We start from the raw sequence: 72,089 nt of genomic DNA, 5'->3' as shown, positions 1-72,089 counted from the left end.
GAAGATCAACAGAAGTGGGCTAATTTAAGAGCAGTCTTGAAGGTTGGAGCAAGTGGTGCTTCTGTTCTAACTACTACTCGTCTTGATAAGGTTGGATCAATTATGGGAACATTGCAGCCATATGGATTGTCAAATCTCTGTCTCCAGAGGATTGTTGGTTGTTGTTCATACAACGTGCATTTGGACACCAAGAAGAAATAAATCCTAACTTTGTGGCTATCGGAAAGGAGATTGTGAAAAAATGTGGTGGTGTGCCTCTAGCAGCCAAGACTCTTGGAGGTATTTTGCGCTTCAAGAGAGAAGAAAGAGAATGGGAACATGTGAGAGACAGTGCGATTTGGAAATTACCTCAAGATGAAAGTTCTATTCTGCCTGCCCTGAGACTTAGTTACCATCATCTTTCACTTGATTTGAGACAACGCTTTGTGTATTGTGTGGTATTCCCGAAGGACACCAAAATGGCAAAGGAAAATCTAATCACTTTTTGGATGGCACACGGTTTTCTTTTATCAAAAGGAAATTTGAAGCTAGAGGTAGGTAATGAAGTATGGAATGAATTATACTTGAGGTCTTTCTTCCAAGAGATTGAAGTTAAATATGGTAAAACTTATTTCAAGATGCATGATCTCATCCATGATTTGGCAACATCTTTGTTTTCAGCAAACACATCAAGCGGCAATATCCGTGAACTAAATGCTAATTATGATGGATATATGATGTCGATTGGTTTCGCTAAAGTGGTGTCTTCTTAATCTAAGAAACTCAGACCTGAAACAGTTACCATCTTCCATTGGAGATCTAGTACATTTAAGATACCTGGACTTGTCTGACAATAAAATTCAAAGTCTTCCAAAGAGATTGTGCAAGCTTCAAAATCTGCACTCTTGATCTACATGGCTGCCGGAAACTTTGTTGTTTGCCAAAACAAACAAGTAAACTTGGTAGTCTCCGAAATCTTTTACTTGATGGCTGTTCATTGAGGTCAATGCCACCAAGGGTAGGATTGTTGACATGCCTTAAGTCTCTAAATTGCTTTGTTATTGGCAAGAGAAAAGGTTATCAACTTGGTGAACTTAAAAACCTAAATCTCTATGGCTCAATTTCAATCACAAAACTTGACAGAGTGAAGAAAGATAGGGATGCAAAAGAAGCTAATTTATCTGCTAAAGCAAATCTGCACTCTTTAAGACTGAGTTGGGATTTTGATGGAACACATAGATATGAATCAGAAGTTCTTGAAGCCCTCAAATCACACCCCAATCTGAAATATTTAGAAATCATTGGCTTCGGAGGAATCCGTCTCCCAGACTGGATGAATCAATCAGTTTTGAAAAAAGTTGTCTCTATTACAATTAGAGGTTGTGAAAATTGCTCGTCCTTATTACCCTTTGGTGAGCTGCCTTGTCTAGAAAGTCTAGAGTTATATACGGGGTCTGCGGAGGTGGAGTATGTTGAAGAGGATGCTCATCCTGGAAGGTTACCATCCTTGAGGAAACTTGTTATATGAGGCTTTGATAATCTGAAAGGATTGCTGAAAAATGAAGGAGAAGAGCAATTCCCTGTGCTTGAAAAGATAATGATTAACTGGTGCCCTGTGTTGATTATTCCGACCCTCCCTTCTGTCAAGAAATTGAATGTTTATGTGACAGATGCAACAGTTTTGAGGTCCATATCTAATCTTAGGGCTCTTACATCCCTTGGCATTAGGTATAACTTAGAAGCTATTTCACTACCGGAAGAGATGTTCAAAAGCCTTGTAAATCTCAAATACTTGAAAATCTCTGAGTTCTACAATCTTAAAGAACTGCCTAGCAGCCTGGCTAGTCTCAATGCTTTGAAGAGTCTCCAATTTGAATTTTGTGACGCACTAGAGAGTCTCCCAGAGGAAGGGGTGAAAGGTTTAACTTCACTCACCGAGTTATCTCTCCAGTACAGCCAGATGCTAAAATGTTTACCGGAGGGATTGCAGCACCTAACAGCCCTCACAACTTTAACAATAACTCAATGTCCAATAGTGTTCAAGCGGTGTGAGAAGGGAATAGGAGAAGACTGGCACAAAATTGCACACATTCCGTATCTGGATATAGAATAGAGTTATGTAATTTTCTGATTTTCTTTTGGGAAATCAACGAATTGTAAGATCCATTTGTATTATACTTGTTAATGTTGTAATTATTGGTTAACAGTGGTTGATTATCACTTTGAATGAGATAAAAGGTTCTATTGCATTGTTGATCAAAATCTGCTATGATCTTGAGAGTCCATTCATCAATTATGTAATTAATCAGATTGAAAAGCAAATATGGGGTGTAGGACCATTATATTGTTGCCCGAAACATTTTGGAAATCACCAACTTCAATACTACATGATCATGAAGTCAGGTCGAATCGTCAATCAAATTTTACAGAGGAAGAGGTAGCAAATTGCTTAAAAATGGGACACATGATTTTACTTAGTGATGACCCCAGAGAGATGGTGAAGAAAGAAGACATAGTTCAAGGAATTGCCGAATTGATGAACGATGAATTGTGTTAAGATCCATATTCCAGAACGGTTATCCATATAGTTCAATGAAGTCATTTATTCAATTCATAAGCAAATAATGTGGAAAAATTCATATTGGATAGCCTTTGCCTCTCCATATAGAACAAAAAGAAGCAAACAACAGATGTGATGCATGACAATTTTACATGAATTTGAAATTCTTCTTTGATATTAAGATAATCTTCTGTTTTTATAGTTGAAATTAAGATATGCTTAACTTTTATTTTCATTTGGTATGATGATGACATAGGGAACCTAAATTGTGAAATATTCTTATTTGAGTTTCTTATTTTTTATTTCATTTTTTTTTTCGTTCTTTAGTGTAAAAATAAGAGAAATCATCATATATCATATCATATCATATATGGAAAAGGGTCAAAATTGCCTCTGAACTATGCGAAATAGACCACTTATACCCTTCGTTACATTTTGGGCTCCACCTATGCATCATCAATTAGGATTCACTATAAAAGAACTAGACATTTAGCGGCGACATAAGTCGCCACAAAAGCTCATAGTATCGCCGCTAAAGAGATTGTATAATTTATATTTGTATAAAGCGGGAGAGAGCAAGGCAAAAGAGAACTGGCAGGGGAAAATTTGTATTTGTATAATTATAAGTCTATAGGGCGGAGAGATATGTATTTGTATTTTAATATCTCATCTCTCTTGTTTTATACAAACACAAACACAAATTATACATTTGTGTTTGTATAAAGTGAGAGAGAGATTGGCAGAAGAGAAGTAAGAGAGAGACTGGGCAGGGAGAGATGACTGAAAAAGAGGAGAGTGACGAGCGAGATTCCAGAGAGAGGGGAGAGAGGTGAGAGAGGAAGAGAGGAGAGAGGCAAAAGAGAGAATGTAATTATAGCTAGAAGTAAGTTTTGAATTATAATTAATGTAAACTATAGTTATATTAGTTAATTAACTAGTATATGTTTGTTTAACCTCGTAATGTTCCCGAAGGGGAAAAAATAGGAAAAGTAGAGAAAAAATTTTAACTATTTTTTTTGTGGCTATATGAAATTTAGTTTTATTTTTGTAAAAAATAAAAATTAGGGCATGTATACTTCACAAGAAAAGAATTGAAGAAAAAATAAATTTGACCATTAAATAATAAATTCAAATTGGTTGTTGAATTAAAAAAAAACATAAAAAACATGTGAGAAGGATCAAATATATCCCTCATGGATTCTTTAAAAATTTAAAAAAACATATTTTTTTCACTTCCGGTAAAAGAAAAGGGTATTTGTGAGCCATTTGTTTAACCAAAGTTGAGACGTATATGAGACCCTTTTTTCCCCAAAATAAAATAAAATAAAATTATTTACAGCTCTCCTCTTCTTGTTTGTTTTGAGGATATTCTGTGGTATCTGTTCGTTGATAACAAGTTGACAGCTAAAGAGATGAAAACAAAGTTTGTTTTTTTTTTGTTTGGAGGTGAAAGACAAACCAACCCCATAAGAAAGACATATATGAAACTAGCTAGCGGTTTCCATGAATATGCACAAAATTACCAAGTTAAATTTTTTATTTTTAAAAAATATAAACGTCAAAAATACATCAAAAGTATCGCATTTTTTGAATTTAATTTATATAATTACTAGGTGTGCAAGTTCCCTACCAAAGTATCACCAACTACCTCAACGCCTAGCCCATCAGCCCAACGTTTATTATATGTACTTCGTTTCAAAATCATACCCATTAAACTTGTGCTAACAGATATCAAATTAAAAAACAGAGTTTGATTCTCAAAAATCATATAAAAGAGTATTCGAACAACCACCTATATTTACAGATTCATAGTTTGCAATTCCCACTCTAGCTATTCCTTGTTTACGATTCTAGTAATCTAGACTCCCTCCACATATCTGATATTCATAATAGTGAATTCAACATATGGCTGAAGCTGTAGTTAAAGTTCTGATAGACAATCTTACTTCTTTCCTCAAAGGGGAACTTGTATTGCTTTTCGGTTTTGAAAATGAATTCCAAAGGCTTTCAAGCATGTTTTCTACAATCCAAGCCGTCCTTGAAGATGCTCAGGAGAAGCAACTCAACAACAAACCACTAGAAAATTGGTTGCAAAAACTCAATGTTGCTACGTATGAAGTCGATGACATCTTGGATGAATATAAAACTAAGGCCACACGATTCTCCCAGTCTGCATATGGCCGTTACCATCCAAAGGTTATCCCTTTCCGTCACAAGGTCGGGAAAAGGATGGACCAAGTGATGAAAAAACTACATGCAATTGCAGAGGAAAGAAAGAATTTTCATTTGCACGAAAAGATTATAGAGAGACAAGTTGTCAGACGGGAAATAGGTACTCATCTTAAATTAGTATTACAATAACTTAGATTGTATGCTTTTTCTTCTGGAATTTATCAAATTTGGAAAAGGGTCAAATATACTCATGTACTATCATAAATAGTTTAAATATATCTCTCATTATACTCTCGATCTAAATATATCCCTCTCATTATACTTTGACACAAATTTATCAATTTTGGCTAGCTCAGAATCAAATTATCCAACCCAATTTTAAATACCAAATTTCTTTAGAAACCTACCGTTTATCTCATACCCGAACCATTCCTTCCGCTTTGAGTTCTTTTCTTTACATAAAAGGAGGGGTATATTTGGATTGACTATATATAGAGATTAGAACAAAGTATAACGATGGATATATATAAACTATTTCCGATGGGATGGGTATACTTGATCATTTTCTGTATCAATTTATGTGTATTTTTGGGGTGAGGGGAAGTTTCAAAGATTTTCAACCTGCTCCTCAGCTCATCCATGTTTNTATATATATATATATATATATATATATATATATATATTTCAGGTCAAGCTTTGTATTTCATTCCAACAACCACCTATATTTACAGATTCATAGTTTGCAATTCCCACTCTAGCTATTCCTTGTTTACGATTCTAGTAATCTAGACTCCCTCCACATATGGCTGAAGCTGTAGTTAAAGTTCTGATAGACAATCTTACTTCTTTCCTCAAAGGGGAAATTGTATTGCTTTTCGGTTTTGAAAATGAATTCCAAAGGCTTTCAAGCATGTTTTCTACAATCCAAGCCGTCCTTGAAGATGTTCAGGAGAAGCAACTCAACGACAAACCACTAGAAAATTGGTTGCAAAAACTCAATGTTGCTACGTATGAAGTCGATGACATCTTGGATGAATATAAAACTAAGGCCACACGATTCTCCCAGTCTGCATATGGCCGTTATCATCCAAAGGTTATCCCTTTCCGTCACAAGGTCGGGAAAAGGATGGACCAAGTGATGAAAAAACTACATGCAATTGCAGAGGAAAGAAAGAATTTTCATTTGCACGAAAAGATTATAGAGAGACAAGTTGTCAGACGGGAAACAGGTACTCATCCTAAATTAGTATTACAATAACTTGGATTGTATTCTTTTTCTTCTGGAATTTATCAAATTTGGAAAAGGATCAAATATACTCATGTACTATCATAAATAGTTTAAATATATCTCTCATTATACTCTCGATCTAAATATATCCCTCTCATTATACTTTGACACAAATTTATCAATTTTGGCTAGCTCAGAATCAAATTATCCAACCCAATTTTAAATACCAGATTTCTTTAGAAACCTACCGTTTAACTCATACCCGAACCATTACCTCCGCTTTGAGTTCTTTTCTTTACATAAAAGGAGGGGTATATTTGGATTGACAGTATAATGAGATTAGAACAAAGTATAATGATGGATATATATAAACTATTTCCGATGGGATGGGTATATTTGATCATTTTCTGTATCAAATTTATGTGTATTTTTGGGGTGAGGGGAAGTTTCAAAGATTTTCAACCTGCTCCTCAGCTCATCCATATTTCTTTATTGTGTAAAAATAATCTCTATTTGATCCTTAATGAACTTGAATGTAACAATATTCTCATGTGGACATTGCTTGGACCAGGTTCTGTTTTAACTGAACCACAAGTTTATGGAAGGGACAAAGAAAAGGACGAGATAGTGAAAATCCTGATAAACAATGTTAGTGATGCTCAAGAACTTTCAGTCCTCCCAATAGTTGGTATGGGGGGACTAGGAAAGACGACTCTTGCCCAAATGGTCTTCAATGATCAGACAGTAACTGAGCATTTATATCCCAAAATATGGATTTGTGTCTCCAATGATTTTGATGAGAAGAGGTTGATAAAGGCAATCATAGAATCTATTGAAGGGAAGTCACTCAGTGACATGGACTTGGCTCCACTTCAAAAGAAGCTTCAAGAGTTGCTGAATGGAAAAAGATACTTGCTTGTCTTAGATGATGTTTGGAATGAAGATCAACAGAAGTGGGATAATTTAAGAGCTGTCTTGAAGGTTGGAGCAAGTGGTGCTTCTGTTCTAACCACTACTCGTCTCGAAAAGGTTGGATCAATTATGGGAACACTGCAACCATATGAATTGTCAAATCTGTCCCAAGAAGATTGTTGGTTGTTGCTCATGCAACGTGCATTTGGATACCAAGAAGAAATAAATCCTAACCTTGTGGCTATCGGAATGGAGATTGTGAAAAAATGTGGTGGTGTGCCTCTAGCAGCCAAGACTCTTGGAGGTATTTTGCGCTTCAAGAGAGAAGAAAGAGAATGGGAACATGTGAGAGATAGCGAGATTTGGAATTTACCTCAAGATGAAAGTTCTATTCTGCCTGCCCTAAGACTAAGTTATCATCATCTTCCACTTGATTGAGACAATGCTTTGTGTATTGTGTGGTGTTCCCAAAGGACACCGAAATGAAAAAAGAAGAGCTAATTGCTTTCTGGATGGCACATGGTTTTCTTTTATCAAAAGGAAACTTGGAGCTAGAGGATGTGGGTAATGAAGTATGGAATGAACTTTACTTGAGGTCTTTCTTCCAAGAGATTAAAGTAAAATCTGGTAAAACTTATTTCAGTATGCATGATCTCATCCATGATATGGCTACATCTCTGTTTACATCTAGCACATCAGGCAGCAATATCCGCGAAATAAATGTAAAAGGTTACTACTCACATAAGATGTCCATTGGTTTTGCTAAAGTGGTTTCTTCTTACTCTCCTTCCCTCTTGAAAAGGTTTGTCTCGTTAAGGGTGCTTAATCTAAGTAACTTAAAACTTGGTCAATTACCCTCTTCCATTGGAGACCTAGTACACTTAAGATACTTGAACCTGTCTAGCAATAGCATGCGTAGTCTTCCAAAGCAGTTATGCAAGCTTCAAAATCTGCAGACTCTTGATCTACAGGATTGCCTGCCACTTCGTTGTTTGCCAAAACAAACAAGTAAACTTGTTAGTCTCCAAAATCTTTTACTTGATCACTATTTATTGAAATCTATGCCACCAAGGATAGGATCATTGACATGCCTTAAGACTCTAGGTCAATTTATTGTTGGAAGGAAGAAAGGTTATCAACTTGGTGAACTAGGAAGCCTAAATCCCTATGGCTCAATTGAAATCACGCATCTTGAGAGAGTGAAGAATGATAAGGATGCAAAAAAGGCCAATTTATCTGCAAAAGCGAATCTACATTCTTTAAGCATGAGGTGGTATGAACCATATGGATATGAATCAGAAGAAGTTAAAGTGATTGAAGCCCTTAAACCACACCCCAATCTGAAATTTTTAGAAATCATTGGCTTCAGAGGAATCCATCTCCCAGAGTGGATGAATCACTCAGTATTGAAAAATATTGTCTCTATTGTAATTAACGACTGCAGAAACTGCTTGTGCTTACCACCCTTCGGTGATCTGCCTTGTCTAGAAAGTCTAAAGTTATCCTGGGGGTCTGCGGATATGGAGTATGTTGAAGAAGTGGATATTGATGCTGATTCTGGATTCCCCACAAGAATAAGGTTTCCATCCTTGAGGAAACTTGCTATATGGGGCTTTGGTAATCTGAAAGGATTGCTGAAAAAGGAAGGAGAAGAGCAATTCCCTGTGCTTGAAGAGATGAAAATTCACGGGTCCCCTATGTTTGTTATTCCGACCCTTTCTTCTGTCAAGACATTGAAAGTTCTTGGGCCCAAGTCAGAAGCAACAGTTTTGAGGTCCATGTATAATCTTACCACTCTTACTTCCCTCTACATTATCATTAACTATGAAGCTGCTTCACTCCCAGAAGAGATGTTCAAAAGCCTTGCAAATCTCTTACTACTACAATCTCAAAGAGCTGCCTACCAGCCTGGCTAGTCTCAATGCTTTGCAGAGCCTAAAAATTGATGACTGTAACGCACTAGAGAGTCTGCCAGAGGAAGGGGTGAAAGGTTTAACTTCACTCACAAAGTTATCTGTTCATAATTGCGAGATGCTAAAATGTTTACCGGAGGGATTGCAGCAACTAACAGCCCTCACAAATTTATCAGTTATGGATTGTCCAACACTGGCCAAGCGGTGTGATAAGGGAATAGGAGAAGACTGGCACAAAATTGCTCACATTCCATTTCTGGATATTGGTAGCAATTTCATATGTTTGTAGGGCTATTTGTTTGTGAGTCTCTTATTTTTGGAAACAAATCAACAATCTATTTGTATTATAGGCTTTGAGAATCTATTACTTATTTGTAATTGTTTCTTTGTTTGTAAATTGTGAGTATCTCTGGTTCTGCCATTGTATGTAATTTTCTGATTTTATTTTGAAAACAAATCAATGATTTGTAAGATCCATTCGTATTATACTTGTAACTATTGGCGAACAGTAATGTTGTCTCTTGATTATCACTTTCTGAATAAATGTTGTGTCACATGGAAAAAACATCAAATAGAACCATTCATGTTTTTTTTATAACATATAAACATTGACTTTTAACTTAGTTTCAACGGACAATCATGACCTTTAACTCTGGATGTGTACAAGTAGACACTTAAACTTGTATAAAATTGAAACAAAATTTTAAATTATACAATATGACATTGAGAGTAATTGATACCGATTACAGTCGTTGCTGCTTTTCGATTCTCTGTCATTTTCCAGGTAGTTGATTTTATTTGATTCTCTCTCTCTTTTTGGTGCTGATTGATTGACATGCTTGCTAATTGGGTGTCGCTGTTGTAATCGGTATCAATTACTCTCAATGTAATACGTATATCCCAAACAATTTTTGTATTATGAAGTTAAATATATTTCTAAAACTGCCCTAAAAGTAGTTAATATACTTTTGAGTGTTGTATCATGTTTTTAATATAAAATATTAAAATTTAGATGAAATTTACTTTCTAAGTGAAAAAGTTTTTAATAATTTGACTTTTATGCTATATAATTTAAAGTTGAACGACTTTTTAATTAAAAAAATAATAAAATATATGATAATTTTTATAATGCAATGGCCTTTATATGATGAAAAAAGAGAAAGAAATTAGATGATAACAATATCCAAAAATAATATTAAAGAATTATGATTTATATATAATTAAATTAATTTTAAAATTTGATGAAAAAATAGAGAGAAGAAGAATATGTTGAAGTGAAATGATGTGGTGGTGGGTCCATGGGGACATAATAAAAAACAATTCTCTTAAATAATCCTTTCATAACTAATGATAAAAAAAAAAAAGGAATCTAACCTTATCAACAAGTTGAAAGTTCAAGTAATCAACCAACTGAGCTACTAAGATCCCTCTAATTAATGATAATTGTGATTCATTTAGCACAAAAAATTTCATTGCACTTACTTTTAGAGTTTTGAAAACACTACTTCCTCTATTTTATATTAATTAAATTTGTGAGGCAATGTAGACTAATTAAGAAAAACATTTACGGACATAATTTAAATTATACTTTTCACTATTGTCTTTTGTGAAATCATAAATCTAACTTTGTAAATAGTGCAATTTATCCCCTAGAAGCAAATTTTACTAAAGAAAAGGGAAAATATGAAGAAAAAAAACTAAATATTCATTTTGAACTTTGAACAATTTAATTATTTTGAACAATGAAAAAAATCTCAAATATTCAATTAATATGAAATAAAGAGAGTAACTTTATTTTAGAGGCAAAATAAAGTTACTGTAGTATGCTAAAATATTTACCGGAGGGATTGCAGCACCTAACAGCCCTCACAACTTTAACAATTACTGAATGTCCAATAGTGTTCAAGCGGTGTGAGAAGGGAATAGGAGAAGACTGGCACAAAATTGCTCACATTTCTAATCTCTGGAATTAAATATTTATTTTCAATATGAATTGGGCATCAGAAAGCAATGCTATCACTATTTATTTTTTTTTTGTTCTCACGTTCTGTCCCTCCCTTTTAAGTTATTTAATTATTTTGGCTCTGTTATTTTATTTCCCACTGATAACTTGTTGAAGTTAATTAATTTGTTGATTTATGTATCCTCTATTTAAATAGGGAATGACTTTAAGATCCATATTCCAGAACGGTTATCCAGATAGTTCAATGTGCTCTTTGAAATCATTTATTCCACAAGCAAATGAGCACACGCCACATACCCTATTACCCTATTAATCTTCATTATACTAGAGAAGGAGGAGTTGTTAGAATAACGTTTAGTGTTTTTGAAGAACATACACTTATTGCACATACATTAGAGTAAAATTTTGTTAGCATTAATTGTATATATAAAATTAAAACATTATATATGATTATACATGCACTTTTGTTACTCAATAATAATTTTTATTAGTTATTTTTAAATTTAAAAAATATTATATTTCAAAATATCCACATAACGCGCGAATACGCATACTAGTAATAATATAGCAATAATAAAATAACATAAAACATCACGTAATACTAAAAAAGAATAATAAGATAGTAGTACAAGAGTAATATATAGTAAAAATCAAATTGACAAATTAGACAATGATCGACCTACTAATTTTCTATCATAATCATCTCTCTCCATATCTTTTTAAATCTAAAATACTTCCTCTATAAATTATCAACAAATTATTCCTTATTTGATCACCTGTTTTTAAGACTTCTTCGATCTACCTCTATCTAACTAAGGTGAAGATTAATAATAAAAGAAATACTCATTGTCATTAAAGTATCAATGTTTCTGCAAAGTGTTTGCTAATCCCAGTAGGCACTTTTGATTTTACAAATGAAAAGGCTTTTAATCCTTATCTAAACTTGTCAATTATTCTCTCTTGTCAGGAAATTTACTTTTCATTGGAATAACACAGTACGTACATCATCATGATACAAGTTTTGTCTTTTTCCTTCTTTAATTATTTTTTCTAGTCTTCTTTTAATTTTTAAAAGAAATTGGTGTCCCCATCCTGAATTTGTAAAAGCTAGTATAATTGTTTGTGGGCAGAAAGTGATACGAAAATAAAAAATAAAAAATGGATAAAAAGACATTTTAAATCGGGTAATTTACCTAGAAATTACCTAGAAATATCACTTATATTTGTTTTAGGACTACAATATCACTTAACTTTGTCTATTTTCCTCAAAATGTACTTGACACAAAAAATACATTATCTCTCTCCTACTAGGATGCCATGTCACATTATTCCTTTTTTTATTATTAACAATTTTTAAAAAAATTAGACAACTCATATATTATATCCAGTAAAAAAAATTGCTTAAGGAACTGTAATATGAGCTCCTCTGATTCTTCAAGAATATGTGGCTTCCTTCGGTTCTTCAAAGAATAAATTAACGAATTTGCATAAGGACCTGTCTCCTGAACCGTTGTATACTTTGATGTTGATCAAAGAAATCGCCACAAGGTAAAATTCAAGTTTTCTTCTGATTTTTTTATTTTTGAAGTGTAAATTGTGAAATAATTTGAATACTTGACATGATATTGGAGTAATTTTCTTAAAATTTAGGGCTTTTTGCTTGCTCGTTTTTTAATCAAATATTTCTATTGTTTGAATATGCTTAAGCTTTGAACAAATGTTTATAGTTTGTGTAAAAATCTTTTTTTTTTACCATGAACAAGAAACCTTTGATTTTTTACCGTGAACAAGCAACAAACAGATGTTTATAGTTTGTGTAAAAATCATTGTTCCTAATATCTAGTTTATCTCTAAATATCCAACTAAATTTATTGTCTTCTTCATCAGCTTCAAGGAACTAGTTTAATTTTTTCTTCGACGGCAAGACTAAACTTTTGTATGGATATAACGGCAAATACTCGTAAATGAAACATAGGCTAAAGATTTTCGCTATAAAATTGAAGTAATTAGATTTTCATAGAGAATGGATTAATGCTTTCTTATAGATATATTAAACAAGCTGTCATTTAAATAATTAAAAAATATTATTAATAAATTTAAAAATGTGACATGGCATTCTAGTAGGAGAGAAATAATGTATTTTTTGTGTCTAGTATATTTTGAGGAAAATAGGCAAAATTGGGTGATATTGTAGTCTTAAAACAAACATAAGTGATATTTTTAGATAATTTCCCAAACATGGGTGACTATCTAGGGAAATTACTCTTTTAAATCGCGTGACGCTTATTAATATTTATTTATCGTTTAAAAGATTGTGCTAATTTAGCTATATTTACTGAGGTTGTACAAAAATGAGTTTAACTTAAAACATGAAATAACTCTAGCATAGTTATTGAAATTCAAAAAATTTACAGGTGAAATTTCTATACCATGTATTAGTGTTCGAAAATTTCCTTGAGGTAAATCTAACATAGTGAAATGAAAATTTTAAATTTTTAAAAGTGAAACTCTTTAAGACAACACACTTTCGAACTAGCACTCATCCTAAGAAGAATAAAAATAACATAATAAATCAATTTAATATTATATCAAAATAATTTTAAGAAATTATACATTCATTGGTAATGGCCTGATAATTTTTTATGTCGACTGGAGATCATGTTGACTATTGGTGATGATTGTGAATAATAGTCAATGGGATGATTATAATCGATCGATAGATGTGAATATCGATGTAATTGGAGGTTGTAATGGTAATGTATAATTTTAAGAAATTATACATTCATTGGTAATGGCCTGATAATTTTTTAGGTCGACTGGAGATCATGTTGACTATTGGTGATGATTGTGAATAATAGTTAATGGGATGATTATAATCGATCGATAGTTGTGAATATCGATGTAATTGGAAGTTGTAATGGTAATTGAAGATAATGATAATCATGAATTATAGTTCATGATGATGATGAATGACTTTGATGATTGCTATCAAATAGAAGATGACTGTAAATATCATTAACAATGTTAATTTGATCATGGTAGGTGATAGTGAAGGTAATAATAACAATGGTTAGCGATGAAAGCAAATGGAGTGGTAAATTATTAGTTTTGCAAAAATACTTAAATTAACAAATATTAAGTTAGTAATATTAAGATTTTATTATAAATCTTAATATCTAAACTATTTGATTAAACCTTAGTAAAACCAAAACATTTATCTAAGTCTATCATGTACTTCCACAATTTATTTTACTTCATCCATATTGATCTAGTAAGAAAATATTTAAAAAATATTTATTAAGAATATATTTGCTAAACTAACTTTACTATTGATATTTTTGAAACTTTAAATTTAGTACTCCTAAAAAAAATATCTGTATATGCCGGAAAGAGAAAAAAACTGAGGCACCGTTCAAATAGTATAAAATTAGTACTTATTAGATTCAATAATACGTCCATAATTGCCGTCACCTCTGTCTTCTCTATGACCCAATCTCAACTTTCCCCGATCCCCACTTTCTTCATCATTCCTTTTACTTTTTAGTTTTATCGTCGTTTTTCTTGCATCACAAATAACAACAAGATAAACTAGTCTTTTTTTCGGCATTCACAAAAACAAAGGTGCGTTACATTTACCTGCAACTACCCTTTGCTGTTCAACTCTTCTTGGTTTTAGCAATTCCCTTTTTTTTGGGTTGTTTACTTAACTGGGGCTGCGATTGATTAATAAATTATAGATCTGAAATTGGGTTTTTCAAATCTTGATAATTAAAGTCGTGGAAATGTGGAATTTTTTTTACTTTCTTTCATTTTCAAGCCTGTTAATAGGCGGAAGTAGATAGGATCGAGGGGGGTTTATTTGAATATATATGATTAAGATTATTTTTACTGTAACTTCTTTGGGTGTTTATTTCTTTGTATTTTTTTGTGAATATATTGGTTCCGCCGCTGGTAGTACTATTTTGACTTTTATGTCGTTGTCATTAGTGGGCCTTGAATACACGGAATTCCCTACTTTTCTGAATTCTCTTTTGTCAATTCAAAAAAGTCAGCTTTTTGTGAAATTATTTCGTTGAAAAAGTTTATTTCTGATTTGCTTTGGAAGAGTAGTTTGGTGAATGACCAATATTGTTTGCTCACAACTAAGTTTAACAGCTGTTTTTCTATGGAACAGGTTGTAGTTAACGAGTTTGCTTTCTTCAAAGATTGTGCAGTATCGTTTCTGGGTAAGTGGGGATTGATTCAGTTTGTTTAAGAATATATTCTCACAGAAAGTTAACTGTACAAGGAGCTCATCTTTCTAGCTTATCTGTTTTAGATAAGCTAAATTTTAGTTTTTTACAGAGCATAATTACAGAGAACAGGGTATATTAGAAAAGTGTGTGTTTTCCTTTTTGGTGATATTGTGTTGAAGAAGTTTCAAGAATTAGGTAAATCTTGAATTGTGTTGAAACTGTTTGGTAGATCTTTTCTTGGTTGTTGCAAGAAAAGATGGGTTCTTTTCCTGGGCATGTTCTTCCTGGGACACTGTTTCTTGTGATTGGTATGTGGCATATATGGTCTGCTCTGGTTAGATATTCATCGAATCCCAAGTCATTCAGGGTAAGGGTTTGGAGCCCTGTTCCGGGTTTTGATGGGAAGTTGAAATATTTGGAACTTTATGTGATAGCAATTGGAGGTTTTATTGATTTCTGTATTGAGCTCTTCTATTCGACACACCTCAAACTTCTCGTTCATTGAGTTTTGAATCCTACTCATATGAATAACTTTGAGCATGCTGGAATGCTTCTCATGTTCGTCATCTTTGGTTTGATTGTGCTACTTTCAGAGAAAACCAGGTTAGTTTTCCTGATTCATAATCTTGCTTGACTTTGGTGCTTGTTGGCCTAAGGGTATTTTTGATTATATGTTTAAGTAAATTTGAATCGTAGTAGTAGTGTAGAAGTGAAATGATCCAGACAATCGTTCTCCTAATTAGTGTTTGATCATGTGGTACAACTTTCCACATGTTCAACATAGTACTTTTTTAGACTTGTGATGCTGAACCATAAAGTTAATGCTTACAAACTCTTTTTCCTTCTTTATTATCACAAGTGAATTGTGAGGTTGCTAGCTATGGAGCTTGATTTGATAGAAGGTTGAGTGAAATAATAAATTTGATTGATTTCTAATAATTATTTGCTGATTGAGGCATTGGCTCTGGCTTTTCTATTTGTAAAGAACTTATATTTGGAACCGTCTTTCTTTGTATGTGAAGATGATGAGAAGATTGAATGAGTGTCCAATATCCTATTGTAATCATTTTTAGTTTTTAGTTTTCCTTAGTGTTCTCGTCATATTTAGGGAAGTACATTCAGTTCTTCAGCCTAGTTAGAATTTATTGGAACTTCATACACACTTCATAGTTCTCTTTTAGGCATCAATATAGTTGTTCATACAATCTTCTCAAGAATTACGATGGTCTAAATTTTATCAAGTAATTCACATACTGTCGAGTTGGATTACTGCAAATCAAGTAACCATACTTTTGAAATAATCATATGCATATAAGTCCTTCTTTGAGTAAGACTACTGCACCATCCCCATGAGAAAAGTGGAAAATGACAGATTGCAAGCAAAAATAGGTGGTTTCCGTCCCCTCTCCCAAGGACAATGATGAAATTCCAGTCTTCTAACTGCCCTTACTTGATTTGTCCTATGGATACTCCATCCACTTTCCTTTTTATTTCTCTTTGCCTGTTTCTAGATATCCGCATCTCTAGGCATTTCTAGTCTTAAGCTATAGCAACCTTTCAAAGTTAAAGAAAAGCAGTCAAAACAGGCACTGTAACACATTCTTCTTGCAAGATAAGTGTGATACCAGTTAGGTATAACAAGTGCTGGCAGTTGGAAAATGGCTGAACTAAAGAGCTTTTACTGGCTGTTGTAGGAATTGCAAGTCTGAGTTTAGTCGTATATCGTTTTAAAATTTGATTAGTTGGAACCAGAATTGAGCTATGTGCAAGAAAAGAAGTCAATTCCTGCTTTGTTATTTCTCTAAAAGGTTAATACATTCTTGAACTGAGTAGTCCCATTCACAAGTTCTAGAATCGATGTGAAGAATGAGACTTGAGTCTGCAAGTCAATGAACATGCGTATACTTGAAAACATACCATTACAATCACATGACTGAACGTGTAAGCTGAATACTGTGTGTATGTTAAATTAATGATATTTGATGTTTGTTCCGCCCGCATCAATAATTCATTATCATCTTTCTTACTGGCCGACAGAACAGAGGTCTGGATTCCCTAGATTGCCTACTTCTTTATGCAATCCTTGGAAATCATGCTCCTAAACGTGTTTTGGAATCAATTTTTATCTGAAAATGAACAAAGTTAAAAAGAAATTTAGATGACTATAACCATCATCAACCTTATCACATGTGTTTTTAAAGCCTAATAAGAATCGGTTTAGACAAGATATTCATGAATTAGTTGTGCTATCATGCAATGTGTTGAAACTCTTCCTTAAAGTGATGACTTATTTCCAGCAGTTCAGTAAATATTCAGAGTGGGATTACAGTTTGTGTATCCTTTACTAAGTAAAACTGGAACTTTGCATTATTCACAATCATTTGTGAGTGAGGGAAAATCTAAATGTTGCAACTACATGCGTTCATTGCTTTAGGCATATTGTTAATACCTTACCATTTCTTGGGGGGCCATTTCCAACACAGAGTTATCCTATTTTCAACTTGTATTAATCTCCTGGAGGAGTTGCCTATGATACATCTCTCAGTGTGTGGAATATCTATGAACTATCTTGCCCAACTTTGAATAGTTTTTGTGTATATGACTATCTGTTTGTCTTGGATCTTCCATTCCATCAGTCTTTAACTCGATAAATTTACTTTCATCCTTCAGTTTTCTTCCCTTGCCTGAAGGAGCTCTCTGCTTGATCGCTGCCACAGCATTCTCTGCAGAGTATTTCTTGTTCTTTTTCCACTCCACAACCCACAAAGGCCTCGAAGGGTACTATCACCTTATCCTTGTCCTCCTCATAGGTCTATGCATATTGACGACTATCGCTGGAGCTCTTATGCCCACCAGTTTCCCCATTGACTTGGCTAGCGGCATTTCTGTAGCACTCCAAGGCCTCTGGTTCTATCAAACTGCATTCACTCTGTATGGTCCTATGATGCCAGAAGGTTGCCAACTCAAAGGGAACGATGTCATGTGTCGTTCAGAAGATAGCGAGGTTCGAGGAGAGTTGCTAGCAAACCTCCAACTTTTCTCCATGATATTTGTTGTCCTTGCTGCCACTACTGGAGCTTATGGTTTTGCAGCTTCAGAGACTGGTCATAAAGATATTAGGAATTCTCATGTGCCTCTTGATGGTTAGGAACATTGATAATAGTATTAGCCATTTTTGTAACATATTCTTTGGTTAGGGAAAGGCCTTGAATGAAACATTTGAGGATATTGCTCTTAAGTTATTCATTTGTCTAGCTTGGTAAGTGTCAATTTGACACTTAAAAGTAGACTATTGTTGTATTGTTACTTTAATTAAGGTAGCTGCTGGTAACTATGGATGGACAAAGCACAATAAGTTTTTTTTTAAATATTATTTTAAATACACTCTATTTTGTTGTCTTTCCATTTATTGCAAGTGAATTAAAAAAGGGGATAATTGTACAGAATAGCAAACTTATAATCTAAAATAAATTGAGTAGCTACTGTTTGATTTAATTGCACCTCGTAGCAAACGTTTGCCAGTCGCCTCTCTTCCCTTGCAAATTCTCACTCGCCACTCTTCCTTTCTCGCTCGCTCCATCTGTGCTCGTCTCTCTCGCTTCATACAACAGAATTGTATAAATTGCGTTTCTGTTTGTATAAAGCGAGAGAAAATTGTATATACACATGCAAATACATATATATTCGTCCTACACACTCATAATTATACAATAAAAATATTCCCTGCCCAATACTCTTTTGCCTTTCACTCTTTCTCGTTTATACAAACACATAATATACAATATAATGTAAAATTTATATTTGTATAATGTATAATTTATGTTTGTATAATGTATAATTTATGTTTGTATAAAGCGAAAGAAAATTGTATATATACATGCAACTACATATATATTTGTCTTATACACTTCTAATTATACAATACAAATATTCTCCTGCCCAGTTCTCTTTTGCCTTTCTCTCTTTCCCGTTTTATACAAACACAGATTATACAAATATAATGTATAACTTATGTTTGTATAAGCGAAAGAGAGCGATTTTTTATATACAAATATTTTTGTCAACGATTTATACAAACGAGAGGCTAACAACAATTTATACAAATGGCCTGCCAGCGAAATTATACAATCTGACGAGGAGCCAACGAATTATACAATTGCTTCTTTCTGTATATATGTATAGCGAAATAGACATAGCTTTCAATTGTATATGTATAGCGAATTATGCATATATATGTTTGCTATGGAGCGCAATTATGCAAACTTTGTTATAGCACACAAATATGATTTTTTTATTTGCTATATGTGAAAGTTACTCTTAAAAAAGATGTTAAACTTTGAAGAATAAGAAATACTTAATTAGATAATAGCATTGATGACAATTAGGTTGGGCTGCAGAGGTTGGCGGCAATTCAATACTCTATGGTAGGTTTGGTAGAAAGAAAAATGTTTTCCACATGAAATATTTTGGTTTTTTGAGTTTCATATTTGAATTATTATCAATTTTTTGTTTCACCTTTTCCACATAAATAATGGTGATATTTCAAATAGAAAAAATAAACAATTGATAGTTGAAGACCTTGAGGTATTTTGATAAATATTTGATGATAATTCAAATATAAAATTCACATTTTTGATAGTTCAAATATGAAATTTAAAAAGATCGAGATATTTAATATTAGTCACAACTCATTTATAAAATCCTTCAAATTCCATGCTCCAGAATCCAGATTTTGACTGGGCTCGAAAGGACCAGGAAGTAGATGTCTATAATAAAACACATCTTGTCATTATTTGTAAGAAAACTTAGAAAAGTGATTAGGAATAAAATAAAGAAAAAATCCTTTTGGCCAAAAAATTTGGTCAGAATGGTAAAATAACATATTTCACACTATGTTATGAACTATGTTATTTTACCTTTTTGAACATTTTTACCCTTTTAACTTTATTACCTTTTAATTAAAAAATGAAAAAAAAATCAGTTTATTTTAAAACAAAAAGAATATTATAGACTTTTTAAATTTTTGGCCAAATTTTCTGGCCATTTAGCATTATCCAAAAATAAAAATGTTTAAAGGTATGAAGCTTTAGACATGTGTATTACATAATTTTAAAAAATAACAAATTTTGTATGAAAGAAAATGAAGATGTGACTTAAATCTATTCCTGGGCAATTTATATTAAAGAAAAAATAAAGGAAAAAGATGGAGTAAATGCCAATTACTGGTTCGTTAAGTCTGGGGTAAGTTTATAATAGTTCCTTAAGTCTATTTTTGGACAGTTTTAATCCTTTAAGTTTGTCAAAAAAATAATATTTCCCAAATATTAAACTAATTTTGGTTGTTTGATTTAGTAGGGAAAAGAAAAAAACTTCGGGAACTTTTTTTTTAATTCCTTCCTAGGAGCTCCCACTCCTTTTGCTCCCTTGATGACTCGAACTCGCAACCTTCGGGTTGAAAGTGAGGGTGCTTACCATCCGAGCAACTCCCTCTCGTCAACTTCGGGAACTCATATTTAGGTGAATCCTATTTTCGATTTTAGCTATTTTTCTATTTTGGGTGTCTACTGCAAGATTTTTGAGGTATAGTTTATGCCTTTTTTAAAATCTATTTTTAGTGTTAGTGCTATTTTGGTTGTTGCAATTTCTTTGATTTGACAGGACTTTCATGGTGCTTTGGTGAAGCATTTCTTCTTTCTTAATTTTTGTCAAATTTAAGAATCAAACTTATCATTATTTGATGAAAATCAGTGTTTACTTTTAATAAACTTAACTATAAAATTCCTCAAAATTATTTAAGAGACTATTCCCTCCGTTCATTTTTACTTGTCACTGTTTGACTCGATACACCCACTAAAAAGAGAACGGTACATTAAAGTCAAGTATTTGAGCCATCCAACCATGAATTATTATTTTTTAACAAAAAAATTCCTTCATACCAGATACACCCCTAAAATAGAAATGATATCACAAAGTGACACGAAACTTTTACATTATTGTATCAAAGTCGTTAAATATAAAGAATAAGTCGTTCAACTTTACCTAATCATTTAGATAATGGCTAAACAATTTTACATAAACAAATCACTCGATTTTATCTTAATTATAGGGGGTCAACCAAAAAACTATTTTATTTTAAAATGGCTTTCGTGATAAAAGGGAAAAACTCAAAACACTACTACCATGGTCAATATCTCCAACAATAGCATAGTCCCTCAAATGGGGTCTAGAGAAAATAGAATGTACACAAATTTTACCCCTACCTTTGTAAGATAGAAAGACGATTTCTCAACTCCAGGTTCTATCTGTTTGGTCTTAGTTTAGTCATCCACAAAAGGACTTTGCTTGAAAGCAATATAGGAAAAGCTACAACCATTATACATTCATAGACACTTCAAATTGTCAGCTGAGGCTATACACTTTGGATGACCACGAGAAACTTTATTACATTACATTACACTATTTAGTTCCAGCTTTAGCAGCACAGTGAAATATCACGTTGTTCAGTACGGGACGATGATGGATTCTATAATCTCTTGGAGTGGAGCCAGTTCCTTCTTGTCGATCAGTCCAAACTCCTACAAGATAAACATAAAATTATTACTCTCAACTCCATACAAAACGAACTTATGTTGCACAATGACAAAACCTATGTTCTCAAGAGCAACTCGCATAACCTCATTTGAACAAATAACCAAAAGTTTTTTCCCCAGCCAGCATCAGATACTGACTAGTGAGTATCTTTGTTCCTAGCGACAATTTTCATTCTCTGTCAATAAGGTAGTGCTAGAAACTTTGTTGTTTATAAGGGGATAGCAAGAGAAGGAAGCGCTATCCGAAATTAAGGACTAGAGGGGTGTGATTCAGGTCCTACGCGAAAGATCTAACCCTCAAAAGTTATGCTCCATAATATCCCCCTTCTAGCAGGGAAAAAGATGCAAATCAGAATAAAAGAAGTAGGCTCCAGGAAAATTACATTTCTCCCACATCTTAATCTAGTGATGGAAAAATTTATACTTTCAGCTCTCTTACGACAATTAAATACTTAGCCGCTGAAAATAAAAACAAAAATACGTCTGTCAGGGAATGGCTAATGTCATTCAACACATCTCAAGGTCGAAATTACTTCCGTCTTCCCTTTTTCCTATATACACCCAAAAACCACTACTCTTCTGCAAACCAGGTTTCTACTAACCTCCCTAGCTTCTATGTCCAACACCTCACAGAGTGCCCGCCTTTTTCATAAGAGTTATTTAGAGTTAAACCACAGTCCACACCTGAGTAACCTTTGTTTGAAAGGTGTCATTATGCAAACAAGACTTCCACACCTCCTAACTACTCAACTTCCTAGGAATAAAATCTGTAAGATCATTCCTCCATGCATGTGGCCTAACAACTATCAGTTATGCTATAATGACAACAAAGTAGTATGTTCTTATTCTCAACAACAAACATAGTTCACGTTTTTCAGTATGAAAGAGAATATATTAGTAATTTGACTGAGCAGAAGTCCTAAAAGAGAAGCAATTAACCAAGTTCAACATTAAAAATATCGTTAGAACAAATTAATCTGGAACATGACCTGCATTTATATTAAAGGCATTGCCTTCATAAATACTTTTTCTTTTTACCGAGAAATCTGGGGCCAACCTACCTCAACCTTTGAAACTCTAGATAATGGGTCCGCCCCAATACACTTCTTCACTTAAATACTAAGTTCAGTTCACATGGCGCGGGGCTCGAATGTCTAGTTTACATCACAAGTCCTCAACCTTTGCCACTTGACCTAAGCCCTAGGGGCACTTTAACCAATATTAGACGAGAGCTATAAACTTAATCATACATATTCCTCACTAACTTGCCAAAAAGATATGTTCAGTAAAATCTAGACTTATCCATGTTTGATGAAGAGTAAAAAAAGAAAGAAATTGAAGAGAAAACTGACTTAAAGTTTCCAGCCTTGGGGTGCTTCTTGAAACAATAAAACTTAGATCACTCATTCCGTTTTAAAAGACATTTTTTTGAATAAATATTCAAGATCTTCTACTCCTTCTAGATTTGAGAGTCATCCATTATTGAAGCTTAAAATTGTTTCCTCGTGAATAATTGTACCTTCGTTCAGCAACAAACAAGCATCCACTAAACTAATGAATGATGGACTTCCATAGAAAGACCAAAAAAATCCCCTCAGTTGTGTACTAGGATATCAATTCTTTAATTTTCTACACATAATCCTTTGAAAAGTTTAACAGACAACCAGAAAAAAAACAAAGATAACACGACATTAATTTGATCAATAATTTGGACAGATACATGCAATTAACATGTTTTCAAACTTTGGACGAAAGGCATACTAGTAATGTGCACAAGGAAGAGATTCAGATAACTCACATGGGTGAAGAGTATGAAATGCTTAAAGCACGTATTCAAATGGGCCTCCTCCTTAAGACTCACAATTTTCTGAAAATGGGAATGATAAATATGTGCATACACACGAAAGAGACGCTTAAAAATTGTCTTGACAACATCCTTGAAGTTGGATGGAAACGGCGCACCTACAAAATTTAGCACAGAGAAACAAGAACAAAGGCATTAGCATTCTCCAAACTAAGATGGAAAGAGAATAGATATCAATAAAGCTAGAATACCACATCCCACCAACCCATCTGCAAGCCCAGAGTTTGGCACCACACTATCCCCCACCCACACACCCCACCCAACAAGACTAATTAAAAAGTAAATGACTAAAGCAACGTAATTGGTTTTTTTACTTGGGGGTTGTTCAGGAAAGGGGCCTCTCTAAGATCTTTTTGTCCAATACAACTTCAGACCGCCTGAAGACCAAGAAGCTAGACTTTCATATTATATTAGTAACTTTTTTTATAAGTTGAAAAACCACTTATCAAAAAGCAGACCGATACAATATACGCAGAAAGATAACAGAGTAGAAAAAAAGAATGATAATAGAGTAGTTTTTAGAGATGGTTTGATGTGGAACAATTCGATGATACTTTGACTTAGAATTATAAAATGAGATTTTACTCTTGAAACGTGTGAAATATATCTTAGATGAGGGTCAAATTTTAATACACTCAAAAGTAGAAACTGTGTACATCGATCGCACCTGTAATGTACAGTAAAATAGCATGTTATTACTTTCCAATTAAAGACCAGTAATTACCAAGCCTTTGAGGAAATAGAGATTCATCATCCAATTGAGTTTCAATCCAGTCCATCAAATATTCAACATATTTTGGAGCCGAAACTTCAATAGGCTTCTTAATTTGTACTCCGTCAGCCCACCTGTACTCGTATCTGAAATCAATATGTGAAGAAGTCAGGAATACCGTCTGAATTTTTCTTCTCTTGAACATCAAAAATAACACCATAAGAAACTTTTTAATTTGGTTCAGACTATCATAATCAAAGTTGGACTTAAGTAAGGAGGAATGAGAATTCACAGGGATAACATAACCAGCAAATTAGTCAAATTTCCATATAGAAGTGCTGCAGAAACTGCAATTCACCAATAACTAATGGAAGTCAAGAGTGCGGAAAAAATATATCATGAAAAAGAAAAAAAAGAACCAGACTTCCTTTTTGTTTTTTTGCTCCATTCATCAAAACCATTAATTTGTATTCTTCTCCCCTCTTCATGGTAAAAAATCACTCTTTACGGGAAAGAATTTACTTCTAACTAAGAAGGGTCCATAACCTCTATCCGCCAGTGTTTGGCCGTAGATTCCAAGTATCTTTTATTTTATTTGGAATTTATGGAGTTGGAGTTGGAATTTAGTCTATCGGAAAAGCCTCTCTTCTTTTTAAGGTAGGGCAAGGTCTCGCACACACTATCCTCCCCAGACCCCACTTGTAGAATTGCATTGGGTATGTTGTTGTTGTTGGAGTTGAAGATGGAAGTTCTGTTTGGTTATACTTTTTGCGAAGTATATTTGGAATAATGTTCCTGCTTGAATGTACTTAAATACAATTTTCCAAGGTGAAAAGTGAGTAGGAAAACAGGTTATAGCAGTGATCCAAATTTGAAATACAAACTTCAAGACGGATTCGGAATTCAAAAACCGATTTTCAAATAAAGTGACCTATGTACATCCTCTATCTTACTCTCATATAGTTGGTGTCACCTATATACATCCTATATCTTCATTGTGTTCTTTCTTATTCAAATTCACATTGATTCTCAGAGATAGTAAGTCTTTGAAACATCTTCCTTTAATATGATTTTAAATCTACTTCATCCCCTTTTATCATCTTCAATCTTCCTATCGTGGCATCTATATATTGATGCATATGGAGGTCTACACAGGACATGGCCAAACCATTTTAAACGATCTTCTCTAAGTTTATCCTTTATGTATGTATGCTACTTAGACCCTTTGTCAGATTTAATCATTTCTGATTTTGTACAATCTCAAATTCACCATCCGCATTTCTCTGACAAGATCTATGTTGCTTGGACCTTCCAAAAATATTGCCGCACTCGTGATGGTATTGAAGCAAATTTGTCAACATCAAAGAAGACTAGTTTACTTCCAAAAAGGCAGCAAATAGCTAAAGGCAGAGAGTATTGTGGCTGAAACCTAGAATTCACACTCACCCATGATCATTTAACAGGCAGACATCTCCATTAAATGACATCTTTGTGTAAAAGCAGTGCAAGAAACAACCACATTTACGTCATTACCCACTCTTTCCCTCACCATACTTCATACAAGAAAAGAAGTAAGAAATTGTCTCGAAACTAGACCTTTTATTGTCTTACCAAATTCTAATCCTTATATTTATTTTTGGGGAAGTAATTAAAATGTATTAGAAAATTCATCAAGAAGATGCAGAATTACAAAGGAACAGACTGTTAGCTCCAATACAATCCCAGTCCTTACATTTTTCTTCTTTTCCTGTTTCAGGTATGTCTTGTTCTGGCACAAAGGGTGGAATGGAACGCTATACAGATATCATATATTAGACAAATGGTAGAAGAAGAAAAGCACAACTCATTATAGATGGGGAGAAAATTTAAGAGTTGCTTGATTCACAACAAGATGAGTATAATCATTAGAATGCTTGTATCAACTTTCTAGACCAGTAAGCAGAATGACACACGGACGGGGACAATAGATGAAATAACCAATGCTCCAGGAACACCTGCTAACTTCCAACAAGATGATCCAGAAAGTTCTCAAGGTTTAGTCAGTCCAAGAAAAATAAACAAAGGACATTCTCATGAGCAACATACATGGCTTTAAATCTTTCTAATGGAAACACACTCAACTGAATTCAAGGTAATTTCACATAATTGGTGGTCAAATTGCAAACCTGGTGGAAGGATTTACATGTTTCTAGTTTTTTAGTATCTAAATCAGAACCTAAATAAGTTAAACTCCACTTAGAGGATAGCTTTGCTAAACTGTAGAACATTCACCAATTAGTAACGAAATCATCAATGGAAGTACAAATACCAACTAGAGAAAGAAATGAGGAAATGACTAATATAATTATAATACTTCTCAAATATTTCTCAGGAAAGCAACATTTTGATAAATAATCAGCGAGCATCTAAATGATTACTCATTATTCTTATACATCACTGGACTACATAGCATATAGTACTTTGCACAGGTATTATCAAAGCAATCATTTACTGAACATACTTAGGGCCTGCAGTCATTGTAGGGCAGTTCTCTGGTGTACAGAACTCGGTCAACGTGCCATAAAGCAGATTCACCTGGTTGAAGAAATCGACAGCTGGATATTGCAAGATAAAGCCTCCATTCAGTTTTGAAATTTAGATTGAATAATAGCAACACCTCACCAAAGAAACGAAATTAATGTGTGTGTGAGCATGATGAGAGCAATGATAACATAGTATATGAAGCACTCTGCTCTCACAATTGGCTTCAAAGGAAACTCACATGTAAGCAGAGCATGAAAGCTTCTATCTAGAATTCTTTCTGCTACGTAATTCATTTTACTTTGTACCAGCCTTTAAACATCATTAAAAATTCTAATTGTTAGTTAGCAAATCATCAAAAGTTGTTGTACAAAATGTGAATTACTAACACTTGGTCGAACTTCTTAGGTATGGTATGTTCATGTGGCATTTGGATGACGAAAAATAGAGATCAAGCTACTACATAATTTAAAATTTGTTAGTACTATAGCAGTACTCACATGAGCTTGCAACCTATCCTCATTCTTTACAACACCTGTTACCTAGAACTAACCATTCAACATGTTGAACACTCCTGCAACACCCCAGATCACATTTACCAACCTAATTCAACAAAGCATGGTACAAGAGAAGAGTCGAAGCTTTCTGTTAGAATAAAAGATACTAAACCGTGGAGAATAAACCTCAGATGAATTGGAATTTCTGTTAGATTTGAACACAATGGCAGCAACCATTTGGTGGTGTGTCTGGAAAGAAAGAAACCAGAGGTTCTTTGAAGGGAAGAACAACTCAATCCTGAAGATCAAATTTGTTGATAACTTGGTATAAAAGGGAATGGCAGATAGAGGATAATGATACCCTGTTACAATTCATTGAATCTTTTGTATAGATACCCAGGGTTTTCTTTCCCCTAACTTTTTGGATGTTATCACAACACTTTCTTATTGCTGGTTTTGACATCAATAACATTTACCATTTCAGGAAAAAAAGTCATATGTGTGATCTCTTGCAGTATTATATATTGAAAAGGTACAAGAAATTGTAGAGAACCTTTTCAGAGAAGTGACAAAGTTTTGGGACAATCAAAAGAAAGTAGAGCAGTTAGTTTGGGATAGATGGGTAATCTTTCTTTCTCATTTTTAACATCCACTTTATTTCTTTTTGTAAATTTAGAGAAACTCTTCTTCAGCCACAGATTAGACCTGCAGCTCGAGGGTGATTGTGAACACAGCAATCATATGTGCGGTTTGTGTCTGAGAAACATTAGCCACAAAATAGGGCTAAAATTAGGGCACTAGCTAATGATATGCACATGCATGAAAGATAGAAAGGTGGAGAGGGTGAAAGAGTACTGTTGACAGCAAGCCACTCGTTAATATCTTCTCCAGGCGGGAGTCTTACAGCCTCTCTCAAGTTTCCACTACCCAATGTGGCATCAATATGCTTCCTTAACTGTGCCCCCTGTTATTGCACAAAAGGAGAGAAAATTAAGGAAGATGACCTAATTAATACATTTTAAAACAAAAAAACTGTATGCAGGAGGAAAAAATACTATTCTTCTACTCCACAGTTTGTTGATACATTTAAGACCATATTAAAAATGTCCGGGAAGTTTGATAAACTAGCAAGAAGACTTGCTGAACAGTGCTACTCAACCTATTGTGTATCTTTAGACATATCTGAACTGGTTATAAGTCAATGTCTGACACAAGGGTCTAAACTCATAGCATGCAATACTCTTTTTTTTTTTTTGAAACTGGTAAATGTGTATTCCTCAGCATTAAGGACTTGCTGGACACCATCAAAAAGTGTTAGATAAAAAAAAAAAATAAAAAAATAAAAAAAAAAACCAGCAACTAAAAAACAAGATACTTACAGAGATCTTAATAAATCTACAAACTGATCTATATCCTCTAGAGTCTAGACTATGGAACTAGCCTAGTGAACCAAATCTTACTGTGTCAAAGTTTGAAGCTTAGATGAGCCTTAAGAGCTCCAAATACAAGTATGGTTCTCAAAGTTACGAGACTATTCAAATGATTTCATATCATCCTGATGCTTCTCTAACTAAAATAGAAGTTTGCATATCTATGCCTCCAACCTTTCCAAATAGAAACCAAACCTCATGTGAACCAAAAACACATATTTATCAGTATATCAGAAATAAGTACCTCGTTAGCCACATAGTTATAATTTTAGGATGCAGTTCCCTGTCATCAACAAGACAAAATGACTCCCGAACTTAACAGTCTAAAGTCCAATATATTATATATCTCATTCGCAAAGTTGAAAGCTCCCTAAAATTAAAGTAATGATAACTTTTGCATCCAGGGATCACATAGACACTGTCTCACCCTCTAAACAAGTTGAATAACGCTTGTAGTTCTAGAAACCCAACTATCATGGCAGTCAGTCATAAACGCATATTAGCATGAAGGTTAGAAAGTCTAAGCTGCCTAAGCATCCTTGAGAATTGGACAAGCATAGTCAGTTTTCCCTAACTCTTGAAGATTGCTCTTCTTTGGCAACTGAAAATATCCAGAAATTGGAGGTATCAACATCAAAATGTTGCAGCCGAAGAGTTAACACACAGAAAATAAGTACAAAAACACAGAAGACTACAGGAGAATTCCTTCTCCTGGACTAGGAAACAGTGCAACCTTACTCCCTGAGGGTGCACTTTTTTTGGGCCGGAATGTTCTCTGATTCCTGTATAGAAAGAGCAAACAATACATTAGATGATGTATATGGCTACAGACAACATCCAGTCAAATCTGAAAGCAAGGTGCACTAGAAGTTAAAGTTCAATGCAACCACAGGCAAACGCGTGAGCCGAGTACACAATCAGTGTTAAGTAGGTCAAACTAAAACCAGTCAAATTTAGGAGATGATGCAATATCCCCACAGCACAAAGCAAATATGCATACTTGAAATCAAACCCTCAATATTAATCAATTGCCAGAAACTTGCTAAAAAGTTTCATTCTTTTGGCATATTCAGCTCCAATAAAAACGAAACAATGAGATAAGTTTGATTTTATCCTTTTAAGAATGAAAAAATGCATGGCAGTTCATTCAATTAACATTTTCAGCTTCAACTAAACTGGACACACAACTATCTACAAACTTGTACTATTTGGCTATATCAAATGCATTTCTAGAGACACTGATAGCTAAACCGGATTTTCTCTTTTAAAAGTACTCCCTTCGTTTCAGTTTATTGTCTTCATTTCATTTTCAGTTTGTTTAAAAAAGAATGAATCTTTTCTTATTTTTTTCAGCAATTCTTCAATTCCAACTCTCCACGTGACAAATGACATTTTACAACATTCTACAAACTTTTAGTTTAAGACTACAAATTTCAAAAGTCTTTCTTTACTTCCGTCAATTCCCTGTCAAGTCAAAATCAGACAAACAAACTCAAACGGAGGACTACTAAATTTATATGCTTATCATCAAAGCCCCACAGTAAAACACAGCTAACCCCAAATTGGCCACCCAAATCAAAAATCCTTTAACCTCATCTAAACTATCAGCATTCAAAAACACTAAAAGGGTACCAAAAGAAACACCTAAAAGACTAAAACAAAAACACTAGTTGAGCTAAAATCGAAACAACCCAAAGAATATTAACACAGAAAGAAAAATCCAGATCAACAGATCCACCACAAATCAATCAAATGTCATGAAAACATAGAAATCAACACCCAATTCCCAAAAAATTAAAAAAAGATTACAACTTTTACCTTCCAAGACCAAAAAGACTCATGATGAATTAGATATGGAGAAGAAAGCAGAGGCACGGGTGGAGAAAGGGGTGAATGAGCGAAGCGGCAAGAGATGGAAAAGGGAGCGGTTAATTGGAAAAGAAAGTATATAGGAGTTAGGAGTATAATAATTTCAGAAGCAAGTGTCGAAAAATGCTGCTTCGCACTGACTTCGCATCTCATGACATGACAACTGACACCTCATTAATAGTTACTAATAGTAATAAATAAATAAGATGGTTGTTATGTGTCGTGTTGTGTTGTACTCATTTTATGTAAAGATCAATTTTCGGTGTGATTCTGTTGTTACTTTAATATGTTTATCTTATTTAATCTTTATTTATTATTTAATAATTATATTTCATCTTTTATCCTACTTTTTCATAGTAATCCTAGCCCGTACCCTATTTCTCTTATAGATTTATTATTCAAATTATGGATGTGTGCACGTGACATTATGTAACAATGAAGAATGATACAATTTATTCAAACATTGTATTCATTAAAAGTAAAAACAATACATTACGATACAATACAACATAGTACAATATAACACAATACAATATATTATGAAACAATTCGTAGCAACCACACAAACAAAGTGTTAAAGCGAAGAAAAATAAATAAAATGAAAATGGTTTGAGGTCTTCATCTTTGAAAAAAATAGAATTTACATAATTTAAAAGGTTTTTTAATGTTGAGGGTGTGTTTTGTAGGATCAAAAACAAAAAAGGTAAAATTACAAATATGATCATTGATACACATAATTATTCAATCGATATTACAAATATAATTCGCTTCTTTCCTCTCTCTGCTTTCCTTTCGCCTCCTTATAACATATACCACTACGAATCATAATTAAGCAAATTATAACTAACGAAATTTATTATGTTTATAGTCTAAGTTATTTTTGAAATTTCCTCTAAAATATATTGGGCATACCCCATTCTGATTTTTGGAAAATAACCGCAGGAAAATTCCTCCTCTTCACATGTTCATCTGGGTATTTCATAATTTTTTAAATTTTATATTTCAAATTTCATGAATACAATCTTAAAAAGTCAAACTATATACACATTTAAGAGACAATATTACGAGTTTTAAACCTACTCTCAAAAAATTCTTACTTATAACAGTTTAATTATGGGTTATGACATATCAATTAAATTTAATTTAATTCAAAATTTAATTTCAATTTATTTAATAAATGATTAATCTATTTATATTTTTATATTATTTATTAATAATATTTAATTAATTTAATTTAGTTCCTTTTTTAAAACTGAAATTATCAGTTACATATATTTATGGATTTAAAATTGATTACACTTCCTTATTTAATGTTACACTCATAACCTCCCATTAGTCAATCCCACCACCCTTCCCCCATACCTATCCAACTATACACACTATCACCCCACTTTCACCTTCTTCTCTCCCATTTTTCTCACCAGCCAACTACACCAACATTCAATCTTTCGTCCAATTTTTTTTTCAACAAAATTATGTCTAAGAAACCCATTGAAACACCTCGAAAGAGTCCCAGATTGGGTGAAGGAACTTCTAATGATGATGTTCATGTTTCAAATTTTAATATATTAACTCAACCTCCCCCCTCCCTCCCCCGCCTAAAATTGTTGAAAATTCGGCGACGGATAGTTCATCTAAGTTAAAGGAGCGACAAAGAGAGAAAAAATGAAGAAAAAAAAGGTCACTCCTGCAAATCAAAAAGGGAATAAGAGAAAGGGGAAAATTGTTGAAACCCCTTCTGATTTTGATTTTGTTATTGAAATCAAAAAGAAAAAAAAAATGTAGAAGTTGGAGCATCTTCAAAACCATCAACAAGAAGAACAACAAAAAAGTTTTTTTTTTTTAACTTTTGGACAATTTTTTTGTGTTTAAGTATTTGATGATATATAATATCATATGTTTTCTTTCAGGCAAATACCGTTTACATATGAATTATTGATTGCCTATTACAATTTCAAGATACTATTTTGAAAATATCAGTGTGTTTCCAAATTGTAAATTTATTAGATGAAATCTATATGAAATCTGATTAATATGTGTATGACTACGCTTTAATATTTTGATTTTAAAAAATTTATGAATTGTGATATAATAACAGTATACAAATGGTATGAATTGCGTTTTAACATTGGTGTGATTGTCTATTAACTGTGTTTATGGTATAAATTATTAAATTGATATGAAAATTGTATGATTTGTCAAATTATTGATTTTTTCTTTAAAAAAACACATTATGCTTACTTTCTATTCTAAACATGTTTTTGGATGAAATGTGTATGAAATCTTATTAATACGTGTATGCCTATGAGTTTAATATTTTATTGTTGGATAATGTATTAATTGTGATAATTGATATACAAATGGTATAAATTGTGTGATTATATGAATATATCAATATTTATACATGTTGTTTGGATAAAACGTGTATGAAATTTTGATTAATGTGTATGACACTAGCTGAAGTTAGTGTGGGAATGAAACACTAATTGCAATTTGTTTTAAATTTATTTATAGTAGGACACTAGTTGAAAATCAAATTAATATTCATGTAAACTTACATTAAATTAAATACTCAGGATACCATAATTACCTTTTATAATTATCACTAATATTTATACTATCTTATGTATTAAGTTGGAATAAATTTTATTTTTAACAGTATGCAATCTGTATGATTAATGAATGAACAATATAGAAAGAATGAACGGTATATTAAACACTAAGTTTATAATGCACTTCAAACCAATTATGTTTCATATCAAAACAAAACATTAATCTAAACGACAAAATAAAATAAAAATTCTATATAGTCTAAACAAATAAGCAGTCATTAGTTTTGCACAGGATAATATGAACATGCTTCATGTTGTGGCCAACTTCTACTGCAGGTAACTTTGGACCATTTGAATTTCATATCAGCAACCCTCTTTCATATATAATTCATTTCATTTGAAAATCAACATAATTCTCTGTTTCATTAAAAAATATAACAATTAGTCTAACATTATACAAATCAATTAGAAATATATTAAATAATATTAACTTTTCATTCCAAAGACAATACAAATTTCATCCATAAAAATAATTATAATAACAACAAAATTATACACACTCGTCATTATTTTTTCATACAAATATCATTCAGACATTACATTACAAAACAAATTTCATACAAAACATAATATTTCACATTTAATACTCACTTAATACACATTTCATACAACAATCATCATTCATACCAAATTTATACATTTTCATACTCATTATTTAATACACATTTCATACAAAATGATTATTCATTCAAACTATATACATTTGTCGTCCCAAATAATTAATTATTATCACCCAACTTTATACATAAATAACAAAACAAATATAAACTCAACAATTTCACATTTAATATCAATTTAAAACACTTGTAATACACTTCGTCAAGAATTCCATTTTTTTTTTCTTAACACACTTTTCATACATAATTCATTCGACTTATACTATCAAATTCATTATCAAATAAAATATTTTTTTATAAATTCGTCAACATTATAATTAAATTATTTTTACAGAATAATTAGCACATTTTCATACAAATTTCAATTAATTTATTCTATCAAATTTATTCATAAAATCACATTAAATTTATAATTTCACAAAACAACAACCGTATACAAAATAAACAAATAAACAAAAAAACACTAATTTTTTTTACATTTCACAACAGTAAACATAATATGATATCAGCAGTTCACAAAATATGACTCCACCTTCAATTAATCGACAGTTTGATCATTTTTGTTTCATTTCGCTATCATTCTAAAACAAACGTTAAACAATAATAAATACTAGCCCAAAGGATCCCATCTTTCACCATATTTAATTAAAATTGATACGTAATTGTCCATCACAACAAAATCAAAAATTTTCAAAGATGAAACAAACTTCAATTACTCGAATGTGGGATTTTTTTTTGTTGAAAATTGAAGAGAGAAACGTTGAAATTTTTTTGTTGCAAATTGAAGAGAGAGAAACGTTGAAAAAAAGAGAGATAAAAGCTGAATTTTTATTTGATTTTAACTGATTTGAATGAATTAAGGATATTCAATAATCTTAATTAGTTTAAATCTCTTAATTCGTGCTATTTATTAATTATCTACAATAAATTCAAATTAAATTAACACCACCATTTCAGTTTATTACTTGTTTTCATTAAAAAACGTTTTTTTTTCATTTTTCTTTTATCTCTTTATTTTAGTTAAACAACTTTTTTCAATTATTGAAAACAGTTTTTTTTTTAAAATTATTTGTTAGAACCTGAAATTTTTAATGTTATAACTTGAAGGTCTAAATCTACTGCTATAGCTTGAAAATATTACTATAATATATGACACATAAAATTTGCCCTTATAATAATAACAATGGGCCTAGGCACGTGACAAGTGGACTTGGCCCAAGTAATGGGCCTAGGCACAAGTGAAAAATGGACTTGGCCCATGTAATTTGACGCAAACAAATTGATCCAATAAGGCATGGAACATCAAGCTACACAGTCCAAATGGTTCTTTGACACAATCATATTTGAGACTATTATATTTCAAATCTCATTAGAAACTAAAATAAAATTAGAAGTATGGAATAAGTGTAGGGTTATAAATGCTAATTTAATAACTCTTAGCAGGTTAATGACTAAATTGATAAGGAAATGAGTAAATTGTATTCCGTGTCATTAAATTGTTAACTATAAAATTTCAAATCATTTTTCAAACGTTAATCCAACAATTCATTAACAATAAACTTTTTTTGTGATGAAATTATCGGTTACGATTCGATCTGAATAACCCTATCATTCGCGTACTCATCTCCCTTAACACTCATATTTCTTTAAAAAAATCATATATCCGCACTGAAATCCGACTAATTCTGATTTGCGCTGTGTAAAACAGTCATTCGTGGGAAAACACTTCGATCAAGAATTTTTTCATATCCAAAATTCAAACTCAAAACCTCTAATTAAAGAAAGAATATCCTCATCCACTATATTATATTCTTTGATTAAGGAATTTTCCCCCCAACATTCACATTATTTTTAACACTAACTCATTTTCTCTGTTCTATTTTCATAGTTACGTAGTATAATTTTATTGCACAAAATGAAATGGCAATAAAATACTATTTTATTTCACAAAATATGAAAGTGGATAACCAAGAATATGAATGGTATAGGAAATTATGATAATCCTTTTGGTACTAGTGCCCAAATTTATCTAAATTTACGTTTCTCCTACTTTGTTTTATACGATGTCTCTTTTCATTTTCCTTATCGAGTGTGTTAATTTTTAATTTTTAATTTTTTCATATTCAATTAGTTAAATTCTTAAAAAATACTCTCTGGGAGGGGACAATAATTTTTACAAGTGATATATATCTTCCAACACAACTTATTTTCTCTCCATTTCTGTTGCCACCATTCCACCACCCCTATCCCAATTCCCAGCCCCTCACCTCTCATATTTCCTTTGTCCGTAACATATACAAATATTTTTTAATTTTATATATTGGACACGTAAAAAAATAATTTATTTTTTCTGAAAAACATTTTCCACTATACCAAACACCAGTGGCGGAGGGAGGATTTTCATCAAGGGGGTTCAAAAAAAATTAATCACGTAAATAATATCCACAAATAAACGGGTCGGATTAAACGGATCGAATCAAGAAGAAAAGGGTTTTTTAATATTTGACTTTGTAATTAGGGGTTAAACTAATAAATCCTAAATTCCCAATCAGTGTTTTAATTTTTTGGAACTAAACATCGTTTTCTAATTGCATTATTATTTTTTAAAAAAAATTAAAACATCTAAAATATAAGCTGATAAAAAAATGCCTTTGCCCGGATTCGAACACGCGTCCTCGCGTGCTAGAGCAAACTCCTGAACCCCCAACGCCACTGAGCTACACCTTTGGTATATGTTCAGGGGGTTCAATAGTATATATATANCACCCCTATCCCAATTCCCAGCCCCTCACCTCTCATATTTCCTTTGTCCGTAACATATACAAATATTTTTAAAAATAATATTTTTAAATTTATATATTGGACACGTAAAAAAATAATTTATTTTTTCTGAAAACATTTTCCACTATACCAAACACACTTTTCTTTCAAAATTTGAACATATATATTGCCAATTTATGATTTGAGGAATGACAATGAAATAACCATTGAAGATCAATCTTTGACGGAAAAAGTTTGTGGTCATTTTAAGAAGAAAGAAATGAAAAAATGAAATGTTCTACTACCTCTACACTAGTTAATTCTACGGTATTAAAACTTAAAGATACAACACCTTGATGGCAAGCTACCTAACTGTTTTTTTTTCCTTTTTAGCAATAATAATGTCTTGTACTTAATATGTTATTATCATTGTTATTGTTGTAATAAATAGTGCATTAGTGACTAGCTAAGGTCATTTGATGAAGATATCTCATATTTGGCGAAAGAAACGTTCAAGGCCTCCTTATACCGATTAGAACACCTTTTATTTCGTCAAACTAATGTGCCTCATCNCCCCCCCCCCCCCCCCCCACCCAACACACGCACACAATATGTTAGTCCCTTTAACATTATATATTCTTGATCAATGTAAGTTTTGTCTTTTACAATTATTGAACTTTTGTAGTTTTGCTTGACATAAGTGACGTAGAAATATAGTTACGCGACTTAATATAACTCAAATTAATCACATTCACATTCTTTAAAATTCATAAATACGAAAATGCTCCTCATTAAGAATTTCTCTATTTTTACAACTTATACACAACTTCTAATTAAAAATTGAGTNGGTCGCTGAAAATTCTAGTGTGTCGCCGAAAATTCTTGATTGAAACTATAAGATCTACAATGTCATCTTTCTTTGTTTCTTTTCCTTTTTCTTTCTGTGTTAGCCTTTTATGTCGAAGAGAAAATTGAAATTTCTATTGAAATCGATTTTTTTTTTAAAAAAGGGGGATGGATATGCTGAAAACAATGACAACAAGGTATGAAGAAGGAAAATGGAGATTGGACCGTGGATGGGGTGAGGGGTTGATTGGAAAAGAGGATAATGGCTGGAAAAGAAGTGTGGTGAAGGAGAAGAAGAAAATTATTTTTTATTTTATTTTTCTTTTATAAAATCAATTATTGTATAATTTTAATATTTTTTTAATGTAAGTGTGATCTTCACTTCCCCTTTTAACGCGTGTAGCCACGCTTTTGTGCCAACTCAATCATTTTAATGTCACATAAGGTTGGTCAATGGTCAGAGGGTTTGATATATTATGTTTTACTGAGTATAAGGGTTCAGTTGACCAATAGATAAGTAAAAGAGTTCACAATACAAACTGATACAAGTATAAGGGTCCATCATATAATTTTGCCTTTACAATTATTGAACTTTTGTAGTTTTGCTTGACATAAGTGACATAGAAATAAAGTTACGCGATATAATATAACTTAGATTAATCACATTCACATTCTTTAAAATTCATAAATACGAAAATACTCCTCATCAAGAATTTCTCTATTTTTACAACTTATACAAAACTTCTAACTAAAAATTGAGTATCTCATCTATGCCACCATACCTCTTGATTATGTGTTGGAGCTTATTTCTTAAGATATTTCACATTCTTGCTCAAACAAAAAGCACAAAGTTTTAAAAAGTAAAAGGGAAAAACAACATATATATCAATATATCAAAACTAGAATAAGATCTTTTGTAGGTCATCTTAATTATTGTTGAACCTTAAGGACAAAGTTTACATCTTTGGGGTCATGATACATTCACATGACTAATTTGAAAGATATAAAAAGAGGTGTTCCATCATTGGACCACAACAAGACATAATTCATTCTACCCCACTCCATAAGGTCCCCCTTCTTTCAATCCTCTTTTCTCCCCATGCCCCAATGCTTCCTTAAACATCAACACTCCCTTCTTTAAACCTTAAACCCTTCATTATCTTTCACAAAACTTCTACTATAATGTCATCATTCACATTGTTATTGTCATTTATTCTTGCTCACATAAAGTTCAATGTAAGTATACTAGTTCATTAATTTTGTCTTGTACATAAGTACTAGTGTTATTTATTTTCTTGATTTCACTCTAATTAAATCTCACTTCACTTTATATATTTTCTTTCTTTGTTTCTTCAGCTTTTATCTCTCTGCTCTTTCTTCCATACTTGTCCAAACCCTAGATCTGTCCCCCTCTTAGGTAACCTCAACGAACTTTGCTCTCTATAACTCACACACAACACACAAAAACACATTTCTCTCTCTCTCTGTGTATATGTTTGTATATTAACTGATGTTGTGTTAATTTCTAGGTGCAGCTTTTTGAGTGAAGTGAAAAAGGGGAAAGTGTGGGGGGTGGGTAAAATTTGGAAAGATTAGTTTTTTAGTAAGGGAGAAGATGAGTGGCACCTCTACATCAGTAGTGGGGGGTGGAGGTGGAGGGGAGGGGGGAATGGGGTATGGATATGGTTACCGGCCGCCATTTACGGCGGTGCAATGGCAGGAGCTGGAGCATCAAGCAATGATATACAAGTACTTGGTGGCAGGTCTTCCTGTGCCACCTGATCTTGTTGTTCCTATTCGTCGTAGCTTTGAAGCCATCTCAGCTAGGTTCTTTCATCATCCCAGCTGTATGTTCTTCTTGCTTCTCTTTCTTATTTTATCTATATCTATTTGAAAGGTTTAGTTCACTTTGATGGTATAATTGAACCATGCAGATCTGAAAAGAGGGTTCTTTTTCTTTTGGCATTCTTGAAAATTTTCTGTCTTGTTGTGGATGTGCAATTATTACCATTTTCTATTCTTTGTTTGGGATCAGAGTAATGGATTTACTTTTGTTTGGTTAGTGACTTCTTTATCTGTTTATCCATTTTGAGTGCAAAGATCACTAATCTAGTCTATATTGGGTTGGAATCTAGTGTGTTATAGCTTTCTCTTCTCTGTGTCAATGTAGCAGCAACACTTTTTGTTTTTGCCTTTTAGAAGCTTATCCGGTGTGTATTTAAGTTGTTTACGGTTGAATGTCGTGAAAGAAAGCAGATCCGGTATTTTAATTTAATGGGTTCAACCTTTTATATTCTTAGTAATGAACTCAATATACTTTTAAAATTATGGCTTCATAATCTAATTTTTTCGTTTTACACACACGTAAACATCAATATTCCGTGTCAAAAATATTGGGTTTGGTTTAACTGGTAGCACTAAGGCTATATCCCCAACTGATCATGAATAGTTTACAGAAGTGCTTACTTTCGATGTCGGTGTTTGTAAAAGTGTTCCAGTAGTTGCAACTCTGTGTTGTGGTATGCTCCTATTTCATTGATTTCTGATTGATGTGTGGCTAATTAGATCTTGGTATATATTTTCTTTTCTTGTAAAAGGACTTCTTTCAGGGTGGTGGTTTTTGTTTATACGGTATTAGCTCAGTATGGAGCTTAATGATTTGTTTCTCTATGTGCAGTGGGCTATTGTTCTTATTATGGGAAGAAGTTTGATCCTGAGCCAGGAAGGTGTAGAAGGACTGACGGAAAGAAGTGGAGATGCTCGAAAGATGCATATCCTGACTCCAAATATTGCGAGCGGCACATGCATCGAGGCCGCAACCGTTCAAGAAAGCCTGTGGAATCTCAATCTACTTCCCAGTCCTTGTCGACTAGTATGTCACAAATTACAACTGGGAGCAGCAATACAAGAGGAAGTTACCAAAATAGCAGCAGCGGAAGCTTCCAAAACATGCCACTATATTCTGTTGCTAATTCGGGAACTCTGAATTATGGAAGCACTGCAACAAAGCTGCAGATGGAACCTGTCTCCTATGGAATAGATAACAAGGACTATAGGTACCTCGGTTTTGTCCTCCGTTGTTCTTCTTATGCTTGGATTGCAGAAAATAATGTTTCTTCAAGCCTTGATCCCGGGCACTGCTCGTTTGAAAAATGATTCTGTCTTTTGTCATTTTTCTTTTGGGGTGGGTAAATGATAGATATGTGAACTCAATGCCACATTAGGAGGCTGCTATATAGGACTTGGGAGACTGTTGTCATGACATCAAGGTTTCCCTTTTTGCCGCTTATGACCCATTTTGTAGCCTGTACACCTTCAGTTCATCTTTCCACTTACGTCTTCAGTTCATCTTTTCACTTCTGCTAATTTCAGACCTAAGCATTGTAGAATTTGATAGCCTGATAATTTACTATTGATCCACCTCTTAGTGTTATTTTCTTCTCACTTTGGAGCTGTTTATCTATCAAGGTCCTGTCCTGAATAGATGCAGGAAGGCTGCTTATTTTCTTATGCAGCTTATACCATTAACAAAGACAAAAGATAGTGAGGGCAAGAGCAAAAATAGCTATTGTGTCTCTAAGTATTTCTTTTAAACCTAGTGGCCCTTCAGGACTATCAGTTTTCAGGTCAGAGTTGTGTTTAGATCCTGGATATATGGTGAGATCGTGGGTGGGTAAAGATATCCTAGGTGTATGTGTGACACAGACAGAATTTCGTGTAACAGGAAAATGCATGTCTGATTGCTGGTGTCGGTTGCAAAGTTGTGTCCTTGAATGTGCTCTTCATGCTACTAGATGGCAATTGGTATTATCTTTGTAAAATGAATTTGGGACTTGGGAGTTGCACTGATCCCAGAGGGGAGAGAAGAGGGGAACAGAGTTGCGCAACCGAGTCACAGGAATCTTTTGTTAATTTACAGGTCAAGTTTGAAATAGTTTTTAGGAAAATGGAATATATTCGTCTCTGTAGTACTTTCAAGGAGGAGCAGTGTCAATATTTCCATGCAATAGACGAAAGGCTTCTCCTCTACGGGCTCCCACTATTATGTTAAAACAAGAAGAATAAAGTATTTTCCGGTTACTTATCAAGTCATAAACTAGATTCCTCTATGCATATAGAGTGTGTTTATTTTTATCGTGACATTTTTATCGGTATTAGCATGACACATGCTTGCAGAGCTCAGTGATGGAATGTTGGAAATATTCTGTACTTCCCACAATTTGTTTTTCTCACTGGAATTATGTCTGATAGTCTAAATAATGACAATGTAGTGTTAAATGACTATAGCCTTCCGCCAAGTTGCCTTTTAGTCTTTGGCTAATGCATATGGTGCTGAAGAATGCATAATCCCTGCTAACTATGCACCGGCTCCTCTCGTCTTTTTTTGTTTTCCTGCAAGTTGCTTCCTTTTTGTTTCCAAATGCATTCCCTTTCTTCTATCCTTTCCCAATTAAGAAGTTGACAACAATCTTGGGAATTTGAAGAAGCTAATCTACTTGAGCCTATGATTTTGATAAAATCTACGTATTGTTGGGGTACTTTGCCTTGTACTTCTTTTAATACCGTACTTGACTGCTGGTTAAAGTAACATGTCTAAATGCTGTCAGTTTTGTATTACCTTCAGAGAAGTAAGTGTTGTAACATCCAGTTTCATTAATGACAAAATGTACCACAGGTATCTCCATGGAATTACTCCTGATGCTGATGAGCATTTATCTTCAGAGGCTTCTGCTACTGTCAGAAGTTTAGGGATGGGGACCAACACAGACAGTACCTGGGTATTGCCTTCTCAAGTTTCTTCAAGCCCCATGGCGAGATCAAAAAATGATTCTCAGCTGCTGGGTAGCTCAACAGAGATGCATCTACCTAATCTACTTGAGCCTATGATTGATGCAACAATTTCAAAACGACGACACCAGCATTGCTTCTTTGGCAGTGACATTGATTCACCTGGAACAGTAAAGGAGGAGCAGCATTCAATGCGCCCTTTCTTTAATGAATGGCCCACTGCTAAAGAATCGTGGTCCAACCTTGACGATGAGGGATCCAACAAAAACAATTTCTCCACAACACAGCTCTCCATATCCATTCCAATCGCTCCTTCCAACTTCTCTTCAAGGAGTGCTTGCTCCCCAAATGGTGAATATTAACATCCTTGGGAAAATATCTTGTTCCATTGTAGTAGTAGTCTAGTCTTTTACAGCAAACTAACTAATTGAACTTCTGGTTTTCCTTGCCTGCAGATACTTGAGGGAAGCTGCCGCTGTATAAACTCCAAGCAGTTTGGTGCTATGCAGAAGAACAGACAGGCTAGCGCTAATCCGACATCTGCTTGTATGAGCTATATATATGTAACCTTTATGTTCCTGGAACATTGAGTTGTTCTACGTCTTTGTGGTTGATTGTCTAATGTCAACAATGTTTTAAGAAGAAAAAAAACTAGTTTTCTTCGAATGCTGATCATGTTTATTGTCGAAAATAAATGTGTTTTACCAGCCATTCTACTGGGGTGAGATGATTACTCTGTGATTTAAGTTGTAGATTTGATTTCTTTAGGTGTATTGGTGCGATTTTATATCGTTTACACGAAGAAACTTTGTTACAGTCTCCATCTCGTTGGATTGCAGTATTATATCTTTTCCTTCTCTCTTTCAATTGCTTTAATAATACCTCACCCAAGAATGTCAAATGCATTATTGAGAATTGCAATTAGAGAAGATGAAGCTACTAAAACCAGCTATGAGAACCCTTTACTTCTGTTTCTTCTGCTTCTTGATTTTCTGCTGTACTACAGCTTGGTATACCAATTCTATGATCAGAGTCACACATCCAGTATGGATTGGCGACAAAGATGAACTTGTGTATTGTTGGAAATCTTACGAAAAATACTTTATCATGAAAACTGTAAGGAATTCTTGAAAGCTTGAGGTGTGTCAAAGACACTGCCCAATATGCTCAACATATATGACAATTCAAGTGTGCTTATAATAGACAACTCAGGTAGACTTATTACCAAACAAAATAGAGGCAATGTTGTGCTTTCTGCACAGCAAACTATGCTTAACACCACATCTACTCTACAAGAATCAGGCAGTTTTTATGCTGAGCGAGGTGACTTCAAATGGTTCTTCAATCCAAAAGTTGTGTAATAGCTTCAACTTGGTGACGTCAAGTACCTCTAAACTATGAGTGAAATTTCAGTGACACATCTTCACTAAACTAATGTTCTATTATTCTGAACTCATTTTTTTTTTAATTTTGTACACCTTTTAAGCATGTGTGACACACTTCGTGACTCCACGTAGTTGAGGCGCGTGGGAGATGTTTGGATGCCACGTAAGCCAAAAAGGTGTACAAATTTTTTTAAAAAATGGGTTCGATGTAATAGGACCTTAATTTAGTTAAAATGTCTCTGAGATTTCGGTCATAGTTTAAGAGTACTGACAAACGTCTAACGGGGTATGCTAAAGGAATGGAAATGGGAAATTCAAGCTTTAGCCTGATTGATTGCAAAGCTGAATGCTCGAATGATCGCAAATTACCTTAAGAAATTATTGGCATTAATTATAAAAGATACTATTTGACTAAATTAGTCTTATTTTTCTTAAATGCATAATTAATGACTATATTTGTGGAGTAATAAAAACGAAACTAAAAGAAAAAAGTATTACTTACTCTTGATTTTTAAAGTGATAACTGACAAATATGTTAAATCAAACATTTACTTAAGTGACAATGAAAAGGAGTTGAGGGAGTTATTTTTAATTATTAAAATATCAAGAGTAATTAGCCTTTTTATTATTACTACATGTAAACGTTTCTTTATGTTTGACACAATAAATATTTCTTTAACTTATTTTCTCATATTCGATATATGGTTAATTTTTTTTTTTAAAAAAATATATAATTTAGAAAAATATTATAAAAGAAGTGTATGGGAATGAGGTTACTCACTCGATAAAGATGATGTATATTAGGAATGAGAAAAATACAATCAATACTACTCTCTCCGTCCCTTTTTATATGTCATTTTTTATAAATAGTTGGTCCATAATATTACTTGTCATTTCATAAAATCAATGCATAAATTATCATATTATTTCTTTTTTACCCTTGTGAGTTATTAGCCTTGAAAATATACATTTGACCAAATTAGAAAAGCTAAGTAAATGATTCATGTTCATTGGTTAAATTAATTAATCAAAATAAATTAATTCATATTCATTGATTGAAAATTTGAGTTCCAAAAAAATTAAATAAGGATAGAAGGATAAAATTATATCATTTCTTAATGCAAGTGTAAAGTAAAAATGTGACATATAAAAAAAACGGAGAGAGTACCATTTATTGAATTTGATTTTTCTATTTTCTGGAAAAATTAATATGAAATACCATTTATTGAATTTGATTTTTCATTTTCACTAGGAAAATCATTTTTCTCATTCTAAGAACTTATTTTATGAAAATAATTTTTCAAAATATTAACTAACGAAAATACGAAAACATTGAAAATCATTTTCTCAACGTTTTTGATAAAACAAATTTCCTCGTACCAAACAGATCCCGAGAGACCGAAGGTTTGACACTATCAAAAGAATGTACTTTTTAAAATATTAAAATAGTGAGCAATAATTACTCATTAATATATCATCAACGGATGTGGTGCAGTAAATGAAACTATTTTTTCTTAATCAGGAAGTCTCAAATTCTCCTTGGTTGGTAGCCTTACCTCCGAATGGGGCCGTAGCCATCACAAATTTCAAATAGACGAGCTTAGTATGACTATCGAGTTAGGGAAAAAACAAAATTAGTATAGCTTTTCTTTTTGGTTTATTTCTTTTCACATTAACACGTGGCATCATTTCATTGAGTCAGTACACATTATACCTTTTCGATTCCATTTTTCCAATGCATAAAAGAAAACTGACAAGAATTCACACTCACTAGCCACTGCTCTTCTTCTCTCTCTGCTTGTTGGCGTGACTGCAGAAAAAACTCTCAAAAAAAATTCAACCAAAAAATAGCGAAGCAGAAGCTACGATACTTTGTAAGCTGTTCTCTTTTTTTTGCTTTTTTCTAAATCGTTAAGCAAATATTCAGAAAATGTGTGGTTTTACGATGATTTTTTGATACTCGCTTCAAGTTTTGTGTTTGTTTTTAAGTAATCTATGTGGGTTTTGTTCATTTTTAACACCTGTTTTTGATTCATGTTGATATACAGTTATAATGCAGTATGGTCTGCAAAATTTTATATGGGGTTTTAATGAAAAACGCCGGGGTTTTAGATGAGAGAGACATGTGGAGAGAAGATGAGCAGATGTGTGAGAGGTTGTATATAGTGTCTATAAAGAGAGGAAGAATTAGGCGGAAAAAGTCTTGGGGATGAGAAGTGATTAGATAGAATATGACATACTTGCCGCTTACTGATGACATGACCTAGATAGAAAGATACGAAGGTCAAGGATTAGGATTGAAATGTTATTTCTTTGCTATTGTATTTGCTTTACTTGTTTGATTTTTGATATGCTTTTCTTGAGCTGAAAGTTTATCAAAACAACTTGTTTACCATCACAAGTAGGGTTTAGAGGTGAATTGACTGAAGTAGGAATATTAGGGTGCTGAAATCCCTGAAAGCACTTTATGGGTTTTGTGCAAAAGAACAGGAAAGTTTTTTTAAAAATTTACTATAGTTTATACTTTTCAGAAAATGTTGAAGACATCTTACGGGTATTCTAGAGGTGAAAAGAGAAGGAAAAAAAGAGATACAAATTAGGCAGCTTATGCCAATTTCAGGAAATGTTGAAAGCAACTTAAGTTAAGGGTTTCCTAAAAAAAGTTTGTAATGTGGGTAGCTTATACATTTTATTTAAATTTTTGTGTTCTGATATGCTGGTGAACGTTTTGAGTCTTCAAGATTTGTTAGTTTTTATGACTGGATGGATCAATGCCAACTCTTCTCCATTGTTTTCAGTATGGCTTCTTTACTACGGTATATTTGCTTTACATATTTGATTTTTGATATGTTTTACTTGTGCCGACAGTCTATCGAAAACAACATCTCTACATTCTCAAGGTAAGGGTGAGGCTGAGTAAACACCACCTTCCCCAAACTCCACTTGTGGGATTACACTTGGTATGTTGTTGCATGGATCAATGCTAGAGTGAATTCAAGTCGAGCTTGCTTTCCTGTTATTCTCTGTTGGCTCTCATCATAAGTCATAGGGATTTTGGAATTTCTCATAATTTCTTTAGAAGGCATGTACAAAGTTACATATACTCCGCCATCCCAAGAAGTACAAGTCGAATGCATTCCAATTTTCATGTATTAAGTCAGTGATTCTTAATCTTTTAAAGTAACATTATATATATATTCCAAAGTTACATATAAGATACTATAAGTCACAACCTTTCTTTGTCTCTATATTCTCTTGCCTTTTATCTTCTTTAGAAATAGGTCAACCAGAGTGGAACTGGGTTGTCAAAAACACAGTTTACATTTAAGAGAAAATTTAACCAAGCAATCCCGATTTCCACCCCATGGACATTTGTATAGTCTTTTGTTTTGTGCTTTGTTTTTTACTGTTTCTAAATGAGAACTCCTTTCTAGTTAGAAATAAATGAACAAGCCTTAGTCCTTCCTCTTTTTTCTTTTAGAGAAATACTCATTTGGCCTTCCTGGAAGGACTTTACTTTCAGATGGGGTAACTAAAGTCTTTTAGCTGTCGATTTTCTTTATGTTGTACCATTGATTGATTATGCCTTTGAAAGGAGAGATCACCTGATCATGTTTGTGCACCAGTACAGGTTGGAATAAAATTCATGTGGATTGATGCACTTTGATTTTGTTTTTGATGCAGATGCTTCATTCAAATGACAATTTCTGATATCATGGAAGATGTGGGATGTAGTAGTGGAAAAGCGAAGACATCCAATGGATCAACAATGATGGACTTTGATATTGATGGCCTTTTTGAAGTAGAAGATTATGATTGGGATGAGGACGAGGATGAGGATGATAATCTTGATATGGCTTCAATTAAAGAGTTGGGTGGAGGTTTCTTGAGAAACTTCTGTAAAAAGGCATCAGCTGGTTTCTTTGAGAAGTATGGCGTAATTAGCCACCAGATTGATTCATACAATGACTTCATCAGGTATGGAATCCAAAGGGTGTTCGACTCGGTTGGGGAGATCCATGTTGAGCCAGGTTATGATCCATCAAAGAAAGGTGAAGGTGAATGGAAGCATGCTTCTGTCAAGTTTGGGAAAGTAACCCTTGATCGGCCAAAGTTTTGGGCAGGGGAAAAGTTTTCTGCCTATAATGGGGAAGAGTACCTGGACTTGTGGCCACGGCATGCTCGCCTTCAGAACATGACTTATTCTGCCAGGATTATTGTTGAGACTCATGTTCAGGCAAGAAGATGCTTGTTTTTGTCTAATATTCAATTTCTTTTTTGTTTTTATCTACCGTCTATATTTTTACGTGTATTGTGTTCTTTCTGTTTATTTATAATCATTCATTTTCTTATTATTCTCAATTTTGAATTGGCCAGCTTGCAAGTTTTCTACTATTTTTGGTATACTCCTTGTGTACGAGTGACTTTTTGCCCTAACCTTAATAAAATTATTTCTTTATCAAAAAAGTTGGATTAGCTAGCTATGTTCTAAGATTATTGCATTATGTTGTTCTTCTGTAGATTAAGCTGTTAATCTTGTTGGTCTCTCTTGAACAGTTCTTTATTAAATGCATTGCCCATCTGACAAAAAAGTAAGAAAATGGTCATCACAAATGAAACAAGAGCTCTGATCTGCATGCATTTGAATTCTTAACATTTTGATATCATTTTTTTGAACTTCACAAAATTCACCCTTTATCTGGAGTACTACTGATATTTGAAATTTAATCCATTCTCATCCATGTTGTGCATTGACAAATTAATACGGTTAGCATTGAGGACACATCCAAAATGTCTTTTATTTTCCCTGTTAGTTTCTTATTCTTTTAACTTTATTGGCTGCCCTTGAAAATGATTTCAGGTGTTTACTAAAAAGCTAGTTAGAAGCGACAAGTTCAAAACTGGGGTAGAACAGTTTGTTGACAAGGAGTGTGTGATGGAAGATAAAAGGGATGTCTTCATTGGGAGAATTCCTGTGATGGTGAACTCAGAGTTGTGCTGGATGAGTGGTGCTGACAGGCCTGATTGTGAATTTGATCATGGGGGATACTTCATAGTCAAAGGGGCTGAAAAGGTAAGATCTTTCTGCTAGCACCTCACTCCAACTCGTTTGGCCATAGATGTTCCTAAAAATATTTGGGGAAAAACTTGGCATATCTCGTTTGGCCAGATAACTTGCCACTATTTGGCAAATATTTTTGGCCAACAATCCAAATTCCCAAATACTATAAAGCACTAGTATTTGTGCCAAATTTTATTTTTGTTAACTTTTAAAAATTTAAAAATTACCGCAAACTTTTATATTTTATAAAAACACCCATCATTTATCGGTTTGGACTGAATTTAGTCCTAGTTCGTTGTACATAATTTATACAGTTATATACATTATACATATATTATTAGTTTTTATCTGAGCTTGCTCTCCGAAGTTACTTCCAACTACAAGTAGTAATAGTAGTTTTTCGTATACAAATCAATGGTGTCATGACTTTTCACGGAACATGTTCATTATAAAATGATAACACAAATTTATGAGTATTTTTAATAGTTTTTAGAACTTATGGATATAAATCATATTTCTTTAAAAAGTCAAATATTTCTCTCAAAGTCTATGGCCAAACACATGGTGAAACTTCACCCAAAAAGGACTTGACAAAAATATTTGGAAATCTATGGCCAAATGCTAGTTTGATGCCTCGCTGTCTTCATCTAAAAAGGGCATAGAAAACAAAGCTGGACAGTTGATGGGAGCTAGTACACTATTTAAGCCCCACTGAGTAAAGGGAAAATAAAAGATACTATTCAAAGTACAGCCACACCAATCGTTTTCTATACATCAAAGTCAAACTAGCATAACTAAAAACAGTGGAATTTCACTTTTTAATGTTAGAATTTATGTTTGAAATTTAAACTCTTAGATTAGTTGGAATGTGACACCTTTTCCCTACAATATGATATACTGAGTATTGGAACAAGATGAGTTCATTGGAGTAGAATGCTTATAAATAATTTGTTTACTCGAGTTATACTAGTTTAGAATTGAGGCATAGTGTTGTACTAGTGGCTGTTGTTGCTTAAATAGTTGTGTCATTTGACAGATGTTGTAACTTCGAAAAATCTATAATTGCAATGTTGTGTCCCTATAATGGAAGATGTAACAAAAGAGGAGGAAAGAGAGGAGAGAAAATTTAACTTTCATGTTAGACATATGACTTAGTGATTGATTAGAATGATGGTAGTGTGAGGTTATTCTGAAGGTCCTATCTACTTTTTGGGGTTTGTTTATTTGTTTTTATTGAAGATACCGATTGAAGATTGATCTTATGAAGGTGAAGTTTTTGTACCACTTTACATAATGTCCCGTTAATGTAGAGTTCGGGATGAAACAGTTTTGTAGCATGCATAAACCTTTAGGAGGAAAGATGACGTGCCTCCATCGTAATTTCTTCTAGTTGGATATTACAATATTTTTAGTAAGATAGGAACTCTGATTTTGTAAGACAAGTTGCAAAATATGGTGATACATTATTTCTCTTCTGTAAAAACTTCAATGCCAGTCTGTGGATAGCCATGTTTTTCAGACTCTCCAAAAATGATCCACATCCGTGTCGGGCCTTCAAAATACACTACTTTGAAGGATTGGACACGCACTCGTCGACATTTTTGAAGAGTCTGAGTAACATAGATGGATAGTATAAGAACTCTGTCTCTGTATAATGTGTTGATTTTGCATGTTTAATACAAGTTGCACAAATATGTGGTGTATGATTTACTTATTTATTTAAAGCATCTATTTGAACATTGATTTTTTTTCCTCAAAACAAAAACCTTTGACTTTGTTGATTTGTTGATTCAGAGTGTCATGGATGCCTTTTAATACAAGTAGCACAAATCTGTGCTGATAGGTTATTTACTTTTCTGAAAACCAATCAATTAGTCTCGGCTTTTATCTTTTAACCTGGAACATGAATATGCTCAGTTCTAAGAGAAATTGAATGTAATAGAAAGCCAAATAGACAAGAACTGATTAGGAGCTTGATTATTCATGCCCAATATGGTATATAGTGGAAGTATGATGGATCCTAGATACAGACCCTGTAAAAACTACACGTGCAACTTAAAAATTCTGATGCAGGAACTCAAGGTATGAACTTTATGTTCCATTTAGACAGTAAATTTTTGTGGAGAGCCCTCTTAGTATCTTATATATAATTCAACGTCAACAACAAATATCTTACCATAAGATCACAGAGACCAGTTGGAGATCAGATTTCATTGTTAGGAAGCTAAGAGACTCATGATTCTAAGTATCTCAAATGGTTTTCTCTGCTCTACGTCGTTCCTTAGATTGTGAATTTTGAAGTGAAAATAAGGTGATACCCACTCTAAAGGATGCACTTATGAACCTAAAGCTGTTAGCTCGAAGACAATGATCCAAGTAAAATCCACTGTGCTTGTTGATTTTAATGTAGTAGTAACAACAGTTCATGATTGATCGTTCGTTTTATGGAATCATCTGCATAGCTTGGCTGGTGGTGACGGTGAACCAACATTTCCAGAATAGTTAAACAAATAACATTTTTCCGCTTCTGATGTATTGGGAAGAAAGGGGTATATGATGCAGGATTGAGTTTGATATATACTTTCAGGAGAATCCTTTTCTAACTTCTGGGGATAGGATAAGGAACCAGTCACTGATTCTGCTTTCATGTCAATTCTATTACATCTTAATCTTATAGCTGTTGCATATGGAACTGAGATCAGATTAAGATTTTTTCTTGTTGATGAAGATTTTAGGCGTGCATTCTAACCTCATGCTATTACTATAGTGATATAGAATAATGTTTAACCTTTTTGGCATTTAGAAGTAAATTTCCTATCACAGTTTAAATTTAGATTGAAATCTTGCAATTTCCATTTCAGATCTTCATTGCACAGGAGCAGATCTGTTTAAAAAGACTCTGGGTGTCAAACCATTCCACTTGGATGGTTGCATATCGCTCCGGTGAAAAAAGGAATAGAGTCTACCTTAAACTGACTGAGACATTGAAACATGAGCACATTAAGGGAGAAGCAAAAGCCCTCAGTGTGTATTTCCTTGCAGAAATGCCAATTTGGGTCTTGTTTTTTGCTCTAGGAGTATCCTCTGACAGGGAGATAGTAGATTTGATTGATGTGGATATTAAAGATACTAATATCATCAATATACTAGTAGCTTCAATCCACGATGCTGACAAGAATTGTGAGGACTTCAGGAAGGGGAAAAAGGCTCTTGCTTATGTTGATAGACTTATAAAGAGCTGTAAATTTCCACCTCAAGAATCTGTTGAGGAGTGCATAAAAGAATACCTGTTCCCTAATCTTAGTGGTCTCAAGCAGAAGGCTCGCTTCTTAGGCTATATGGTAAAGTGCCTCTTGCTCTCTTACATGGGCCGCAGAAAGGTTGACAACAGAGATGATTTTCGAAACAAAAGATTGGATCTGGCTGGTGAGCTCCTTGAACGAGAGCTCAGGGCGCACATTAAACATGCCGAGAGGCGTATGGTGAAGGCACTGCAAAGAGATCTTTGTGGAGATCGACAAGTGCAACCAATTGAGCACTACTTAGATGCGTCAATAATTACCAATGGTCTCTCCAGGGCTTTTTCTACTGGTCATTGGTGTCACCCTTACAAGAGAATGGAGAGGGTTTCTGGTGTAGTTGCAACTCTCAGACGAACAAATCCATTGCAAATGACTGCTGATCTAAGGAAGACACGTCAGCAGGTTACATACACTGGGAAGGTTGGCGACGCTAGATACCCGTAAGTGTTTCTAAATTTATATCGACCTATTTTTTTTCGTGTTTCCCATTAGCAAAAATAGTGACTTCATTTGACTTGCCTCCTGATCCTTTGCTCATTCTGTCATAATTTTTTTGGTATTTTATTTCCCTTTTTGTCAAGAAGGGGAGCCTTGGAGGCTGGAGCAACCATAAAGTTGTCTCCATGTGACCTATAAGTCACGGGTTCGAGCCGTGGAAGCAGCCACTAATGCTGCCATTAGGATAGGCTATCTACATGACACCCCTTGGTGTGCAGCCCTTCCCAAGACCTGCGTGAACGGGGGATTCTTGTTCACCTGGTTGCCCTTTATATGTGTTTTCTTCGGCTTAATTATGATAATCTGATGATTTTTGAATAACTTATGCAGACATCCTTCACACTGGGGAAAGGTATGCTTTCTATCTACCCCAGATGGAGAAAATTGTGGCCTGGTAAAAAATTTGGCTAGTATGGGTCTTGTCAGCACAACTGTTTTGAAGCCACTTCTTGAGACATTGTTTCGGTGTGGGATGCAAAAGTTAGTAGATGATAGTGCCACCTCACTCCATGGAAAACAAAAGGTACTTCTAGATGGGGATTGGGTTGGAGTATGTGAAGATTCTGCACTCTTCGTTTCAAAACTAAGACGTAAGCGCCGCAGGAATGAAGTACCACACCAGGTTGGCTATGATCATTTTCATTATTATTGTACATCAGAATCATGAAGCCTTGCTATATTTTTTGGTGGGATAAAGTATACTACTTGTTTATATATAAGTATGATTATCAATCTATCAACAGGACGATTAACAAACTGTAAAACACTCGTCTTATTCTCTTTGCTCCTCTAGTTTATGGTATATTGCATTGGATGTAAAACAACATATAAGACCGTAGGAATGAAGTTCACATCAGGTAAGTAGTGATCATTTCCATTTAATTATGTACAAGGGACATTAAACATACTGTAGAATTTTTGGTTATATAGCAACAAATATATTCATTAATTCATTAAAAGGCGATTATAAAACTATTAACCAGATCTGAAAGACTCCTCCTTTTCTCATTGTTACTGAAATAGACATGAATCCTGCAGTACACTGTGTTGAATGTAGAATAACTTCTGTGATGCTATTTCAGGATAACTTAAGTACTAAAGTAGAGATACAATTTTAGGGATCTAAAAAGGAAAGTGTTACGATGAGTTTGGAATAGATGGAATCCTTGAACTCTGTCCATCCAACTTCTGTGATCTTTTTTCTTTTAAGAAATATCTCTTTTTTGTCTGTGTTTTCTGAGCTAGCTTGCACACACCTTGGCTATTCCACCGGGTATTTGCTACCTCCTACCCACACATGTACCGGTTACTCTCACCAAGGCTCAGGTAGGCTGGAAAAAATCACCTTTTGGGAAATTTCTCTTTGCAATGTGCAAAAATTTAAACTAATTTAAATAATTTTTATGATATTTAAATTTAGAAGGATTCAAACAATAAAATAGGATCCACAAGTTCTCTATGAAATGACCTTTATCACAGATTTGGCAAAACAATAAAACTGAAACCAACAGTCCTCTATTATATACTAACCTTTATCTCAAATTTGGCAGTTGGTTTGATGTTTTCTTATAGCACTAGCAGATATACCATGCAAGTTAAAAGCATGGAAGCTTATGTAGCTTCTTCACTGAGGAAATTTGACCCTATACCTTTTTCATTAGCACTGGATTTGCTGTGATAAGTCTCTCTGTACATAGTTATTAAAAATTTAGTATAGTATATCCTCTTGTGGAGATGTTGTATAGCATCCTATAAGATATGTCAATTTGATACTCATACACTGAACAATCTAAAATTTTGTTCTAGGTTGAAGTTAAGAGAGATGAGCAGCAGGATGAAGTTCGCATATTTTCTGATGCTGGAAGGATTATGCGCCCTCTTCTTGTTGTTTCAAATCTTAAGAATATTAAAGCTTTGAAAGATGGAATGAAAGGGGGAGATTATGGCTTCCAAACTCTTCTGGACAAAGGGATTATTGAGCTTATTGGACCTGAAGAAGAAGAAGACTGTCGAACTGCATGGGGAGTTGAGTATCTCTTAAAAGCAGATAAAGAGAATCCACCTGTTAATTATACCCATTGTGAGTTGGACATGTCATTTCTGTTAGGCTTGAGCTGTGGTTTAATCCCTTTTGCAAATCATGACCATGCTAGGAGGGTCCTCTATCAATCTGAGAAGCACTCTCAGCAAGCAATTGGGTTTTCAACAGTGAATCCAAACTCTAGAGTTGATACGAATACCCATCAATTGTACTACCCTCAGAGGCCACTTTTTGGGACAATGCTGTCAGATTCCCTTGGGAAACCAAAATGTGCTCGTCACCAGAAAGGAATGCTTTCACGGCCTGAATACTACAATGGTCAATGTGCTGTTGTTGCAGTGAATGTTCACCTTGGCTATAACCAAGAAGATTCAGTAGTTATGAATCGTGCATCACTGGAGCGCGGAATGTTTCGATCGGAGCATGTCAGAAGCTACAAGGCTGAGGTCGACAATAAGGAAGCCATGGGAAAGAAGTCCAAGGTAGAGGACTCTGTGAACTTTGGGAAAACCCAGAGTAAAATTGGACGAGTGGACTGCCTAGATGATGATGGTTTTCCATTCATTGGGGCAAATCTCCAGAGCGGAGATATCATAATTGGGAAATATGCTGAATCAGGTGCTGATCACAGTGTCAAGATGAAGCATACCGAAAGGGGCATGGTTCAGAAGGTTTTGCTCTCCGCTAATGATGACGGGAAGAATTTTGCTGTTGTATCTCTCAGACAAGTAAGATGCCCTATATGTCTATGCTTCTACTTATGTGCTTCTCTATATTTCTATATGGAACATATGTTTTAAGATGCAGGTTTATGAGAAACCTGTCATTATTAAAAAACCATATTATGTCTTTGGAGAACTGTTTGCTGGTATTTTGCAAGCTTCTTGAAGTACTTGTCTTCATGATAGAAGGAGACAATGCTATGTACATAAAGATCAGAAGTGCCTTGAACCATCTTACCAGTGAACACATTGAAAGAGTAGCAACTGAACTGAATAAAAGCTGTTTTGTCTATAAGTAGCACAACTAGACTCTGCTAAAGCTTCAAAACTAGAAACCAATAGCCAAAGTTGAAAACCTTCAGTTTTATGTTTTAAGGACTGATTGATTTATAAAATCTGATGTTGGTATTATGATCCATCAACGTGTCCTTGGGAAGCATTATGCCATGTGGGGTTTTTTTCCCTGTAAGACAGGGTGATAATAAATCACCCAAGCTCCCTGTTTTCAACCAATGTAGGAAATGTCCAATGTACCAAACAGAGCACCCTCCACCCCCAACGAAGTGTCCCTTTGCCTCACTTATTGACACAGAGATCCGGCAATCCTTTGGAAGTATTACTCTGCCACCAACACAGTGAGGGATTTTTTGTCCTGAAAAGATGCCTGCTGAAAGTGAATGGAGAGAGCTTATAAGCTGCTGTCCAAGCTCCTTGTCTTTGACATATGTGGGACAAGGTCCCAGGTACCAAAAGCTGATATTAAGTCATGAAATGAATTGAACTTTCTCACTGCAGTACATTATTTGCTATATTTATTCAGTAGATTTTGTACTCTTTAAGAGTTAGCAAAGAAAGCCTAATTGTATATTTTTGTTTTGCCTACGGTGTGAATATGGAACATGTAAATATGGCTGAATCAGTTCTACAGATGTCAGAATCCCTACAGGACTAGATATGGAATACTTTGCTGTTTTGCTGTGACAACATTGTACAGTTCCTATAGCACATCCTTTGTGATACTTTATCTATAAAGTTACTTTACCTTTTTAAAAAAGAGTTAGTAAAGAAAGCTGTTAGGTGTAAGCATCATGTTTCTGTGTTATGATTCAAATTTACATGTGTGAGAAAGTTGATTGCCTCCTACTAATCTTTACGTTTCTTCAACCCTATCCTTCCGGAAGATAAAGAAACTCAAGAGGTCATGGAAAACACTATATAACTAATCCTAATTCACTTTAAGTGACTCCAGTATTCTTGTACATTCTGTGCAGGTTCGTTCTCCATGTCTTGGAGACAAGTTCTCTAGCATGCATGGACAAAAGGGTGTCCTTGGATATCTGGAGTCTCAGGAGAACTTCCCTTTTACAGTTCAGGGGATTGTTCCAGATATTGTAATCAATCCCCATGCATTTCCTTCAAGGCAAACACCTGGTCAGCTGCTGGAAGCCGCTTTGGGGAAGGGCATTGCCCTAGGTGGTGGTGAAAAATATGCCACTCCCTTTTCCGCTTTATCAGTTGACGCCATACTAAAGCAGCTTAATGGGTAAGATACAAGAAAACTGTATCCTTTTTTTGTAATTACATGTTCTTGTGCAAAACAGTTAAGCTGATTTTGTTTTATTGTGCTTAATTGTGAATTCTGGTGATTTTTCATTTACTATTAAATGGTATATGACCTGTAGGCGAGGATTCTCAAGATGGGGAAGTGAGAGAGTTTACAATGGCCGGACTGGTGAAATGGTTCATTCCCTGATTTTCATGGGCCCTACATTCTACCAACGCCTCATCCATATGGCTGAAGACAAGGTGAAATTCCGTAATACTGGGCCTGTCCATCCCCTTACTCGCCAACCTGTGGCAGACAGAAAACGGTTTGGTGGAATTAAATTTGGTGAGATGGAACGGGACTGTCTTATAGCTCATGGTGCTGCAGCAAATCTGCATGAACGGCTTTTCACACTCAGCGACTCCTCCCAGATGCACATCTGTGGGAAGTGCAAGAACATGGCGAATGTGATCCAGAGGTCTGCACCAGGTGGTAAGATAAGGGGTCCGTTCTGCCGGTTCTGTGAATCAGTTGAAGATATTGTGAAGGTTGATGTGCCATATGGTGCAAAGTTATTGTGCCAGGAGCTCTTCAGCATGGGCATATCCCTCAAGTTTGATACTGAAATTTGCTGATTTCTCTTATTAAGTTTCATCTTCCAGATTATACTAGCGATGCTAATATGTTGGTACAGATTTTGCTGGCAAACATTATTATTTGTAAATATCTCTAATGCTGATGGGGAAAGAAAACTGTCTCTTGTATCTAGCCTTATTGAGCGATCGATCGAGATCAAGATGGAACATACATGCTGATAATTGATTTGGCATTATAGATTTAAGTTGAGACTCTTTTTGATAGGAGACTGTTGGAATGTATGCGTCCACTAGTCTAGATGGGACCAGGTCCTCAGCACGGTTAAAATAATAGAAAATAACAGAACGTGTTGAAAGTAGAGATTGCACAACAACTTTACGTGGAAACCTCCTTGCTCAAGGGAGTAAAACCACGACCTGGCCTGCCAGAACTTTTCAAAACTTCTTTCACTAATCTTCTCCAAGCAAAAAGCAAAAGCAAGTTTACAAACCGGGATTAACCTACTAATCCCAACTCTAAGCAATACCTCCTATTACTTAGATGAGCCAGAGCAGATACAATACTGCTCACTAATCAGATGAGCCAGAGCAGATACAATACTGCTCACTATACTAATCTTAACTGATTAATATAAACCTTTTAGAGTAAGAACCTAAGTTACCCTTAACCTAGTTCTTACAATGATTCAAAAGTTTGAAACGTTTCTTTTACAAGAAAAACTGATCTTACAATATCAGAACTATTGCAAGCAAACAAAATAACAGCTAGTGCAAGAAGCTTTTGAAGCAATCGATCAAATCCCTTGCTGTTCTTGAAGCTTGAAAAACTCTCACACTTTTTGAATGAATGAATCAATATTCTTGTGTATTGTTTAGTATATACCACAAAAAGTTATTACCAAACGTACAAGCAACCTCCTTGTTTCTGATTGGTGAAGTACTTTGCAGCTTCACCAACTTTCTGACGCAGACAACTTTTACAGCTGTACCGCACTTTGACAGCTGGACGAGTATGCGTACTCTGCAGAGGACCATGTCCCTGCACTTGTGAGGAGATCATCAAAACACTAAAAAACATAAGCTCTTATCAATTTCCCCCTTTTTGATGATGACAAATAACCTGCAAAACTCTTCTTATGAGGAAACACACATTCATTCAAATACATAACAAATTCCCCCTTTGTTAATGCACCAGTAACAACCAGTTTCCCTTTTGTTAATGCACCAGTAACAACCAGTTCCCCCTTAGTTCAGTGCCCACTAGTAACAACCAGTTCCCCTTTAGTTCAGTGCCCTTTCCTTACAGTTTTCTAACATCATAACTTTACAACAAAACTTTCCCCTTTTGACATCATCGAAAAAGTGAAGTAGTAAACATATTCAAGTGTATGTAAGCAATAAAGAATTCAGGGCCTTGGGCCACACAGAACATGTGTATGTAAGCGTAAAGAGAATATTAAGCCACACAAAAATAAAGCATCATATCATATATACTGACCACTGTAGTTTAGTCACAATAAAACGAGACACAGGATAAAAGAAAAGAGACAAAACACATTTAGGACGGAGGAGGAGAAGGATTAAAAGTACGCATCAACAACAACATGCGCTCATTTGCACTCTCATGGGCCTGTATCAGTTGCTTGTTTAGGGACTTAATGTCCTCATTTAGAGAGGGATTTGTCTTCAGCAGCATTGTGTTTTCATCCTTTAATTCTTTGAGCAGCAGTGCGTGACCCTCACTGGTACCAGGTCCCTAGAGACTGCCTTCTGCAGTTCAAACTTCAGCCTGGTGATTTCAACCTTCTTATCGCACAGAATCTTAGTGAGATCAGTCACCTCCCTTCCAAGAATAGCCTATTGTTCCAAAACATCTGCCACCTGAGATCTGCCCTTAGCTGGTCCCTCAATGCACTCACATTCTAGTAGAGTAGACATAGTGAACATTTGTTTGGTAGTACCAGGTACCCCTCTTCCCACTGGGACTTCAAAATGGTTAAAGACAAAGTTAAGCAAATACCCATAAGGAATTCCGTGCTTTGCATTCTTCCATGCCATTACTCTATGCATGTGTTCAAGCATAATTGCAGGAAGATTAATTTCCTCAAGCTCATCAAGTTTTTCCATGAGGAAAAGATCGGCAGCAGAGGCTACGGTTCTCTTTTCAGTCCAGGGCACCATTACTTTGTTAATGAACTCAAACATCAATTGATACTCCCCTTTAAGGAACTTCTTAGGAAGGCCTGTACGCTTGACATCTCCTTGTTTGGTGGCAAGCTTCGAGAAATCACCAGATGGTTTGCATCCTTCAATAGTTCGAACACCCACGACGGGCACTCTAAGAATAATTCCCAGAGTTTCTTCATCAAGATGAATCTCCACATTCCGAACTGTCGTTATGATTCCACCACCTTCCAGTAGTTCCATTTTGTAGAAGAACTCACGCACTTCAAGTTCGTGTAGGTATGGAACTGGTGGTGCAAATAAATGATTCCAGCCTTGAATGGTAACAACATCAACCAAATTGGCTATACCAAACAGTGTGTTAATGTCAGGATCAAAGACTCTACCATTCAAGACTTTTTGTTGTTCCATATTCTCTACCCGCTCTTTTCTAGGCAAATCCTTTTCTTTGATTTGATTTTTAATCTTAGGACCAGATCTCTGCTTTCTTCCTGTTTCTCCCTGTGCAAGAGATGGCTGAATTTTAACTTTCGCAATTTTTGCAGCAGATTTTCTTGTAGATTTCCTCCCCCCTTTTTGAGTTCCCTTTGATTTAATCCTTTCTTCCTCACCTTCTCTTCGCCTTCTTAACACATACTTGACAGCATCTTCAGATTCACTTTCACTGTTCTCAATAGACACAGGCATAGAGGCAGGATGTTCAGGTTTAACCCCTTCTCTTCTTCTCTTCCTAGTTCTGTCCGTGTGAGCTTTGCTTGCAGCGATGGCACTTCCCATGACTTTTTGTGCTTTGCTCCTTGTAATATACTTCCTTTTGTCTCCTTTAGAGCAAGACATTTCCAAATTTCCTTTCCCTTTTCTCTGTCGCTCTTTTGCTCTTTCAGCAAAGTTTTCAACAATGTCAACCTCAGATGTACCTTTAACTGCTTCCAACTCAGAAATATGTATTTGAGATTGGTTTGCTCCACGCATTCCCCTTGAACGCGATTTTAATGGAACCTCTTCTTCTTTTTCCTTATCGCTTTCGACATCAAATGATTTTGGTGTTTGGTCAAAGATAGGCTCACTTCTGGGAAAGACCTGATCCAGTGACTCCAACTCATGCTCCAGAGAAACGGGTTGAACATCCCCTTTTAAAAAGGCTAAACCTTGAACGGTCACCAGTTCATCACCAACAGTTAGGGTCTCATTAGGTTTTGCCATAGATTGTGCTTCCAAGAAGAGGGATTTTTCACTAGATAGGACCAGAGTGGGAGAGCACTCTAAGGTATTTCTGGAGTGAAGAACAGAGGAGACTAAATTATCGGTCGGCGGGTAGAAGGGTTCAACCATTTCGCCGGCACCACAGACAGGAGTGGAGGGAGACTCTTTAGGAGGAGGATCAGGGTAGTTAAAAGGGCTAGGGTTTTCAGAGGACTCAATGATAAACATTTTGAGAAAAAGAGGGAAGAACTTGGAGAAGGGTTTAGAGAGATATGTTAATTAAATTTGAAAGGAGAAGAGAGAAGGTAAAAATAAATTCTCCAAGAAAAATTAAATAGAAAAGGTAACGGGTCTCAATGGAGGTGACCTTTGGTATTAAAAATGACAAGACGTTTTGAACTGACACGATGAATGGGCGAGAGACACGTGGCAGAGATGCTTGACTTTTAGACAGTGTAGTATAATTGATACTACCCTCGTGAGGACCAGGTCCTCCTTTCGGTTTGTAATTCTATCTGTGTGATTAAACATTCTCTTCAGCTAGACACACCATGAGTGTATACCTGCATTAAGGTATAGAAGTGAATTCTATTTTGACAGACATTACAATAAGTATAGATACCTGCCCTCCTTAACATAATCAATAAAGAAAAAATCTGTCGAAAGGTTAGGTAATTTTTAGCATCCCTAGCCGCATCCTGTTTTTAATGAAGAAGTCTTTACTTAGCGACTTTGTAAAGATGTCTGCCAGCTGGTCTTCAGTTTTGCAGAACCTCATCATCACATTTTGCTTTTCTACATTGTCTCTTAGGAAGTAATGCCTTATATCTATGTGCTTTGTTCTCTTGTGCTGGACCGGATTTTTGGCCATGTTCATGGCGCTTGTATTATCGCAGACGAGAGGAATAGTGTCTGTAAGTACCCCAAAATCTTCCAGCTGCTGCTTTATCCATAACAATTGTGCACAACATGATGCAGCAGCCACATATTCTGCCTCTGCAGTAGACAATGCCACAGAATTCTGCTTATTTGTTCCCCATGAAATCAAGGTTGATCCCAGGAAGTGTGCCATGCCTCGCTTTTTCGATTGACAAGAAAACCTGCATAATCAGCATCAGCATAGCCTATAAGATCAAAAGAGTCATCGGTAGGGTAGAAGAGGACCAGGTCCTGAGTTCCCTTCAAGTATCTCAGGATACGTTTGGCTGCCTTAAGGTGAGACTTTTTTGGTGCTGCTTGAAATCTTGCACACATCCCTACACTGAACACTATATCGAGCCTGCTTGCAGTGAGGTACAAGAGTGACCCAATAATTCTTCTATACATGGTCTGATTGACCTCCACACCATTTTCATCTTTATCAAGTTTCACACTTGTTCTCATGGGAGTATCCAGCACCTTTGCCTCAAGAAGATTAAATTTCGTGAGCAACTCCTTGATATATTTTTCTTGGCATATTGAAGTGCCTTGAGAGGTTTGTTTAATCTGCAAGCCTAAGAAAAAAATGAGTTCTCCCATCATGCTCATTTCAAATTCGCTGCTCATCAGATTAGAGAATTCCTTGCAGAGTAACTCAGTAGTGGCTCCAAAGATGATATCATCCACATAACCTGCACAATCAGCAACTCCTTACTTCTGGATTTCAAAAACAGTGTATTATCAATTTTACCTCTTTTGAACCCATTTGCAAGAAGGAATTTTGACAGTCGCTCATACCAAGCTCTAGGAGCTTGTTTTAAACCATACAGAGCCTTGTCTAACTTTAGCACATGATTTGGCAGTTCTGTATCTTCAAAGCCTGGAGGCTGCTTGACATATACTTCTTTCTTCAGATTCCCATTCAAGAAAGCACTCTTGACATCCATTTGAAACAGTTTAAATTCCATATGAGCGGCAAATGCTATTAAGATTCTGATGGCTTCCATTCTGGCTACAGGAGCAAATGTCTCATCATAATCAATTCCCTCTTCTTGGTTGTAACCCTGTACCACCAGTCTTGACTTATTTCTAGTAATGATCCCATGCTCATCCAGTTTGTTTCTAAAGACCCATCTAGTCCCAATAATGGTTCTGTCAAGTGGTCTGGCGACCAGGTGCCACACCTTGCTTCTCTCAAACTGATGAAACTCCTCCTGCATTGAAGTCACCCAGTCTACATCCTTCAAAGCTTCATTAATGTTCTTGGGTTCAACAGATGATATGAATGCTGAATGTGCAACCAAATTTCTTGATTTAGACCTAGGTTGAATTCCTGAGTCAAGTGGAGAGGTGAGATTGTCTATTGGATGTGAAGATTGATGTTTCCATCCAGACTTTCTGGTAATCTCTTCTTCTCTGTCAGCATCAGAATTTCCTTCCTCTTCTTCAATATTTTGAGACACTGTTTCCTGTGATGAATTTGAGGGACCAGGTCCTCTTAAGTGTTCTGCATCATTCTCTTTTGCGCCCTGATCATCCTGCTGCTTGGTCATCAGCTCCTGAACCTCATAGTCCTCATTGTTCTGTCTTCTTGTACCCAATTCATCAAACTTGACGTGCATGCTTTCTTCAACACAAAAAGTTCTTTTGTTGAACACCATGTAAGCCTTGCTTGTAGATGAGTACCCGACAAATACTCCCTCATCACTTTTGGCATCAAACTTGCCTAGATCATCCTTTCTATTTTTCAGCACAAAACATTTGCACCCAAAAGGTTTGAGATGAGCAATTGAAGGTTTTCTGTCATTTAACAACTCATAAGGTGTTTTCTTGATGATTGTTCTGATAAGACACCTGTTTGTCACATAGCAGGCTGTATTAACTGCTTCAACCCAAAAAATCATTGCAAGTTCTGAATCAATCAGCATAGTTCTAGCAATATCCACCAGAGTTCTGTTTTTTCTTTCAACAACTCCATTTTGCTGAGGAGTTCTTGGTGCTGAGAAGTTGTGGTTGATTCCATTTTCTGCGCAAAATCCTTCAAGTATAGAGTTTTCAAACTCTGTACCATGATCAGATCTGATACTGGCTATCATGCAATTTATCTTCAATTGCATGGCTTTGACGAAAGTGATCAGAGTTCCAGCAGTCTCATCCTTTTTCCACAAAAACATATTACAGGTGTACCTGGAGAAATCATCAACAATTACAAGAATATATTTTTTACCTCCTCTACTTTAAATCCTGACCGGTCCACACAAATCCATGTGGAGAAGTTCTAGAGGTCTGGTAGTGCTCACATCCCTTTTTTCCTTGAAAGATGATCTTGTTTGTTTTCCTTTTACACATGCTTCACAGACTTTGTCATTTGAGAACTTCAGCTTTGGTAAGCTTGTTAAGTAAAGAGGTACTTACATGACCTAGTCGTTTATGCCAGAGATTTACATCGTCAGATTGAGCACTTAGACAAGACAGGCTGGCTCCTTCAATAAATCAAGATCAGCAACATACATATTCTTGACTCTTTTTGCAGACATCGCAATTTTTTTAGTTGCACAGTTTGTAACCACACAACTGTCAGATAAGAACTTGACTTCATTTCCCTTGTCACAAATTTGTGAAATGCTCAACAGATTGTATTTTAAACCCTTCACATAGTGTACATTATTTATCGAATTAACATCCGACCTCCCTATTCTGCCAATACCAAGGATAGAGCCCTTCTTTCCACCACCAAATGACACATCACCACCTTGGTGTGCTTCCAAAGAGAGGAAGTTTGAAGTGTCTCCCGTCATGTGCCTTGAGCATCCACTGTCCATATACCAACACTGACTCCTTCCTCTCTTCTGCATAGAAATCATTTGTTAGATTTGGGAACCCACTTTAGACGGAGTTCCCAGTAATCATTTAGAGGTCTAAGAAGAAACCTTTCTGTCCAGTGAGGCATGATGTTTTTTTTTAAACAATACGGGGGATCAGGTCCCTTGTGTCTCCTTTTAACATCATTTTCAGATCTAATAAATCTCTCATGTCTTTCCTTAGTTTTTCTCAGAATCTCACAATTTTCTTTCAAATGACCATTTCGACCACAGTGAGTGCATAAAAGATTGTCAGATACAGACACATACTTGCTATGGGGATTATAGGGGGGCTCTAATGGTCTGCATCCCAACCCTTTCTTTCCATTGAAACTTTGATTGGACATACTAGAGAGTATCTTAGAGGAGTCAGTCCATTTAAGGGAGTGACTTAATTCCTCCTTGACCTTACTCAAATCTTTTCTTAGTTGAGAATTTATTTCAAGAGAAGCGATTAGCTTAGACTCAGAATTTTTTAGCTTTTCTTCCAGTTCTTCCTAAAAAATGCTAAGCTTTCTCTTCCCACCTACTGAGTTTCCAGGGTCCTTCTAAGATGTTATGTTACAAGACTCTAGAATACCTATCCCTTCACTAATTTCAGCAACTTGAGACATGTCAGTGGTTCGTTCATCAACACAATTAATAAGCAGAGCAACAGGTTTCCTCAAATTTTCTATAGGCAGATTATCTAGATCATCTTTAAGATAAAAAAGAGTTACCTCATCTGAATCCTCTTCATCATCAGAATTTGCCATTAAGGAGAAAATAGAGTTGAAAATGCTTTCATTATCCTCAATGGCCATCATTGAGACATCCTCATGACTCTCTTCATCTTCTTCTGATTCACTTGAGTCATTTCCCCACACAGCAAAGGCATTTCTCACCATCTGATCCACATGTGCCTTCCTTCGAGCATGGTCTGGGACCAGGTCCCTCTTGCGAGGTCTGGTGTCATGAGTTTCCTGCTTTGTACTGGGGCAGTTCCTCATAAAGTGTCCAGGCTTGCCACACTTATGGCAGAGAACATTTACAGTAGCAGTTCTGCTGGAAGGGGTTTTCTTTTGGAAGCCTCCATGCTTCTTTATGATCTTCTGAAATCTTTTAGTGACATATACCATCTCATCCTCCTCTTTAGTCTCTTTACTTTGAGATATTTTCAAAGCAATGGACTTCTCCTTCTTTCCTTCCTTCACAGTTGACCCCTGTTTCTTGTTCATCTCATAGGTCTGAAGGTTCCCAATCAGTTCGTCCATAGAAAGCGTCATTAGATCTTTGGCTTCTGTTATGGCATCCACCTTGCTTTCCCAAGATTTTGGAAGCACCTTAAGAATCTTGCGAATTTGCTTACGGACAGGAATAGTCTCACCCAATCCTCTCAGCTTGTTGGTAATAGAGGTGAATCTTGAGTTCATCTCAAAGATGGATTCCCCTTCCTTCATACTGAAATTTTCATACTGAGTGGTAAACATATCAACTTTAGATTCTTTTACTCGTTGAGTTCCTTCATGGGCTGTTTGAAGACAATCCCATATCTCCTTGGCAGTTTCACAAGAAGAAATTTTGTTGTACTCATCTGCTCCAATTCCGCACACCAGAATCTTCTTTGCTTTGTAGTTCTTTTCTATCTTTCTCCTATCTGCCTTGTTGTAGTCCTTTCTGGTTTTGACAACAGTGGTGGTAAACTCTCCATCCTTCACTTCCTTTGTAGGAACATATGGACCTTCCTTTGTAGGAACATATGGACCATCAAGGATGATGTCCCATAGCTCAGAATCCTCAGCGTTGATGTAGTCATGCATTCAATTTTTCCACCAGCCATAATATTGTCCATTAAAACGCAGTGGTCTGGTAGAAGATTGTCCTTCCTCCATGTTGGGTGGAGCAGCCATTCTGTCAGAATCTTTCCTTTTCTTAGTGTTAACCAGAGAGAAAAGACGTGCTCTGATACCACTTGTTGGAATGTATGCGTCCACTAGTCTAGATGGGACCAGGTCCTCAGCACGGTTAAAATAACAGAAAATAACATAACGTGCTGAAAGTAGAGATTGCACAACAACTTTACGTGGAAACCTCCTTGCTCAAGGGAGTAAAACCACGACCTGGCCTGCCAGGACTTTTCAAAACTTCTTTCACTAATCTTCTCTAAGCAAAAAGCAAAAGCAAGTTTACAAACCGGGATTAACCTACTAATCCCAACTCTAAGTAATACCTCCTATTACTTAGATGAGCCAGAGCAGATATAATACTGCTCACTATACTAATCCTAACGGATTAATATAGACCTTTTAGAGTAAGAACCTAAGTTACCCTTAACCTAGTTCTTACAATGATTCAAACAAGTTTGAAACGTTTCTTTTACAAGAAAAACTGATCTTACAATATCAGAACTATTACAAGCAAACAAAATAACAGCTGGTGCAAGAAGCTCTTGAAGCAATCGATCAAATCNGGGAGTATCCAGCACCTTTGCCTCAAGAAGATTAAATTTCGTGAGCAACTTCTTGATATATTTTTCTTGGCATATTGAAGTGCCTTGAGAGGTTTGTTTAATCTGCAAGCCTAAGAAAAAAGTGAGTTCTCCCATCATGCTCATTTCAAATTCGCTGCTCATCATATTAGAGAATTCCTTGCAGAGTAACTCAGTAGTGGCTCCAAAGATGATATCATCCACATAAACCTGCACAATCAGCAACTCCTTACTTCTGGATTTCAAAAACAGTGTATTATCAATTTTACCTCTTTTGAACCCATTTGCAAGAAGGAATTTTGACAGTCGCTCATACTTCTGGACGAGTATTCATACTCTGCAGAGGACCAGGTCCCTGCACTTGTGAGGAGATCATCAAAACACCAAAAGACATAAGCTCTTATTAGGGACATATTGGAATTTTTTCTTTACCATTACTTCCCTCTATTATGGATTTGGTTTTGGTGCAAAAGGGTAATAACAGGTGATACAAGTAAGAAGTATGCTATGCTCATCATTAGTGCCATACTAATTTTGTACTGGGCGGGTTGAAAACATGAGGTTTTGTTATGCAGGGCAGGTTGAGGTTGAACATGCACAACAATCGCCCTCGCCCTGTTGTCATTCCTAGGTGACTTTTACCTTTATTTGTCGTGTCTCAAGTTGAAATTTCAAATAAGAAAGTAAATGTCAAGAATTTAATTATTTTTTTTGATCAATTCAAAATTAAAATTAGTTGTTTCAACATCCCTTTGACACCGTTTAAGTCATATATACAAAATCTATACTATGATGGATAGACAAATAATCAACATGAGAAATTTCATATCACAATACACATAAATTTGAGAATAATTTATACATAACTTCCATTTATTTTTTAAAAAAAATTGGAGTGATTCTTCTCCGCATTAACGTGTGTAGCAAACTTATACTCACATTTAATCTTTTTTATATGGTCAATGTTTATATAAAAAAAATAAAATATTATAAGATGTACTTCTTAAAAAAATCACAGAATTTTATCACTATTAACTAAGTAAGAAAACAATTTCATATGAATTATTGAAATATTTCACTAAAGTTTTTGGCATTTTGCACCTCGATTACAAATTTACATGTATACTTTATTATGATTTTGCGTCATATTGTATCTATATTTTTTATTGCACCATAAATTAGATTAGCGGCTTCTCAAATTTCAGTTCCACGTGACAATTTCAAATTTTGAAAAAACCGGGTGTATAAAATCCCCAAATTCAAATTAGTAGTAGTAGCTATTCGCATTGCACAGAGAAATTTCGAGAAGAGATGAAGAAGACATCCAGATCAACGAGGAAGTCATCGGCGATGGATTTTCTGTCAACTCCGCCGGCTACCGCGGCCGCAAGTCCTGTCCAATCGATGAGTGAATCTCCGAAGCCATTCGAGTTCAATTTCAAAAAATTCAAAGCTGGTACAGTTTCGCCAACATCAGCAAAGAGGAGGAGTGGAAAGAAGAGCTTCATTTCAAGTCCGGTGCAGTTGAAGCCTGCTGGTTCACCTGCGTCGGTTAAAAATTTGAAAACGATTGCGGATCTGAAGGATTTTGCGTCGTCTCAATTGGACTCTGTTAAGGGCCAGATTGAGCGATCGCATGTGGAGATTCTCAAGGACCTCGAGGCTTCTCAGTCTCGCCTTCAGAAACGACTCAAGGTCTGTGTGTGTGTTTACACACGTAGCCATTAGATTATGAAAATGACGTTTTATTAATACATTCTGTGTTTCGTCTTTCTACTATAGAGCATAAGCTCTTGCCGTTTGTTGATTTTACTTTCCTTCAACATCCATTTGCTAATGCTTAGAGGTCAGTGGTGGAATTATATCTCATCCATAGGTATATTTTATGTGTGTATGTTTGTAGTAAATATGAATGTGTGTATCCTGGTAATTATATTTTATTCAAAGTGTATGGACATGTACGAAATCTTTTTTCGTTCTGTCATCTATGCTTCCACATATTCGCAAGTTGATTGAAGTTTTTTGGTTTGTGTTTCCGGACGGATACACTGTCTGATGTGTGTTGATTTCCAGCTAATTTTCTTAATTTGGTGATCTGTCATAGGTTTCCGGTTTGTTGATCTAGTTTAAGAACTTGAATGAGCTGCATCAGATACAAACTATTGCTCTCTCTGTTTTGATGCTGCTTTTGAGCTTTGAGATGCAGTTACTTTTTGAGCGTTTGCCAAAGCTTATAATCTGAAAACTTAGATGTAAGATCCGTAATATAACGAGCTGGAAAACTGGAATAGTGAATGATCTAGAACATCGTGACATTATTGAAGTTTAATAATTGGACGGATGGTTACAATTCTGATTTACTCAGAATCTTATATTTGTTACGAAGTATTCCCCCGTGATGTTTCATAATGCTGGATTGCTGAAAAATTTGATTCTCTGCGGCAAGTAGTAACTAGGGAGAGTCAGAAATGTGTTATCAAGTTAAATCGGCTTTCAGAATAGTAAATCTATTCTGTTTGCTGAAGATGAATAAGCTTGTGGAAACTTCCTCAATAGATGGACTAAAATGTGTCTATCTTTAGGATAGTTAGATTTGGCTCACAAATATTCAAGCTTAGTGCCTAGTTCTGCAAATTGTCTGATGACATGGTGACATTTAGCACTGAAGTCTTAATTTATGCTCTTTTAAGTGAGATTCCAATACCATATTCGCTGTGCTCTGCCTTTAAACATGAACCAGAATGTTTTGCTGATCACTTTATTGAAAGAGGATATATAACAGACTTGCAGAAGATATGAGTTTCCTTTTGAAGTAATGATCTTCTCTGCCATTTGTTCGATGGAAAGTAACCAGATGTATTTGATTGTGAACTCTATCGTAGAAACTTGAACTTGTTACATGCAAAGTCATGGTTTTCAATGACATCATCTGACTAATAGAGAGGATCTATATAATGTTTTTTTTGTGTTACTGAAGCCCAAACTTCTTCTTTTACTATTAATGAGTTTAGAACAGTTTTGAGTTATTGACTTAAAATAAATTGAACAAGTATAAGAATCTTGTCTGCTGTAGGTTGATCTCATGCTTTTCAAGCTCCCATCAAACTTTGGATAAAATAGATGAATGATAATCCATTGAGCTATGTGATTTTCTGTTGTTCATGATTCCATTGAACATGGAGTTTGGTTGTGTTTCGTGCTCGTGATAAGTAGTTTTCTCTCATTGGCTTTGTACTTGTTATGTTGTACTTCATCTAGAATAACCATCCATGACCAGTTTTCTAGTTAGTATAGCCTATCCCATACCTAGGAGCTGTTTCATATCTGTTGTAAATTTGGTATTTCGTTGCATTTTCCTTCTAATTTCTGGGTAATTAAGCAGATTCAGACACAAGGATGCCAGCAAGTGGCAGATGAAGCTGAAAGGGAGTACAAAAAGATGTCTGAGCGAATCACTGAAGGCAGGGAGGCAATGAAGGTGAATCTTCCATTATCTGCTATTACCTTTCACAAGTCTGATCCTATTTATTCTCAATTCTCCAATGCTGTGTCATTACCATTATTTAATTTAGTTTTTCCTTTCTAGGGTTCATATTCGATGTTCATGGCAGAACTTCAAGCTAGTGGTGCTCGCTGTAAGTTCTTAGCCTTATGCCAACATTGAGGATATGCTTTTTAGAAACTGCAACTCTACTGCCACATGTTTCTTGAAAATGCTGAACGCTATGATTACCTTGAGGTGTTAGTCTTTAAATACTTGGAATGAGCAGATGAAGAAATTGATCTATTGTTCTTCTTTTGGCTTGGCCAAAAGTGTAACAGCTTCTTCTGTATTACCTTCTGGATTATGATGAACATCTCATAAACCTTGTTCACATACTTTACAGTGTGCAAACAAGCCATTCCTGAGCTGTCACAATCCGTCGAGAAAGCAATAGATACTCTCAAGAACCGTTATGGGATCCATTAATCAACTTCAGCTCGTTGAAGGCTTTGGCGTTTGAGGTAATTCCATTGCTGCTTTATTGTTGTACTTGTATCTATCTTGTGTTTCTTTAAACCTGAACTAATAATCATATGGGGCGATAAGTGTTTTAGTTATCTATCCTATACGTATGTTAAGTAGTATTACTTTTCCTGGTATATGGAACATGATTCGGGAAATTTTTTCTTTTGATGGTGCAAGATCACCAGAACAATATGGAAGCCAGTATAAAAGCATATATACAAAGTTGTGGCATGTTCATTTTGACGCATGTGAAATCTACCTGGGGGGAAATGCCTATGAATTCCCTTTTATGAAAGACTTGATATGATCCTAGTTTGCTCAATATAATCATCATTATTTCTGTTTGAATAGTGTTTCTCATGCATTTATTTTATTTATTCCTCGAAAGATTGTTTAACATTGAGAAATAAATGGAAAATAGAATTAGCTCTTGTAAAAAAAAAAAGTGAGTATCTGGCATATCAGAGATAACCGTTAGAAATAAGTACTTCCAAAATCATTGTGTGCTTGGCTCCTACGCAGAATGATACTTTTTCACCTTTCAAGCCTTCATGCATCCAGATAAAATTCCTTCATTTTATCCTCTATATCATTTCTATTCAGAAATTAGCATTAAGTAGTACATATCCAGGAGGGTTGAATCTGTGATTGATAGTAAATCATCTTTAGATGGCAGCTAGGCTGATAAGTGAAAAAGACATTGGATCCCCTCTCCATTACATTGATATAAACATTTTGTTTTTGTGTTTTCGATTGTTTACTCAAGAGTGTGTGTGTGTTTTCTGATCAAATGATCATCTGTCCTCCTGTTATAAAGCATTGCCATTTTGCTTTGGGTGGGCATTTTTCGAAACTTGTAACCCATTTGATTTTGAGCTATATAATTTCTGGAAACTAGTTTCTCTGAATTTCATCAAACAAAGACGGTGTAGGAGGCTAGGAGCACATTGAGACACTTCAAGTGATCATCTTTTGAGGCCTGCTTACATTAGAAATTCAACTCACAAAAATTCAAACTCCTTTTTAAGTGTCATCTTTTTGCAGGCATAATTTTCGATTGAATAGATTGGAAATAGGAAGACTAAATCTGAAGGGTGATCTGAGGCAGTTTGCAGCTTATAATTTCAGTTTCTTGAGGAATAAATGCAACCCGACATGCAAATTTGGGTGCTTACTCTTGTAAATTTTCATATTTTCTTGATGCATTGGAGAATTCTAAGAAGGTAAT

The 72,089-nt window shown here is 34.7% G+C and overlaps 6 protein-coding genes and 1 pseudogene across 8 annotated transcripts in view; 6 read left to right on the top strand and 1 right to left on the bottom strand.

Annotated features, from left to right (window-relative positions):
• LOC125842588 (disease resistance protein RGA2-like) overlaps positions 1-9,250 on the top strand; it is a 28,169-nt pseudogene extending 18,919 nt beyond the window's left edge.
• Positions 986-1,507, top strand: LOC125842595 (putative disease resistance protein RGA1). The gene has a single exon (XM_049521896.1). It carries the CDS (start codon positions 986-988, stop codon positions 1,505-1,507), a length of 522 nt encoding a protein of 173 aa, XP_049377853.1.
• Positions 9,251-14,776: 5,526 nt separating the features above from the next.
• Positions 14,777-18,219, top strand: LOC125842348 (uncharacterized). The gene is given in 2 exon segments (XM_049521623.1): positions 14,777-15,565; positions 17,633-18,219. Coding segments are annotated over 2 exon segments (825 nt in total). The 5' UTR covers positions 14,777-15,218; the 3' UTR covers positions 18,111-18,219.
• A 2,976-nt stretch (positions 18,220-21,195) lies between these two features.
• On the bottom strand, positions 21,196-30,595 carry LOC125841721 (MOB kinase activator-like 1A). Its single transcript, XM_049520891.1, has 7 exons — positions 30,394-30,595; positions 29,309-29,357; positions 28,001-28,109; positions 26,629-26,722; positions 24,141-24,274; positions 23,351-23,514; positions 21,196-21,537 (listed from the first exon to the last, which is right to left on the bottom strand). Exons 1-7 carry the CDS (start codon positions 30,414-30,416, stop codon positions 21,463-21,465), a joined length of 648 nt encoding a protein of 215 aa, XP_049376848.1. The 5' UTR covers positions 30,417-30,595; the 3' UTR covers positions 21,196-21,462.
• A 7,779-nt stretch (positions 30,596-38,374) lies between these two features.
• Positions 38,375-42,794, top strand: LOC125842560 (growth-regulating factor 3-like). Its single transcript, XM_049521868.1, has 6 exons — positions 38,375-38,515; positions 38,636-38,696; positions 38,809-39,126; positions 39,957-40,335; positions 41,955-42,418; positions 42,523-42,794. The coding sequence occupies exons 3-6, from the start codon at positions 38,895-38,897 to the stop codon at positions 42,528-42,530; spliced, it is 1,083 nt and encodes a 360-aa protein (XP_049377825.1). The 5' UTR covers positions 38,375-38,515; positions 38,636-38,696; positions 38,809-38,894; the 3' UTR covers positions 42,531-42,794.
• A 2,443-nt stretch (positions 42,795-45,237) lies between these two features.
• Positions 45,238-57,370, top strand: LOC125842546 (DNA-directed RNA polymerases IV and V subunit 2-like). 2 transcript variants are annotated; one of them, XM_049521853.1, is made up of 8 exons: positions 45,238-45,326; positions 47,137-47,689; positions 48,314-48,526; positions 51,376-52,256; positions 52,645-52,936; positions 54,121-55,083; positions 56,349-56,620; positions 56,760-57,370. In XM_049521853.1, the coding sequence occupies exons 2-8, from the start codon at positions 47,150-47,152 to the stop codon at positions 57,256-57,258; spliced, it is 3,660 nt and encodes a 1,219-aa protein (XP_049377810.1). In that variant the 5' UTR covers positions 45,238-45,326; positions 47,137-47,149; the 3' UTR covers positions 57,259-57,370. The 2 variants fall into 2 exon arrangements, with proteins under 2 accessions (XP_049377810.1, XP_049377809.1); XM_049521852.1 differs by lacking the exon at positions 45,238-45,326 and adding an exon at positions 46,907-46,980.
• Positions 57,371-68,150: 10,780 nt separating this feature from the next.
• Positions 68,151-72,089, top strand: part of LOC125842044 (uncharacterized) — a 4,054-nt gene continuing 115 nt past the window's right edge. The window contains exons 1-5 of one of the 2 annotated variants that reach the window (XM_049521241.1): positions 68,151-68,547; positions 70,235-70,330; positions 70,439-70,487; positions 70,740-70,857; positions 71,906-72,089. The exon at positions 71,906-72,089 is cut by the window's right edge and continues 115 nt beyond it. In XM_049521241.1, coding sequence (XP_049377198.1) covers positions 68,164-68,547; positions 70,235-70,330; positions 70,439-70,487; positions 70,740-70,822 — 612 coding nt within the window. In that variant the 5' untranslated portion in view covers positions 68,151-68,163 and the 3' untranslated portion in view covers positions 70,823-70,857; positions 71,906-72,089. Of the gene's footprint in view, positions 68,548-70,234; positions 70,331-70,438; positions 70,488-70,739; positions 70,858-71,889 lie in introns of both variants that reach the window. The other variant, XM_049521240.1, reaches the window with a different exon arrangement.

Source organism: Solanum stenotomum, chromosome 10, assembly GCF_019186545.1.
Source record: "Solanum stenotomum isolate F172 chromosome 10, ASM1918654v1, whole genome shotgun sequence".
NCBI lineage: Eukaryota > Viridiplantae > Streptophyta > Magnoliopsida > Solanales > Solanaceae > Solanum > Solanum stenotomum.
This window is presented reverse-complemented; position numbering and strand designations above follow the sequence as displayed.

Excerpts from the sequence above, each read along its gene's own strand:
- LOC125842595 (XM_049521896.1), top strand. The coding sequence starts at position 986 with ATGCCACCAAGGGTAGGATTGTTGACATGCCTTAAGTCTCTAAATTGC.
- LOC125841721 (XM_049520891.1), bottom strand. The coding sequence starts at position 30,416 with ATGAGTCTTTTTGGTCTTGGAAG. Across the intron at positions 24,275-26,628 it reads ACAATGACTGCAGGCCCTAA|ATACGAGTACAGGTGGGCTG; the intron begins GTATGTTCAGTA and ends TATTGATTTCAG. Across the intron at positions 21,538-23,350 it reads ATTTCATACTCTTCACCCAT|GAGTTTGGACTGATCGACAA; the intron begins GTGAGTTATCTG and ends TTTATCTTGTAG.
- LOC125842560 (XM_049521868.1), top strand. The coding sequence starts at position 38,895 with ATGAGTGGCACCTCTACATCAGTAGTGGGGGGTGGAGGTGGAGGGGAG. Across the intron at positions 39,127-39,956 it reads GTTCTTTCATCATCCCAGCT|TGGGCTATTGTTCTTATTAT; the intron begins GTATGTTCTTCT and ends CTCTATGTGCAG. Across the intron at positions 40,336-41,954 it reads ATAGATAACAAGGACTATAG|GTATCTCCATGGAATTACTC; the intron begins GTACCTCGGTTT and ends AATGTACCACAG.
- LOC125842546 (XM_049521852.1), top strand. Across the intron at positions 52,257-52,644 it reads GTTGGCGACGCTAGATACCC|ACATCCTTCACACTGGGGAA; the intron begins GTAAGTGTTTCT and ends TAACTTATGCAG. Across the intron at positions 52,937-54,120 it reads GGAATGAAGTACCACACCAG|GTTGAAGTTAAGAGAGATGA; the intron begins GTTGGCTATGAT and ends ATTTTGTTCTAG.